Source organism: Miniopterus schreibersii, assembly GCF_964146895.1.
Source record: "Miniopterus schreibersii genome assembly, chromosome: X".
NCBI classification, from domain to species: domain Eukaryota; kingdom Metazoa; phylum Chordata; class Mammalia; order Chiroptera; family Miniopteridae; genus Miniopterus; species Miniopterus schreibersii.
The window spans coordinates 67,629,870-67,690,817 of NC_138104.1; the positions used below are offsets into that span (position 1 = coordinate 67,629,870).

The window sequence follows — 60,948 nt, forward strand, 5'->3', positions numbered from 1 at the left end:
GGTAGTCTTTCTCCATGGGTAACAAGCTCCTGGCATATGTTCAATGTTGTTGTGCTGAGCTACAATGCAATTACTTATCCTGTGAACAAGGGCACCTCTTTTTCCTCATGCAAAACACAGGGAAATCATTAGGTTCTGAAATACACACGTCATCTGCTCTCCAGAATGCTTGTACTTAACGGAGGTCTCACCTGAAATACAGAGGAGGCTGCCCCTGACTTCTTAACCCTAATGCTGTGCGTGAATTCATTAGTGTTATAGAGAATATTGGAGGTCTCCCTGTGGCAGGTAATAGGGGCTGGACGGTTAACAGCATCCTTGAAAGTAAGTTGGTCTACTGGATGGGAGGAACCACCAGAGTTTGCCAAAGGAATGGGAGAGAGTTCACTCTAGTCTTACAACAAGGCGCTGATGGGAAACTTTGATCTTTGTGTAGTTCTTTGCTCAAGTGCTCATGCTTCTCCTTCTCTGAGCAGATGGCTCTAGAGGTAAGTTCCTGCTTGTTTGTTAAGGAAAAATTGGGAAGCAGAGCTTGGTAATTGGGAGGTGTTTGTGTATTTAGAGTCAGAGCTGATCATTTACAGGTGAGAAAGAAGTCTAATTTTTTTTTATTCCTTTGAGAAGACTGAGGGCAGTTTATAATTTTATGGTTTGCAAGATGTGCCATTTAAATATGTATAAGAACAACCCAGATCTCCAGGTAGGAGTGCCATCTATGCATTTATGAAACTAATGAACCACATAAGAGAAAAAGTTCAAAGATATCAATTTTCACTCAACCATTCTACAAATGGAATTCAAGCCCAATGAGATCTTTTATTATTATTATTATTATTATTATTATTATTATTATTATTACTATTTCTTACAGCCAACTGTGAATCTTTACCTCAAAATAAAATTTCAATTAAAAGCTCTATATAAAACAATGGTTAAAGAATTCAAACAATGCAGCTTAGTGAGTCGATGGAAGTTTAAATATGTCTTCAGACTCTTAACGATTTTTTTCTGCTTGTCAGTTTCCTATGACAATACTTGCACTGTGACTGCAAGCCCAATGAAATCTTAAAAGCTTAAAAGAACTGTGTGTGAAAGTTTATGCTGAATTCACCTGGCAACGGAGAGGTGCAAAAATAGGCAAGGATGTATTTTCTTCATAACAGACATTTTATAAAGTGTGCCTTTATAATAACAAAGGGAACCACCAACACGTCCTTTTATGGAAATACATGTTTTGGGGACAGTTAAAATCACAAAACCTACACTTTCAAAGAAGCTCCACTAAACAGCTAGTGATTGTAGGGAGGGGGCGTTGGGGTGAAGATGAGAGAATTTCTGCCTCTGAGGAGTGGTGCTGGGGGCTCATCTCAAGAAAAGTGTCCTCGTTTGGAGACAACACCTTCAGAGCATTGTTTTCTTTCCTTTTTTCTTCACAACTGATTGCAGCCCTCACTGGGAAAAGGAGTGAAAGAATAGAGCTTCCAAAAAATTCTTCCAAAAATCATGGCTGTTGATTGGGGAAATGAAAGCTCTATGTCATCAACTTCTTTGATTGCTCAACCAAAGAGCAGATGAAATAGAACAAAAGTCATACCAGGACCTGAAAACTAGAAGCTAGTCCATTTCATAACTTTATTTCCTAATGGTCTGAAATTGACTATGAAGTTAGAGGTTGTGGAGTTGCTATTTATCCTGCCCCCATTCTGCTTTCTTCCGTATGTTCTCCCCCTCTCTGCAGGCACGTTTGATTTGATTGTAAACTAAAAATTTGGAAGCATTTTCGTATCCAAGCCCTCTGAGAATTTGGGGTTACTTGAAATGTTAGTTTGGTGTTGTTCAGTGTTCTGGTTTTAACACATTGTGCCTGGTGTGCAAAAGAGGATCAATATTTACATATTATTCCACCTATCATCTATCTATGTATCTATTTATTTATCATCTATCTATGTATTCACCCATCCATCATGCATCTATCCACCTACCTGTACACATCGTTAAAGGGAGAGAAGAGAGTTGTACTCCTATTAGTATGAAATATGAAAAGAAATCGTCTGCAAGATTATGTACCAACCCTTAATGGAAGATGTTTATTTGGACCATGGACCAAAGTATAGGATTGGAGGACAATTTACTGTTTTCATTCAACACCCTTCCTTTCTATTTGTCTCTTATAAGGATGTATTGCTTTAGTAATTGGAAAAATAACTCTAGTTGATATTTTGGTTGTCTCTTGAAAGTGGTCCATTAAAGTGTTTGGTACTTGAAAAGATGTACACAAACGTGAATACAAGAGAATATTCAAAGTGTTTGTACAATTTAAAAACTGTTTTATATGTTATAGAATATGTGTATGAACAGAACAAAAATTCTAGAGTCCATGCAGTATATATTGGCAGTAAGCATTCCTAGGTGTTAGATTAGGTTACTGATGCTTAGTATTTTTCATGGGGGACATCTGTAATAGTGTCAACAATAGGGAAAAAAAGAAACATCATTTTAGGTTTTCCACATGTGTTTTTAAAATAAGGAACTAAGAGGAGCTGAAAATAACATCTTTACTAGCAGCAGACCCACGTGCATATGCGTGTGTAGAGGCAGGGGGCATGGATTACGTGCATCAATATCAGGCATCTGTGTCTCTAATGTCGCCCTGAGTGTGTGTGTGTGTGTGTGTGTGTGTGTGTGTGTGTACATGTGTCTTGGGATATCGGTTGCTCTCTGGTTGGGGTTGAAGTGACGTAGGCACTCCTGTTTTGTGTGATGGCCTGGCAGGTGTTGCTGCAGGGAGACTGCAGTGACTGAGTCACCTGTATTTCCTTCTTCCTTCTGTTCTGCGTCTTCACGTGACACCTGTGCTCTAAGATAGAGAACCTGAAACCTGCATGATCATTCACCCTGGTCCAAGACAAAGGTTGTGCGGGTTATGTCCAAATTATGTACATTTAGTCATGGTATAGTTCATATTCTATCTACGAGTATGTGTGAACCAAGCTGAACCTGCAGGCACTTACTACAGGAATAGTGTTTCATCTTATGAAGCATATTATTTGAGACCGATAGATGAGCTAAAACCTATAAGTAAATTATAATGCATATCTGTACAATATATACAGAAACGCAGAACCTAGAAACAGGGTATTTCTAGGTGGGAAGAGGGGGATTGAGAGAATGAGTGCATCTGCATTCCACACAACTAAATGTCTGAAAGTTACATTGTTAAATTTTGGAAGACCCACATTGTCAAAAGACTCACAAAAATTATGTGAAAATAGGCATTCACATGAAACAGTGATCAACAATGTTCTTGAGTGAAGAAATGCAGTCCTAGGTCATATGTGCAGGTATATGCACATGGATGCCTAGGAAATGTGTGGAAAGCCCATTCTCCATCATATTGAGAGCAAGCATCTATAAAATGTCATCTCACCTTGGCCGGGTTGCTCAGTTAGTTGGAGCATAATACCATACACCGAAAGGTTGTGGGTTTGATTCCTGGTCAGGGCATATACCTGGGTTGTGGATTTGATCCACAGTCGGGGCTCGTGCCAGGAGCAACTGGTCGGTGTTTCTCTCTCACATCGATGTTTCTCTCTCTGTGTCTCTGTCTCTGTCTCTCTCTCAAAATCAATAAAAGCATATCCTCAGTTGAGGAGTAAAAAATATATATATAATATGTCGTCTCCTGCATATGTCACCCTACACGTTTTATACCCTCCACAAGCCCATTTAATGTTTCTTTAGATGCACAAAAGAACACACGCACGAACGTTACAGATCCTATGTTTGTGTCACACACACACACACACACACACACACACACACACACACATGCTGCTACTCTGAAATAATCCATGTGTTCAAGACAGGCAAGGACTATCATGAAAGCAGTAGTTCCCACTATTGTGGAATAGGAGGGACTAGCATAAACTAAGCAGCTTAAGGTGGAAATATTTTGAAATGCAAAAGAAGGATAAAAAGAAGCATGACATCTACATTATAAATGAGATTTAACCAACATTCTGTTTAAGAACGGCATGCATTCCAGAGTTGGGGAAGGGAAAATGATGAATCAATCCCCATTTCATTGGGTTAATTTCCTATCTCTTTTGGGTTTTCTAGATTAACATAGAGGCGCACAGGTCCTGGGTACTGACATTCGGTGCCATTTGATCCCTGGAAGGACAGTGCACTTCAGAAGCCCAGAAGGGTAAAGGGTCTGTCCTACAAGCAGGTGGAGTTTGCAGATTAACTGATCCTGCTCACAGAACCACACTTACCACAGTCCACCTGGTGTTTGGTAAGACTTTCTTCTCACTTTACTACACATTTCATCTGCAATCATTGATTTCCTGTTGACATTTGGGGTGTGTTTTATGTTGCTCCTCGCTCTACAGTCACTACTTCACGCTGATTTGGTGCTGGGGGGCAGGGGGAAGCCATTCAAAGCACCATAGAGAAATGAAGAGGTGTACATCCCAGCCAATGGCTCATGCCTGAAGCAATCCTTATGGAGGGGAATACCTCTAACCACCGTATGAGCTTCATGAACCTCTGGATTCTAAGCTCACGCTCTTGAACATGATATTGTGCTGACACCCAGCATCCCAGAAAAGAAACACTGAAGCATTCCCCTAGGATGAGCCCCGAGGAGCACAAAAGGTCCAGGATGTCCACTAATACAAATGAGATCCCAAACATGATGCCCACCTCCCCACACAGGTGCTCTTTATTATGCAGTAGCAACAAACAGGGCACGAAGTTGGGTTCAGAGGGCTGTAAAACTCTTCTGGTATCTTCCGTATATTTCCCCCCAAATAGTTGCCTTCTATCCCGCCCCCCCCCACTTCAGTCTGTTATACACAGTTTATATTTATCTCCTATCAATTCTCAATGACCAACTTCTTCTGCTTCCACAAAAGGAACTCTTTCTGATATTCTTCTTCCTTTCCTTTTCCATATTCCAGTATGCTCCAGTATAGTCTGCCAAAACACAGGTTCCAGAATTTCTGGGAGATTCAGGTGGAGAAGACCCTCTGTCATCCTAGGCAGAAAGCTGTGGTGAAGAACATTGTCTTAGGGGAGACCTGCTGTAGCCATGGGTATAACAGCCAGACCCCTCAACCTCTGTTAATCACCTCACAACACCCAAGCCCAATCACAATGGACTCCGAGTATGTCTTATGCGATTGGAAAGGCCACTTTTGGCCAGCAAGGGTTTTGTCCAGATCTGGAACCTCACCAAAAAATAAGAGGAAAAAGACATGTTCTCTACAAGTTCAAATACTCTCAGTAGGTAAAAAAATTAAAGTGAAAAGCAGAGATGTAAAGGTCCTCAATGAGTCTCAAATTGAATCCATTGCCTCCTCGATAGTGGCCCAGTCCAAGGCCAGCATCCCACCAGGAGAGGGAGTGGCCTACAGAAGCGCTCTGACTTTGGCACTGGAGATTCTGAAAGAGAGAGCAAACTTGGGTCTTGCAAGACCATCAGATGATCCAGAGACCCTTACGATGTCTCAAAAGGGACCACAAAAGCGATCTCGTAAAAAATATCGGAAGCCCAAAGGGACCTCACCGAGAAGTCTCAGGAAAAGTAAAAACCCCAAATCACTGTTGGTACATTCAGAGGGTGAGGACGTTCCCCATGGTGACAAATCCCAGGTGCACACACCCCTCGCTCCTGTTCCAAGGGAAAGGCGAGCAAAGCACTCAAGGAGCTGCAGCATGTGCTCAAACTTCCCATCACTTTCAGAAGATGACTGTGCGAAAGAGGGCCAGGAAAAGACAGACACCTCAAGAGTTAGTTCCTGGCATTGCACAGTCAAGGAGGACGTTACAGGTGCTAAAGATGGTGGCGTCCTTCCATCTCTGCCACCCGGTTTCATCGTCACTGTGCTCAAAGCTCAGAAAAGAGAGGCACCACGCCGCAGCTGCCCGAAGACCCTGGCTGTCTCCTCTGAGTGCTCTACCTTCCCCAGGAACGTTGAGGACCCTGGAGAGGGTGCCTGGAAGCCAGACTCGGAAGGTGTGGCAGCATCCTCCAGTGCCCCTAACCCGAGGCTGCGTTATTCACTCCGTTTGGCAGGCAAAGTAAGGAAGCAGTGGGGACCGGTGTTTAAGAAAGGACAGAAAAAATGTCCACCTTTAGTTGACTCAGAGGCTATTCACCTCACCACCGCTGTTAAGAAGGACGTCACCAAGGATGTGGGACAACCAACAAGCATGGCTTTCCCACAGGAGCCGTGTCCCATTGAAAGAGGAATGATGGTCTGGTTTAAATTTCAAAATCACCCATTTTGGCCAGCAGTGGTCAAGAGTGTCAGCCACACAGAGCAGACTGCAAGGGTGCTTTTGATTGAGGCAGACATGCACCATGACAAGAGTGGCATTCGAGTGCCTCTTCGGAGATTAAAGCACCTGGAATGTAAAGAGAAAGAGAAACTACTGAAGAGAGCCAGGAAAATGTATGAGCAGAGTGTGAACTGGTGCTTCTCCCTGATTTCCCACTACAGAGAAGGGCTCAGTCGTGGGTCTTTTGTGGGCTCTTTCCTGGACTACTATGCTGCTGACATCAGCTACCCAATTAGGAAAGCCATCCAAGACGGGGAACTGGACATTGCCTTCCCAAAGGTGAACTACGCCGACCTGGAAGATTCTGAGGAAGAGAGCTCCCCGGGCGGGAAGGGGCCCTGCAAGAAAATTCTCCCTGACCGGATGAAGGCCGCTCGGGACCGAGACAACCAGAAGCTCGTGGACTTCATCGTGAAAAGGAAGGGGGCCGACCCCCATCTTCTGGACATCGTCAAAGGCAGGAAACAGTCCAGGTGGCTGGCATCATTTCTGAATTCAAGCAGGTATGTGATCTGCATTGAAACATACCTGGAGGATGAAGATCAGTTGGATGTTGTGGTAAGGCATTTACAGGAGATCTACAAGCACATAGACAAGAACAGGCTGACTCTGACGAGGGACGACAAAGTGAGTTTTGTTCTGGAAGTCCTTCTGCCAGAAGCCATCATTTGTTCAATTGCTGCACTTGATGGGTTAGATTACAAGAAGGCAGAAGAAAAGTACCTGCAAGGGCCACCTGTGCATTACCGGGAAAAAGAACTATTTGATAAAAATATCTTAAAGAAAATTAAAAAGAGACCGGCAATCAGGAGCAAGGCTAAATAACCCTCCCCCTGCACCCACACCTCAGCAGAGAGACCTCTCATTTGTACCATTAATAAGAAACCCTGACTGCACGAAAGGCGTGATCCCTCCATTCTCAGTGGTGCATAAAGACATTCTGGAAACTCGGTAATGTGCTGAATTTGTTTTGGATCCATCTCTGGCATTTGTGGGTGGAGCGGTCATCATCACTTCTCATTCCCAACTCTTCACAAACTAACTTGTTAAAATATTGCCAACGGTTATACTTCTCTCTGCTTGCTCAGATGTGTAACTGCCCAGACATTTTCATAAAGTTGTTTTTGACTGTATATGGTTCATATTTTAATATAAGACACAAGCTCTTGCATTACATGAAAGACCCCTGGTAACAGGTATTTAGCAACAATCATTTTTAAAATCTGATGTGTATTTTACAGAAACATCACATGGGCTGCTCTTTGTTTTTGTGATACATTCATATAAACGACTGAATTCCTTCCTAAGATAATTCCTGAGTCTTCCTGCTATGTTTATTTGTTTGGGGGGGAAAACAGCCCTGAGAGGTGACACCAACGACAGGGTCATTTTCTATATATTATCACTACTGTCAGATGGTGCTTGGAAATCCAGACCAAGTGATTGGATCATCTGCCTGTAGCCCACATGTGGGTGAATGAAATCTCGGTGTGCAGTAAACATGTGGTCAGCCTGTGCAATGATGTTAATTCTTTGTTTCCATGAGATTCAGCTTATGTGAGTAGTTCTTCAGCTGCGGAATGAGATACTGAAACACACGGTCTGTCTGGCTGCTTGCCTCACTGAAAGTGACTTGGTCCTCTACATATAAGCTGTCTCTCCCCATGTAGAAAGAAATGAGAGTCATCATATACACAGTCCAGCTGCTTTAGGCCTAGGAGTGCAGGCTGATCACGAGGGGCTCATCTTGTTAGCATGAATTGGAGGAAATCGAGTGCTTTGTTCCGGAACTGTGTCCCCTGAAAAGGATCCATGTGCCTTGCAGCGGGCAAACTGCACCATTTGAATTATTCCCTGGCCCACTCTCACAGGCTCCAGCAGCGTGAACTGCAGACCTGTAGCCAGTCTTGGCTGTGCGAGGAGCAAGTGCGCCAGAATCTGGCAACCGGGGCAGGGCTGCGCAAAAGGCTCTGGCTAAATGTGGCTGTTGTTGGGATACAATGAAACATTAAAAGATCAATTCTGAAGCCCATGAAGTGTTATCTTCACTTGGAACAAGATTTTTTTTATTTTTATTTTTTTGAGAAAAAATGTTAGAAAATATAGTTTACTTTTAAAATTTGTTGTGTAAATAAACAATGAAAGTTTAACATGAACCTGGGTGCATTTTTATTCTTAGGGAAAATCACTCATCAGCCCATGTTATGTGTTCAAATGGCCATGTGAATTTTTGGGGGTAAAATTTGCAGAAGTGAGCTGTTTTAACTCACCATAAAACCACTGTATCATTCACCTAGAGCCTCTGCTTCATCCAACTTCAGACCGTACAACTATATAGTTGGAATGTCTAAATACACATACATGTATATATATGTAATATATATACATTTTGGAACTTTGGTGGTTTAGTTGTCATCTTTTAAAGTTCATTATGAATTTCTTCTCATTCTGAATAAATATTTGCTTTCATTCTCATTTTTATAATTTTCAAAGAGGGCCTTCCAGATTGCAGAAGCTTCAGGCCCAACAGAATCCTTTAAGACACTTCCTAAGAGACACCAAGACTCCTGGCACATTCTTCCTAGGCCAATCCACATGACATCCTCATGGTCACAGGAAGTACTTGGAAACACACCACCTCTATGTTCTTTGTTGACCTTGTACACTGGAATAGTACACTTTAGTTCTGCTATAACACCGTGTCTCTCTCAGTAAAATGTATCACTGAACTTCAGCTTTCTCATGGAGCCATATTTATCTCTACATTCTAATCTCTTCTTCTCTACTTCATGCATTCACTCACTCACTCACTCACTCACTCACTAATTCATAGCATTGTGAGCCAGTAGAGCAAATAAGATGTGGTTTAATACTCTGCTCTGAGGATAAATTTCAGGTGCCATAGAAAGGAAATCACAATCTTGTGCTCCAGGTGACAATCAAATTTCTAAGATGATTGAGATGCCCTACTTCATCTTCTTAGTGGGAAATGTTTATCAGAGTCATGGACTGATGGCTTATTTGTGACACCAGAACCCCAGGTTTCCCCATGTTTGTGAGATCATGGGTGTCTGTTGGCTTGGTGTGAAGGGAGACAACTTGGTTGCACAGAGTAGGCATGCACAGCATGTATAAGTCTCCAAATCCGTTTGTGGATCTCACAAAAAAATAGTGGAACCCCAAGACCTGGTAAGGCGATGAGCGTGAGAACATCAGATACCTAGAATCCCCTGAACCCTCACCTGGGTATTAGCAACCCTCTAATCCTTGGAAGTAAAGGCCATAAGCAAGGAGGAAGAGCATTGTTCCACTTTCCTTGACTGTGGTTGAACCAGACCTGGAGTGTCACATCTTTCCTTAGGTAGATTTTAAAAGGAATCCAGATAAAAACCACTTCCTATAAAAGAGTGACCAGAATAGCAAAGGGACACCAACTAGAGTCACAAAGCCAAGCCGAATGAGGATGGAATATCTACCCTGGAAGAAAAGATGCGGGTAGCTGTGGCTCAAAAGAGAAGAGCTGGAATTCGGTTTCCAACTCTTACAGAGTGATCGGCTCCCCATCACCCACCACTATAAAGTGGGACCAAGGAGATCAAGTGACTGCTTTCCCCATTGGAATCAGCAGCCCACACTGCACCACTGCCCAGGTAAGCCCCACCATTGCTGTGACCCTCTGCCTGACAAGGGCTTGGAATGAGTGAGGCAGGCACATGAGGAAGGAGCTATGCAGGAGCAGGGAACCCTAAAGTCTGTATGGAAATTATTGATGAGTTTTTGGCCTGAGGGCGGCAATGCTCCATATGCAAGGGGACAGCAGACACTAGGCAAGAAGACATAGCTGCTGCAGGGTTGAGAGTAAAACAGGAAAACCTGAGGCATAGCAGTGAGAGAAGATCTGCCTGGACCTCTCGTTAAACCCAGACATCCAACCAAGATGCCAGAAAGGTCACATATCAGGAGTGAGGATAGCACCCAGGAGACACATTCAGAATTGTTGTGAGGCACCGAGCATGGAGGGATGCCCTGGGGTTGAAATGTCACTGGAGGAAGGACAGGCAGGCCAGTTGCTCCATGCCCCCAGCAGACCCTTTCCCTGGTGCTGGTGGGCTGGTGCACGGATGTATTCATTTGTGTTCCTGCACCCCTGGGTCTGACTGACAAAGTGCCCAGGGTAGGGGTTCCAGTTCCAGAGCCAGGCCCTGATCTTCCTAGAGGGAAGCTCTGCTAGGAAGGAAGGCTGTGGGGGAATGGATGGAGGAACAGCCTAGCCATGTGGGAAAGTGCCCCTGAGAGGAGCAGGAGATATGTGTCTCTCCCTCTCTCTCCACAACTGTGCCAGGAAAATCCCCTGGATTAACAGAAGCACAGGTAGAGTGGTTCAAGTGGCCTTTGGGAGGCTCTGGCAGGGGCAATAGTGGGAACAGGTGGAGGAAGAGCCTCGCCACAATGGGTAGAGACAAAGAACCCTGGTACCTGAGGATGGAGGGCGAGCCCCAGTGACCGCAGAGCCCTGGGCTCTGACTGTAGGAAAGTGCCTGCTGATACAGGTCTCTAGATGCCCCCCAAAGAAGGGGGATGCTTGGCAGCCTGCCAAGGCCAGAAGAACCTGAAGGGAGGGAGGGAGAGAACGACTGAGAGTCAAACATCATCCTGCCCCTCCAGGTGATTCAGGGCCTCAGCAGACTTAGTGATGAAACCACTTTCCACCTCTGTAGGACACACCTGCTCGGAGGGAGGGCCAAGGACATATCAGAAAGTCTGTTGCTTTCATTGTTTACCAAGAAGGGCCCCAGGCCCACTGCATTCCCCACCCCCTAGGAGATGGGTCCTGGGAGGGGGCATTAAGTTGAGTTTGTTGCTGACCTATTCACTCACACCTGGGATGGATCTCCTTTTCAGTGGTGCCAGCCCTTTGTCAGCAGCTGGGCACACAGAGAGGGAGGGACAAATGGCCTGTGTTCCAGGAGCCCATAGAGCAAGGGAGGGCTTGCCATCACCATGAAGGTCTAAAGAGACTGGGACAGACTGGGCCCAATTATCTCTCAAAACTCCCTTCCAGGACAAAAACTTCCACCGAGGAGAAACTACTGGGAATAGAATACAGATAGCACAACACAGAAACAATAGGGTCAAAGAAAAGAGAAGTTCCAGATAAACGTGAAGGAAGAGAACAAATCAAGATCTTAGGGAGTTAAGGACATCTGTAATATTTTAAACAAAAATAAAATTTAAAAACAAACAAAAAAACAACAAAAAAAGAAAGCTCTTAGGAGTAAGCTGACATAATTTAACAGTTCTCAAAATCAACAGAAGAGGGCACTCTTCATACATAAAATTAGAAAATCTATCGTTTACTTCCTTTCTACAAGCGCAGGAAAACTAATTTTGGGAGAAAATGAGTAACAGATCAAAGGCGTATCTCACACAAAGTTATTAAAATAAAACAGAGAATACAAAATAGAATAATGTTCCTCTAGACACTGAAAGTATCCCAGAAAAAAATGTGCACAAAACAGATGGAACTACAATCCTTCATTTGTAAAGCAAGCTAAAGGCATTAAGAAAATTATAGAACAACATAAATCAGAATTAGAAAAACTCAAAAATGAGATGATAAACTCATGAAACAATTAAAGATAAAAGATTTTTTTAATTTCTGACATTAAGACTAATTTAAAAGGAGCCCCAGAATGATGAAATACAATAGATAATGCATTGAGAGAAATAGAAGAAGAGAAAATAAGAGAATTTGTAAGGAATAAAGACGAGTAAAGAGATGAAGAGGATTTGATAGAAAATGACTAACACAGAAGACAAGCAAAACAACAACAACCAAACTAATACGTATAATAGGGGTCCCCAAAGGTTAAAACCAAACCAAGGAAAGAACAAATAATAAAGTGTATAATTCAAGAAAATTTTCTGGCAAAAAAGAAGAGTCAAAACTACAAATTGGAGTGTGCCATGTGCCTAGGAAAAGCGCCTCCAAACAAGCAAAACCAAAACATATTCTAGTAAAATTATTGGATTGATTAAATAAAGAAAATTTCTTTGGATATATAGGCAAAAATAATAAGTGTACAATGGAAAGATAAAGAGGCTCTCCTCAAAATTTTCAACAGCAATGCTTTCTGCTGGAAGAAAATGAAAGATAATCACCAAGGGAAAAACATCTGAGCCAAGGATTTTATATCTAACCAAGCTCACTTTGAAGTGTAAATGCAGCAAACTCTCACCAACATGTGAAAACCTGGAGAATGGTGTTGCCATGACTCCTTTCTTACAAATCTGTTAGAGAATGAGATTCAGACAACCAAAATAACTGAAGGGGTCCATAGGACCCAGCGATCCCACATCAGGGTATCTACCCAAAAAAATTGTAAGCAGTGTCTCTAAGAGATTTGCACACCCACATTCATAGCAGCAGTACTCACAGTAGCCAAAGGTAGAAGCAACCCAAGTGTCGATCAACAAGGAATGGATGAACAAAATGTGGTCTGTCCATACAGTGGGATGTTATTCAGCCTTAGAAAGGAAAATCTGACATGTGCTACAACACAGATGAAGCTTGAGGACATTATGCTGAGTGAAATAAGCCAGACACAAAAGGACAAATAGTGTATGACACCACTTATATGAGGTCCCTGGAGTAGTCAAATTCATAGAAATAGAAAGTAGAGTGGTGGGTACTAGGGGCTGGAGGTGGAAGATGAGGAGTTAGTGTTTAATGGGGCTAAAGTTTCAGTCATGCAAGATGAAAAAGTTCTGGAGATTAAGTTATACAACAATGTGAATGTGCTGAACACTACTGAACTGTACACTTTAAATAGTTAAGGTGGTAAATTTTACATATATTTTACCACCATTAAAAATGTTTTAAAAAGAAAAAGGAAAGCTAGCTAAGCATTTTAATCTCAGCACACCAATACTCCACATTACAAGTAAAAATGAGTGATTTCAACCACAGGGATTTGAGAAACTCTGAAGCTGCTGACAGCCAGTTAGAACCACCTTGAGCCAACATTTCTGATCAGCAGCCATCTAGGAGGTGAGATTCTCAATATCTAGCCATGTTTGTGGATGAAGTACCAGCTGGACCTGCAGCCCCACAACAGAATCCTGAAACCATGGAAAGAAGGTCCAGAACAAGAGGAAGAAGCCTGAAGAAGAAGCTCAGTTACTGCTGTTTTATAAAGTCACTTCACTGACCTGCTAGAAGTCACTTAAGCAAATATAGTCACTTTGCAATTACTGAAAGAAAAGTCTTTTCTTCTAGTGTACCCAGAAATGCTTAGCCCAAGCAACCTGACCTGTTGTGGCCAACCAGTGTCCAACCACAGTGCATGTACTGGGAACCTCCAGGGACTGGTTTCTTTTGCAACCCCAGCTCACAGGCCCACTATCAACTCCCACCACCACCACCAGCAGCAGCAGCACCTCCTGCCCCTTGCTCTCTTGAGTGTGCCTCCATGGACCTCCCCTCTTCTTCAAATGGCCAGAAAGCATTAACAAACCCCCACCCCCCAATCAGTGCTCTGTATTGAGTAAAAATATATGCACACAGGGAGAAAAAAAAAATTTTGTTTTTTGGATTGGGAAAAAAAGCGGGGTTCAGATCAGTAAGAGAATTGGTATTTCTTTTCCAGCCTCTGAAGAAGTGGGAATGTAAACCAAGTAATTCCAGTAGGCCACCAAATTGAGTTCTGGTGTTTCTGTTATGGAAAGCCTATTTAATTTCAGCACAGAGACACATTTATTCATTCAACAAGCATTTTTGGAACACCTTCACCATGCCAATGACTAGGCTGGAAGCTGGGATTACAGCACCCCCCCCCAGCATAACACATGCAAACCAAAGTCCGCCCAGTGGAGGAGATGCTGAAACAGGCACGTGGAAATCTGAAACAGGCACAGGATGTTTGCTGCTAAGATCCAAGATAAGGAAAGCCAGGGGATTATAGGAGGGGGGACAGCAAGGGCACTTCCCCTTAGTCAGCAGATAAGGAAGGCCTCCGGTGAGAACTCTTTAAACTGAAATGGACATAAAAGTAGGAGTTACACAGGCCAAGGAGGGATGATGCACCAAATAAATGCTCAAAAAAATGTTTAACCTAAGTAAGAAAGCAAGTGAGGGAAGGATCAATCTAAGTCATTGTTAACAACAACCCAGAGGGCAGGACAAAAGCTCTGGAGTTGGTACTATAAGCCCATATGCAAGGCTAAGGTTGGAGAATGAATGAATGAATGAATGAATGAATGAATGAATGAATGAATGAATGATTTGTCAGAGAGGAGTCCTTTCAATGCCCCAGGTTTCTGTCCTTGGCCTGCTTTTCTCAACATGCTTCCCCAGCTCCAAATGCCACTCACTCGATCTATGACCAATCTTCAAGGTCAGCAGTTTACAAACCTGGTGGTGGGCCCCAAGTTGGTGGGGGCAGAAGAAGTGGAAATGGCATATTTCTATTGTTCTTACATCATTTAAAAAAATATATATCTTAATTGATTTGGGAGGGGGAGAGAGAAGGAGAGAGAGAGAGAGAAAGAGAAACATCAATGATGAGAGAGTCATTGATCGGCTGCCTCCTGCATGCCCCCTACTGGGGATTGAGCCTGCAACCCAGGCATGTGCCCTGACCAGGAATCAAACTACGATCTCCTGGATCCTAGGTCAATGCTCAACCATCGAGCCACACCTGACCAGGCTCTTACATCATTTTTAAGTGTCTAATTTGTGCTTATTTTATAATGTAAGACATGCTATATTATAGTAGTACCATGTATGTGATTTAGAAATAGCTAAGTATGTACATATTTAGGAGGAAGGTATCAGTTGAGTCCCCCTGGGACACCAAGAAGGCCTTTGGAATGCACAGTTTCTGCCAGCCCTGAACAGATAAAAAGTTGGTTCTTCCCTTTATGTGCATGCACTGTTTATATGTGTGTACAAATCTGCCCTGGGGGAGCTTTCTAGACTGCTTGCATTAGATCAGTTCCCCTTCGTACACCTCCATTGCCCTGAGAACCTCTCCATTTCAGGGCTATAACTATACATTGCATTTTGGGGTTACTAGCCTGCAGACTGAGAGAGGCAAGAGACTGTGGATTTGTGCTCACTGCATGATCCTCAGAGCCTAACACAACACTACCTGGCACACAGTAGGAGCTAAATAATAAACTCTTGCTGATAAATGAAAGAGTGATCAGGCAACATCATCTATTAGTTTTAGATCTCCCATATTCTGAGCATTAAAAGATGCACTCATTAAGTAGACACTCATGAAGTTGAGCTTGTTAAATTATATATTCTAAAATGACTCCAGTGCAAATAACCTCAAGAAGTAATGTCTACAAAGGAAAATTATGGTGACATAGCACAGGTAAAGAGGAAGGGGACATGAGTTGAATTTCTGGCCCTCCCAAAGACCAGCTGTGTGACCTTGGGAAATCACCCAAACTGTCTGTCTCAATTTCTTCACCTGAAAAAAATGGTCATACTGGTTATTGTGAGGTGTTGATCAAATACCCTACACAGAATATTTCACATGTTGCCTGTTGCCTCAGGATCACTCAGTATTCTCTGTTATTGTAATTACTGTGCAGTTTGGTCATGGAGTTCAGCTTCATTCTGGCCCAGTGGACCTGCCCTTATCCAACTATATCACCTCACATACTCAGTAGCAATGAATCTATCATCCAATGACTCCTCCCTGTTTCTCCTTAGCACACAGGGATATTTATTTACTTGTCCATTCTCAACACAGGTTATTTGATTCCAGTGCTAAACCACTCACATCCACACCAAGGGTTCTGCATACTCAGTTACCAAGAATGGCTTCTGGTTACCTGACTACTGAACACATCACTTACAGATTTCTAATTCTAAAGGATTTGAATCTGATCAAACAGCAAAATTGTGCTCTAAAATTATACTCAAAAGTTTGGAGTCGATTCCAAAGTTGTCTGGAGCTTTCAAAGGCCATCTTCCAAGGCCTTAACCTTGTGTGTGCTGCCCCATGACCTTGGAATGACAGCTTGCTGGGGAAGTCTGCCAGTGCTGACCTGTGGGGGTTTCATCCTTGTTTTTCAGCATTACCCCACCCTTGTGACTAAAATGCAAGCTCCAAGGCCCCATCTCTGCAAGTCTGATTTGGGGATCTGGGCTGAAGCTCTCCTCCGTGGAAATCCAGCCCTGCCCTACATCAGAGCCTTGGCACTGGGAAAGTGTAGGAGTTCATCAGACCTCCAAAACACCCTGGGTTGTACTGTCCAAGGGCTCCAGACTCCACCTTTTCACCCAAGTGGCAACAGGCCATCCAGCCCTCTCAGGTATGCGTTGGTCATGATCCACCCTCACAGGAGATGGAAGGGCCTCAGAAAGCCAGGCTGGGGCAGCACATCCAGGGATTAGGCAGAGGCAAAGAGGAGCAGGGCTTCAGCTGCCCATCTGGGAAAACCTCAGGGCTCCTTCCCACTACAGTGCTGTGAGTTGCTGGCATGGTACGGGGTGCAAAGGAGGGGTGGACACAGTGCCCAGCCAGCAAAAGTGCCCCTGCTGTGGGATGGTGCTGAAGAAGGATAATCCCAGCAGGAAGGAAGAAATCTCACTTCCTCACTCCACAATGAGAGTGCATTTCATGATCCCCATTCTGCAGATGAGGTAACTGTGGACCCAAGAGGGAAAGGCAATGGTGTTTATTGGGGTGAAATGGGTAATCACCAAAACCAAGTCAACTGAGCAACAGGACATGCTTGAGTGCTCCCAGTTTCATATCAAAGGCAGTCATATGGCCAAGAGCAAGCAAGAGTGGGCTCCCCAGTCCATCAGCTCCCAAGCTGACAATAGTCCAGAAGCAGCCAGTGGCATCTGCTAAGAACTGCGCCTGAGGACCAGCCTGAGTGCTGTATATACACGGTCCCATCCTACACACCTATCAGGGAGATATCTTTATTATGGTCATTTCATAGTTTCAGAAAATCATCTTCAAGAAGGTTGAGTATTGCTGGGGATAACAAGACTGCTAAACATTGAAACTGGACTTAGAATCCAGACGGTCACCCAAAACCCTGTAGTCTTGGCCCAATGCTGGGCTGCAAAGGTTCTAGAACTTTCTTCTTTGTCAGAACTATTTAAAGAGCTTATTAAAATTCAGAGTGCTGGACTCCATTCCCAAAGTGTCTAGAGTGGGGTGAGCCCTGAGAATTTGTATTTCTGAAAGTTTCCAGGGAGTGCTGATGCAGTTCCCAGGCCTCCATCTATCTCACAGCCCCCCACCCCCTTGAGCTGGCAGTGCCCTCAACACTGGAGATTCTGTCCTGCCTGCATGCTTTGTAGCATGTCCTTTGCTCTATCTGGAATAATGTCTCCTTCCTGAGTTGCCCTAGGAAAATCCTCCAGACCCACCCTAGGAGATGGCATTCTCTGACCCATCCTCCCTGCAATAATCTGCCTGTTCTGCTGCTAGTCCATGTAACAATGATCTCATGGTCTTGTGCATACTTACTTTCATCTTTATCTGTTCCCTGTGCTGTGGTTTTACTTTTTCAAGGGAAATGACCTTGTCCTATTTATCTTGTTATGCTCAGCAGCAAATACAGGCTCAAAGAAATGCTTGTTGACGAATGCATGACTCTATCCCGCCCAAGTGTCAGGTCCCTCCATAGCCCTGGCTTAAGCACTGTTTCATTCTTATCTTTTGGCTCACTCATGCTGCTCCAAATGGCTTTCCATGCGGTAACAACATAGGACAAGATGATGGTGTAACAACGAGCATCCATAAACATAAACTGTATGATTAATGCTAACAGTGGCCGGGGTCAGTGCAACAAATATATCCCCAGGACCCAAGAAGTACAGAATAACACTTCAGTTCTCAAAGCAAATTCTGGGAAACCCTAAGGGGTCCTTGAGACCCTTTGAAGCAGGGATCCACAAGACCAAATCTCTTTTCATAATGATACTAAGATGTTTTTGCCTTTTACACTCTCATTCCCAAGGGCCGCATGGAGTTTTTCAGAGCTCACCCAAGTGTGATACCGTGGCAGACTGAAGTCAGAAACAGATATGATTACTTAGCCAAACATACAGTCCCTATTAAGCCAGGCATTAGAGGGAGTTACTGAAGTGTGGGGTGGCGCCACTTTTCCCACTAAGTGTTATTTGTTTGGTAAAGTATAGATTGTTTTCATAAAATATGTTGTTCATGTTAACAAGTAATGATTTTATTACTGTCATTTTTAAATAAATGAAGAAATATTTTTTAAATTTCTCATTTTTAATTTTAATATGGAAAATTCTGATATGTATAACCCACATAAGCAAAAGTTCTTGGGGGTCCTCAACAAATTTTAAGTGTGCAAAGGATCCTGAGACCAAAAATTTTAAAGACCTGCTTAATCTGATGCTCCACAGTGGAATGAAGAAAAAATATTTCATAGTGTATTAGATTAGGGGGTCCTTCCTCTTTCAAAAATGACTTTATATTTTTTTTTCCTCTTGATGATGCAGGTACCACAGAATGTGAATTTAGGAGGGCAAACATGGAAGATTTTTATAATCCATGCAAAACACCAGATATTTGCACTAACAATTTCTATGCCTTACTTTTAAAATTCTCTTTGTTTTCATATGGGAAGGCTATATAAATGGAATACAATCATGTGCTGCATAATGATGTTTTGGTCAATGATGGACCACATATACAACAGTGGTCCCATAAGATTATAAAGGAGCTGAAAAAATCCTATCACCCAGTAACATCATGGCTGTCATAACGTCGTAGTGAAATGCATTTCTCATGTGTTTGTGATGATGCTGGTGTAGACAAACCTACTGCACTGCTGGTTGTATAAAAGTATAGCAGATACAATCAAGTACAGTACATACTACTTGATAATGATAATAAACATGTTAGTGGCCTGTGTATTTATTATACTAAACTTTTATTGTGATTTTACAGTGCACTCTTTCTCATTATAAAACAGTTTGCTGTGAAACAGCTTGCCCTGTTACACCAGCAGAAGCCTCATACATCTGGTATTTACTTCATCCTTTTTTTTTTTAATATATCTTTATTGATATCAGAGAGAGGAAGAGAGAGGGAGAGAGAGATAGAAACATCAATGATGAGAGAGTCATTGATCCGGCTGCCTCCTGCACGCCCCCGACTGGGGATGGAGCCCACAACCCAGGCATGTGCCCCAACAGGGAATCAAACCCCGATCGCCTGGATCCTAGGTCGATGCTCAACCGCTGAGCCACGCCTGGCTGGGCTACTTCATCTTTTGATTGCATAGGTTTTTCTTATATTTGATGTAATCTCATACTGCATCATTTTCTCCAGTTCTTGATTTAATCTTACGTTGTTTTGTACGCTAACGTGCTGTACAGATTTGTAGCCTAGGAGCAATAGGCTATACCATGCAGCCTTGGTGTGTAGTAGGCTGTGCCATCTAGGTTTGTGTAAATGCACTCTGATGTTTGCACAATGACAAAATCACCTAACTACAAACTTCTCAGAATGTATTTCTGTCATTAAGCAGCAAATGACAGTACAAATAAGGAATTATGGCTTCAGCTTGAAAATTGCCTGAGATAAAGAAATGGGTTGTATTCGTTTGCTAAGGTTGCTGTAACAATGTACCACAAACTGAGTGGTCAAAATAACAGAAATTTATTGTCTCACAGCCTGAAGGCCAGAATTCTGAGATCAAGGTATCAGCAAGGCCATGCTCCCTTAGTGAGGGCACTAAGGGAGGATCTGCTCCAGGCTTCTCACCTAGCTTCTAGAACTTCCTTGGCTTGTGGCAGCATCACTCCAATCTTCAGAGTGTTTTCCTTGTGTGCATGTGTATGTGTTTCCAAATTTCCACCCAACCTATTGCATTAGGGACCAACCTAATGACCTCATGATGACTCGATTATCTCTGTGAATCTCCTATCTCCAAATAAGGTCACATTCTGAAGTACTGGGGGTAAGGACTCCAACACATTCTTTGAAGGGAACATAATTCAACCCATAACAATGGACAATGATACAAGTTAGAGAAATTATAAGGGAAAGAGGTATGAGTTAAAATCATGGGGCTCAAATCAAGGAAGCCAATTTCATATTTTGGTCCATAGCAATAAAGAACTGAAGAGGTTTCCAGGCCCAAACCTTAAATTTCCTTGTTGTATCCTTGCTATTTGTCAACACGTACATGAAAAATGTTCTTCTATTGTTAAGTTTCTTGCTGGGCTGGGGGAGTGAGTTCACATTCTTTTAAGTCAGTCCTGTTCAGATGATGCGGGAGGGGAGAATGATCTGGACCTGCAAGTTTTAGAATCAATTCCAGTACCCTTGCACCCAAAGTCCAGAAGAGGAGGGGATGTGGAGGAGAAGAAAAAAGAAGAAAATTGGAGTCTTCTAAAACTCTAAAATCTTCTAAAACTTGGCACCTCACAGACATTTAAAGATGCAGCTTGTGATGATGAGAGATGTTGCTAGGAATGAAATAAATTTGGTTAGTGAATTTAGAGAGGGATACCTTGTAAAGAAAGACAAACAAGGAAGAAAACATTGCATTGTTGCAAACACAGTAGTCAGTTGAGCCAGGAAAACAGTTGGAAGTTGACCAAAGGGAGCCAGGGGACTGAGGGACACTGAGCCCACCACCCACCATGCTTTGGGGCCTAGGCAGTGAGGAGAAGGCCACACCCATGGGAAGAAACTGCACTTACAGGGGGAGTGTTATGCAGGCTACTAGTTTAGCAGCTTACAATAATTCCCAGCTAGTACACACAGCTAGTCCAAGCGTGGCCGAACTCCCAAGGCTACAATCAGAATGTTGGTTTGCCAGGGTTTTCTCTGGCGATTTAGAGCAGAATCCTTTCTGGCTCACCAAGGTTGTCGGTCAGCAGAATCCAGTTCCAGGCAGCTGTCAGTCTGGAGTCCCCATTCTCTGTTTGGCTGTCATATGGGGGCTATTCTCTCTGTTCCTAGAGGGCCGCTGTCACCTACATTCCTTCTCATATTCATTCCCCTCCCTCTGCAAACAAGCTGCAAATCTCTCCGGCTTCCCCTTGTACCTTCAGTGAGGAGAAAGCTCTGCTTGTACAGAACCCACCAGAGAATCCAAGATAATCTCCCTCTTATAAGGGCAACCAATTAGTAGCCCTAATTACATCTGCCATGTAACTTTACATATTCTTTGAGGTTACACCAGGAGGCAAAGGTCATGAGACCAGAAGCCTGCCTAGCACAGGAGGGCCAGTCTGTGTCTTGGAAAAACTATATTCTGTGACTGTCTTTTTCACTCACCAAAGGATTATTTCTGTTCTATCAAAAACTCTCCATCCTTCCAAATTGCTTTCTAGCCACTCTTGATTTGTAATTACAGCAGTTTCCTTAGCAACAACTGGAGCTGGCCAACCTCTTTCCTGATGCAGACCACCCTTGAGTATTTTTCCACAGAATGCTGTCCATAGCAGATTTCAAGAGAGGGAGAGACAGACTCTTGGAGAGCAGGCAGACAGCTCTTGGTGGGGAGGGCACTGGGGGTAGAGGGATTGAGAGGAAAAAAAGAAAGAGAGCTCATGGACATGTACAACAATGTGGTGATTGTAGGAGTGCAGGGGATGGGTGGAGGTGGTAGAGGGCATAGAGGGGATAAAAGGTAATGGAAAAAATTAAATTAAATTAAATTTTAAAAAGAGAGACAGAGCTCTCTACCTATCATGAGAAACCTCAGTATAGGTCCCTGTTTGCTTCTCCAGCCTCATGCCTCCCTACTGCCCTCTCTCTGGGCATTCCTGGCACTCCAGGTACATGGGCATCATGGCACTCATGCCTCTCTTCTCTGATAGAACAAATGACACTTTCTCCCCTGTCCTTCCTCCACCTTTAGAACTAGCTGGGCCTTTAAGACTGAGCTCAGAACACATCTCCTCCAGGGAGCCTCTGTGAATACCAGACTGAGTTCCATGTAATCAAAGTTGATTACCCTCTGGCCCTAGCACATACCCCATGCCAAGTACTCAGCCTGTGTCACTCCAACAGAGGACACGAGACTCCACAGGTGAGGCAGCACCCATGCAACAAAGTTCTAAGGTGGTGTCCAACACTTAGCAAGTCCTCAACGAGGGCTGTTTTCACCCCTGCCACCACTACCAACATCAGGGTGCCTCTCTCCTCTGGCGTTGGCCCCTACCCCTCTGTGTGCCCAGCTGCTGGCAAGAGACTGATCCTGACAAACAGAACTGCCACCTTGAGGTGTGAATGAACAGGCTAGCAACGAAACCCATGGAATGCCCCCTCCCACCCCCAGGACCCATCTCCTGAAGGGGAATACAGTGGGCCTGGGGCCCTTCTTGGTAAACAATGAAAGCAAAGACCTCCAGATGTGTCCTTGGCCCTTCCTCTGAGCAGGTGTGTCTTACAGAGGTGGAAGGTTGTTTCATCATTAGGTCTGCTAGGGCCCTGAATCACCTGAAGCAGGGGCAGGATGATGCTTGACTCTCAGTTGCTCCCTCCCTCCCTCCCTCCCTCCCTCCCTCCCTCCCTCCCTCCCTCCCTCCCTCTTTCCTGCTCTCCCTTCAGGTCCTTCTGGCCTTGGCAGCTCCACCAGCCCCCATGCATGCCCCTGCTCTGTGTTTCCAGAGTGTGACTGCTACCCACATGCCTCAAGTGTCCTTCAACCATGTTTCCAGGGCCCAGGCTGTGAGGTCTGCTGGCTTGACCTGGAATCACAGCACCTCCACTAAGGAGCTGTGGGGCTTTGGGCAAGTCCCTGAACCTTCCCATGCCTGGTGTCCTCATCTGGAGCAGAGGAATCATAACTGTGCCCATGTCCCCCCAAGGCTCCTCTGAGGACTCACAAAGAGAGGTGCAGGCCCAGTTGCTCAACCCACTGCCTGGTGGATAGTCAATGTTCAGAGATGGAAGTTCTTAAGGAGGGACTCACTCTTCTCTCAGGACCCAAACCTTCAGCACCTTTTGGGTGCATGGCTGGTGGTTGCAGGGTTATTAATGCCAGGTCTGCTGTCCCTTGTTTGGCTAGGTGGGATCATGGCTCTCAGACTGCCATGCAGAACTGGGAGCAAGGTGTGGGGGTGTTATGGGAGACATTGCCACAAGCAGTGCCACAGAAAGCCAGGCATGGAGGGCATGCAGCACAGGAATGAGCCTTTGCAGATCCCAGGTGGGCATGTGTTAGGACACCTGGATCTGGGCTCAGGGAGATTAGGGCCCAGTCTTAAGCAGCACAACCTGCCTTGGAACAGGGCCACAGGCCCCAAAGGTACTCAGTGGTAATCTGGGCAGGCTGTCAGCCCTGCTGGAAAGAAATCTGCCCAGCCACATCCTGGAATAAGAAAGTGATCTGCTTAGGGGGCTGATCTTCCCTCTTTGTGATGGAGATCATGGCTTCCAAGAGGTGCTAAGGAGATAGGGACCTAAGGCTTTCTAGTGTGAGAATGGGAGCCAGGAGTTTGAGCCCAGCTGGAGAGCTGGCGAAGGAGCAGGACAGCCAGAGGTACAGGAGGCTAAAGTGTTCAAGGCAACGCCCTGGTCAGTGTGACTCAGTTGGTTGGACATCATCTCATGCACCAAAGTGTCGTGGATTCGATTCCCTGTCAGGACACATACCCAGGTTTCAGGTTTGATCTGAGTTCATTCCCCAGTCAGGGTGTGTACAGGAGGCAATCGATCGATGTTTCTCTCTCGCATAGATATTTCTCTGTCTCTCTTTCCCTCTCCCTCTTCTCTCTCTAAAATCAATAAAAACATACCCCCCAGTGAGGATTTTAATAATAATAATAATAATAATAATAATAATAAAGTGTTCAAGCGAAGAACTCCCATGTGCAGGGACAGCTGCTCAAGAGGCAGGCCCTGCTACAGGCTCCAGGAGAAGGTGGTGGGGTCTAGAGGAGAATGGTGGTCTTGAGAAGGGGCCGCCAAATAACAGCTTTGGGCTTTGGGCTTTGGGTGGGGAAATCTTTGGAGGGCAGAGCAGGTATGGCCCTCATGACCTCCTTCCCAACACCCTCACTGCAACTCCCCTTTGACTGCCTGTGTGTCTAGCACTTCCGGGGGCCCCTTTATCCCTGCAGCCCCACTATCCTCAGCTCTCACCACAGGGCCCAAATTTCCCCAGACGCATGGTTCTTGCAGACACATTGGGCAGTTGCAGGTCCAGGCCTCAGAGCCCTGGCTCATCAGCTGCTCTGGAGACTGTACCTTTCATCTGTACTGTGGAGGTGGTCAGAGACTCTGTCCCTTCAGAATAACTGGAGGACACCTCTGGGCACAGACTTAGGGAGCCACACAGGGTCCCTTACCATTTACTGGTCAATAATACTTTGCCCTCCTTGAATATATGCAAGGAAGGACCCACTCTTTCCTTCTGTATGTCTCCCATAGACTCAGAATCAGTTCAATAGCCAATGGAGAGAATAGAAGCCAACCTCAATTTGTGGTGGGCAAGGGGCAGGGCCCAAGAGTGATAAAACTACCCCAGCCTTTCTTCCTCACTGTCAAGGTATAAGCTCTGTGAAATCCCACCTGGCCTGCTCTCTATCCCCCCAGCATCACATACCCCAAGCCCCTAAGGTCTCTCAGTGGCAACACCAAGGCAGGTCACTTGTCAGCTGGCAGGGGTTGGCTGATCATAGAAGGGTGGGAAGGCACTTCCCTTGCCCTGGAGTCCTGCACTGAGCTCCTGGCAGGGGCATCTGACCTCACTCCCAGGCCATTCTGTGGCCAGTTGGTCTCTGGAACTGCACACATGACTTCCCTGAGCATTAGGGGACCCTGAGCCTCCACAATGCTGCCAGGGAACCAAGGGCCTCCAATCCTATCTGTTGTCCCTCCCCCTAACTTCAACATTTAACCCAATTGTTGCTGGGGGATCCCAGAGTTTCCTGGGGACCCAAACATCCATTGTTCCTGCCACCTACACCGTCCAGCCCAGAGGACTTCACAACCTTACCATACCCCAATGTTGACTTGGAGTCCCAGGCCAGTGTTGTTCCCCAACCGAGTTCCTAGCAGACCCTTCTTTCAATTGCTCACAGCAGAGATGAATCTCTGATGTAACATTCAATGAATTTTATTGAAGAGAAATGTTTACTCAAACCATTGAGGAAAGGGAATGACGACATAGAGAGGAGCTTCTAACAGGCTACTAGAAGCTCATAAGGCAGGCCCCCGTCCTGGAGTTTCTGACCAGGTGCCTCAGCTGTTTCCCATGTCCTGGCCCCCCCACCATAGTCCCCCTCCCTTAGGGCCACTTAATTGGACTTTGGAGGACTATGGACACTGGCGAGGTCCACTTACTACAGGGCTCCCCTCCATCTCAGGATAACATGCTAGAGCCTGGCCCTGCCGAGTGGCCTGCACAGGACAGACATAGGACACTGGAAAACACAGCAGGGGACACTCCACCAAGCTGAGGAAACTTAGTCACAGGGAACAACAGGGTGGCACATCAGAGCAGTCCCCATGGAGCCTCCAGCAGCTGCCTTCTGTCCTTCTTCCTTCCTGAGGTCACTGGGTGAGTGCTAGCAGTGCCCTTGCCCATTCTTCTCGTAGCTTGGGGTCTCTGTGGTGGGGAACTACTCAGAGAAGCACACACACATCTCTACAAGAACAAGCAGCGGCTGGCCTAAATCTATACTGAGAAAGCAGAGGTTGAGCTCACAACACTGGACAATAGCTGAGAGACCCTTGGCTGGCAGTGGGGCTCACAGCACGTATTGGGGCTGAGAGGTGGCTGCCCCGGTAGGTAGGCGAGGACAGCCACCGGGTTCACACACACCTGGTAGTTTTGCACAGGAACCACGGCTAATGTGTGTGTGGGGGGCGGGGGGGGGCAGTCAGTGATTACTTGACATGAGGGTCAGTATGGGGCCTACAGAGAAATGGAGTTGGGGCTCCCCAGGGGACAGAGGATAAGGGTCCCAGAGACTGACACCCTTGAGATGGCTCCTAAAGTCTCTCAGTCCAGAACACGTGGCAGATATATTCAGGTGCTCCTCACGTGGGCTGGGACTGGTTGCTCAGGGGTGCTCCCAGGGTGGCTGCCTGAGTGAGTAAGGTTTGGGGCTGGATGTGGTGAAACTATGAGGGGGCACCTCTCCCCCTCCCATTGGTGTCACACATGGTCATATTGGTCACTTGAAAGGGCTGATGGCGGTGATCAGGGCCCCTTGAGAATAGCAGGGGGCCCAGCAGCTTGGTTTGGGCTGGGCAGACTCTTCCCTAGGCCCTGCTCCCCATGTGGGGTGAAGTGGCTGCCCTGGCCTGGCCTTCCCCTGCCTCCAGGGCTCTGTTGCCTGAGAGGACAAGAGGCCACTGGGTCTTCCAAACCTATTTGCCCAAGGAAGGCTCAGAGGAACTCATCTCCCCAGCCCCATCCTCACTTCCGGACTCCTCCAGGATGGGCATGAGCCCCTCCTCTTGGGGCTCCTCAGCCCCCTCGTCTCCTTCCTGGGCCAGGACCTCTAGATCACTGCCAGGACCTCCTAGGCCCACCCCAAAAGCACTGTCCATGTGGGCAGGGGAGGGTATTACCTGACCTAGACCTGCAGGAGTCAGAGCATTTCCACTTCTCTAAGCAGTAGGGAAGGCCTTGGTGGTCTCCTCAGGGGCAAGATCTGCCCCGGTGGCATCACGGGTTTCAGGAGCAACCTCATCAGGATCGGCAGTGGCAGGACGCACCTCAATGGCCGCTGCATTGGCCTGAGCAACCTCGGCACTGTCTTGCTCAGAAAGGGCAGCCTGAGCAGCATCTTCATGGGCTGGGGTGGCCTGAGCAGCATCTTCATGGGCTGGAGTGGCCTGGGCAGCATCTTCATGGGCTGGGACAGCCTGGGCAGCAGCGAGGTCTCCAATGTCCACACAGACTCCTTCTTCCACTTGAAACTGCTGGCTCATAGTTGGAGTGGCCTCCCATGCCTCTGACTCCCTAATGAGCCGAAGCATCCCCAGGAAGCCAGGAGGTCTCCTCTCCAGCCGCATCCTCCTCAGCTTGTTCCAGAGAGTCTCGTTGGGGCGGGCCCGCATCAGCACCTGCCGAGCACGCACCTGGTCTGCCGTGGAGGGTTGGATGGCCCCCTTCTCCATGGCTGCCTGCAGCAGGCCTTCCAGGCGCATCACGTAGGCAAAGAGTGTCTCCTGGGGCCGCTGGGTACAAGTCATGAACTTCAGCCGCGCGGTAGTTCGTGTGTCCTTGTTCCCAAACACCTGAATCAGTGTGGCCAGGCAGTCCTGAGCAGCGATGTCGGGATTTTCATCCAGGAGGCCGCTCACAAGATCCAGTGCAGGGCCATGCAAGCTCTCCACCAGCCTCCTCCTCCTCTCCCTTTCTGATATGTGGCGCCACAGGTACAGCATGTCGTTGACATGGTCCAGCCAGCTCTCAAAGGACTCCTCCTCATGGCCTGGCTCTTCCATCCCAGAAAAGGCTCTCAGTTCCTGGTAGGCCATAATTTCCAGCACAGGCTTCAGGGCCTGATTCCATTGCTGGATCCAGGATTCTTCCTCAGTTGCAGCTCCTGTCTCATTTGCTGTTCCTGGCTCACCTGTAGCTCCTGTCTTACCTGATGGTCCTTCCTCACCTGGAGCTTCTAACATATCTTCAGCTTCTGCCTCACCTGCTGTTTTTGCCTCACCAGCAGCTCCTGCTCTACCTGCAGCTTGTTCCTCACCTGCAATTCCTGCCACATCTGTAGCTCCTTCCTCACCTGCAGCTCCTGCTTCATCTGCAATTTCCTTCTCACCTGGACCTCCTGCCTCACCTGCAGATCTTGTGACATCTGCAGCTCATGCCACATCTGCAGTTCCCACCTCACCTGCAGGTGCTGCCTCACTTGCAGTGCCTGCCACACATGCAGCTCCTTCCTCACATGGGGCTCCTGGCTCACCTGCAAATCCTGCAACATTCTTGGTTCCTGCCACATCTGGAGTTTCCTCCTCACCTGCAGCTCCTGCCTCACCTGGAGCTCTTGCCTCACCTGCAGCTCCTGCCTCACCTATACCTCCAGACACACCTGCAGCTTCTTCCTCACCTGGAGTTTCTACCACATGTTCAGCTGCGGCCTCACCTGCAGTTCCTGACACATCTGCAGCTCCCTCCTCACCTGCAGCTCCTGCCTCACCTGCAACTCCCTTCTCACCTGGGGCCCCTGACTCATCTGCAGGTCCTGTCGTATCTGGAGAACTTATCACATTGGGGGTTCCCGTTTCACCTGCAAATCTTGCCTCACCTGGAACTCCTGCCATATCTTCAACTCCTTCCTCACCTGCAGTTGCTGCCACATCTGCAACTCCCTTCTCACCTGGGACTCCTGTCCCACCTGCAGCTTCCTCACCTGCAGCTCCTGCCTCACCTGCCCTGCCAGCCACTGCTTGCTTCTGGGTCTGTGCAGGAAAATTGGGTCTATCCTGTGACTCAGAATCAGGGGCCTGGGGCAGGAAGACCACAGTCCAGGTGCCTTGCTTGCTTGGTATTTGCTGAGGTATCACACTTTGATTTAAATTGTCATCAAACTCTACCAAGGCGACTCTGGACCCAAGCTCCTTTCTGAAGACCTTGCCCAGCACTCGGTACCTGCCCAGGGGCCACAGGGCAGCCTGCACAATATCCTGGAACTCTTGGTACTTACAGTAGTCTGGGATGCCCAGGATGAGCAGGGAACCCTGCGCATTCACGCCCATCCAACTGCACCAGTCCCGCAGCATCATTGGTGCCATCACCCAGACCAGGGCGGAGCAGTCGAGATTCAAAAGGGATGTGCAGACTGTCGCAGGCTCTGCTGAGGCGGCCTGAGAGTGCAAAGGGGGGAGAGGGACATTGGTGCCACACAGCCCACCCCACCGCCCAGGGGAGGCCTAGAGCGCCACCCTGCCCAGTGCCCACCCCCACCCCCTACCGCCACGGAATCCCCCACTGCACCCCTCACCTCCACAGGGAGGAGACCCCCTTTGGCCTTCCTGCCTGGGCAGCGATATGGCCCCTACCCTGGGCACTGGCCTTCGGTAATTCTGGGGTGTGGCCCCAGGGAAACCCCTAGTCGCCTGGTGACTCTCTCGGCCTCTGCAGGTGCTGCCGTGCAGGGAAATGCCACCTGTGGGGTGCGGAGCTGATTGCAGAGGCACCACAGAACCCTGGAGCCCGAGAGTCAGAAAAACGAGGCCTAAGGCTGCGCAGTCCAGGGGTGTCCCAGGTAGCTGCCTCGGAGTTAAAGCCAGGCTGGCTTCCCAGGGCTCCCAGAAGCCCTAGATAGATGAGAGAGAAAGATCTCTGTGTCTGGATGCAGGGCAGGTGACTGGATCAGGAGAGCACGTGAGGAGGCGTCAGTGTTGCCCTGGCAATGAGGTCTGCTTGACAAGGGCTTCATGTGGCAAGGCCTGAAGCCTCCAGAAGCAACAGGCACATCCATTGGCCCTCCAGCCACAAAATGGCCTCCATCAATAACTATAGCAAATATGGAGGGTGCAATAGGGACTGGAAAGCGGAGGCATGGGGCAGAGGAACTTAAGAGCAGGCCCTCAGTGCTCCTCTGCACTCACAGCCTGCCCTGGTTAAACCTGGAATCTCCACAAGAGACATAGATTAGCTGTTCCCATGCCAGGATCCTCATACCTCTTTACACTGTGAGACCAGCTCTTGACCAGGCATGCAGCTGTGAGTTTTGTGTCAGGTGAACAGAGTCTATACAAGTCACTGAACATCTGTACCCTGCATCTGTAAATAGGCAATAGAAAAACTTTCCTTACTATATATGTTGCTGGATTTGATTGGCTGATAAAGATTTTTGCTACACTGTTCATGAGGGATATTTTCCTGTGATTTTCTTTTCATAACTTTATCAAGATTTAGTGCCAGGTTTATCCTAGCTTCACAAAATGAATTGGGAATTGTTCCCTGCTCCTCTATTTCCTGAAAGTGTGTAAGACTGGCGATTTTCATTCCTTAAATATTTGCTAGAATTCACCCATGAAATCATCTGGGCTTGGACTGTTCTTTTGTTGTGGTTGTTTTGTTTTTAGGAAAGTTTTTTTATAGTAAATTAAATTCATGTATAAGAAATAGGGCTATTCCTATTTTATATTTAACCTGTTGTCAGTTTTGATAAATTGTTTTATTATTAAGGAATTTTATTTCATTTATCAAAATTATTGGCATAAGGATGCCCATAATAGTCCTTCATTATTCTTTGAATACCTGCATGATCTATAGTGATATCCCTCTTTCATTCTTTTTTCCCTCTTTATTCTTGATATTGATGATTTGTGTACTTGCTCTTCTTGATTAGTTTTGCTGGGGGTTATATATTTCATTGTTCTTCTAAAAATGCATGGCTTTGTTCATTTTCTCCATAGTTCGTTTACTATTTCACTTAGTTCTGCTCTTATCTCTCTTATGTCTTTTTTCTACTTATTTTGGATTTACTTTGCTTTTCTTTTTCTATCATCTTTAGATGCAATATTGGGGCATTGATTTTATGCCTTTCTTCTTTTCTAATGTGATTTAAAGCAATAAATCTTCCTCTAATCACTTCTTTGGCTGCATCTCACTAATTTTGATGTTTTATTTTTATTATCATTCAATTTCAAATACTAAGTTCCTTTGTGTTTTCTTCTTTGACCCATAGGTTTTCTTAGAAGTGTGATGTTGAATTTCCAAATATTTGGGGATATATTATTGTTATTAATTTGTAATGGAACTCCACTGTAGACTCAGGTAACTTATTATGTAAACTTTCACTTTTTCTAAATGTGTTGGCCCAGTGTTTGATCTATCCAGGTGAATGCCCTTGTAAAGAATCTATCATCTGCAGTTGCTGGCTATAGTGTTCTGAAAATATCAATGAAGTAAAGGTGGTTGATAATGTCATACAGACCTTCTATATATTTACTGATTTCTTGTCTGATTATATCAACTGCTGAGGCAAGGGTGTTAAAATCTCCAGCTATAATTGTGTAAATATCTATTTCTCCCTTTATTCTGTCAATTTTTATTTCATATAGCTTGAAATTCTGTTACTGAGTGCATATACATTTATGTGTTCCTGATTAGTAGGGAGTTAACTAAACTAAGACTCCTGACTCGGTCTCCCCCATATTAGGCACCAACTAAAATTTCTGCTCAGTTCTTTTCTTGGAGTGCATACCCAGCCAAGGGGTCACCAGAGATTTGGGAGAGTGTATATGCCAAGTGTGGGTTCCCTGTCTCTGGTTCTCTCCTCTCCAGGATATTTCCTCTTGCTTTCCTCTGCCATGGTCACCCTGTACTCTGCCCTCTGGGTCTCTGGGTTTTAGGCACCCAGCATGGCATCCTCTGTTGCCCACCCTGACACATGAACAAATATGCAAGCAGGAAACTCAAATTCTACCAATTGTTTAAGGAAGAAATAATGCCAACACTATACAAACTCTTCCAGAAAAGTGAGGAGGAAAGACTACTTCCAACTGAATCAATGAGGTCAGTATTACCTTCATATCAAATCCATACAAAGACATTTATATGAAAAGAAAACTATAGACTGATATGTTTCATGAACATACATGCACAAATTCTAAACAATTTTAGCAAATTGAGTTTGACAAGATCCAAAAATGATAACATGACATGACTAAGTAGTTTTATCATGAGAATGCAAGGTTTATTTAAACATTTGAAAATGCATCAATGTAATTCAGCATATTCACAAACTAAAAATAAAACCCCTCTAATCTATATCTTAGTTCATTTGTGCTGGTATAACAAAATATCACAGACTGGACTGGCTTATAAAGAATAGAAATTGATTTCTCAGTTCTGGAGGCTGGAAGTTCAAGATCAAGGTGCCAGTATGGTTGAGTTCTGGTGAAGGCCTGCTTCCTGATTTATACCCAGCACCTTTCTGCTGTGTCCTCACATGGTGAAGAGGTGAGGCATCTCCGGAGCCTCTTTATAAGAGCATTAATCCCACTGAGACCTAATTACTTCCCAAAGACCCCATCTCCTAATGCCTTTAAGGGTTAGGACGTCAACATACAAATTTTGAGGAGGGACACACTCAGATAGTAGCAATCCCCTCAATAGATGTAGAAAAAGCATTTGACAGAATCTGACATCCATTCCTGATTATTTTTAAAATCACAGAAAACTAGGAATAGAAAAGAACTTCCTCAATCTGATAAAAAGACATCTATAAAAAACCTACAACTAACATTATCCTTAGTAGTGAAAGACTGAGTGCTTTCCCCCACAAATCAAAACAAGACAGGGATGTCACTCTTTCACCTTGTATTCAACATTGTATTGGAGGTTCAAGTCTGGGAAATTAGGCAAAGAAAAGAAACATCACGCAGATCAGAAAGGAAGAAGTAAACTGTCTTTATTCACAAATTACAGGATTATTTATGTAGAAAATACATTGGAATCTACAGAACAGCTACTAGTACTAATATACGAGTTTAGCAGGTTGCAGGATTTAAGACCCACATACAAAAATCAATTGCATCTCTATATACTAGAAGTGAATAATCCTAGATATTAAAAGATTTAAAAACAATAACACTTACAATAGCATAAAATATGCAACACTTAGGCATAGATCTGACAAAAGATATGAAAGATTTATACATTGAAAACTACAAAACATTGCTGAGAGAAATTAAAGAACAAAAGAAATGTAGAGAGACCTCATTCATGAGTCAAAAGTCTCAATATTGTTAAGATGTCAATTCTTCCCAAACTGACCTACAGAATTTAATCCAGTCCCACTCAAAATCCAATCAGATATTTTTTTCTGGAAACTAAGATGATTCTAAAATTTATATGGGAATGAAAAAAACCTAGACTGGTTAAAACAATGCTGAAAATAACAAAAGTTGTAGAACTTACACTATCTTATTTCAACAATTATTTTTAAACTACAGTAATTAAAACTGCATGTTATTGGTGTAAAGATAGACAATACATCAAAAGAATGGCATAGAATCCTGAATCCACACATTTATGGACAACTGATCTTTGACAAAGGCACAGAACAGTACAGTGGAGAAAGATAGTCTTTTCAACAAATGATTCTGGAATAACTGGATATCCACATGCACAAAAATGAACTTTGACCCATATCTTGCACTACATACAAAAATTGACTCAAAATGGATCAGAAATCTAAATAAATATAAAACTTAAAACCATAAAACTTCTAAAAGGAATTAAGATCCTTGTGACCTTTACTTAGACAAAGATGTCTTAGGTATGGGACCAAAAATATACTCCATAAAAGAACAGCTTGATCAATTTAGCTTCATCAAAACTTAGAATTTCTGTTCTTCAAAAGACACTGCTAAGAGATAAAAAGACATGCCACAGGACAGGGTGGAATGGGTCATTGGGGAGAAAAGGGGGCATCTGTAATATTTTAAACAAAAATAAAATTAAAAAAAAAAAAAAAAGACATGCCACAGACTGGGAGAAAATGCTTGCAAAGCATATACCTGACAAAAGACTTGTATCTAGAATATATAAAGAGTTCTTACAACTTAAAAAGTCAAACAACTCAATAATAATAAAATGGGCAAAAGGTATAAGCAAGACACTTCACCAAAAAAGATATACAGATAGTTAATGAGGATATGAAAACATGCTCAACATCACTAGCTAAGGAACTCCAGCTTAAAATCATAATGAGATTACACTACAAACCTATGGTTAAAATAAGAAAGCCTGACCATACCAAGTCTTGACAAAAATGTGGAACAACTGGAACTCTCTTACACTGCTGGTGGGAATGTAAAATGGTGCAACCACTTTGTAAAACAGTTTGGTAGTTTTTTAAAAAGCTAAACATACCTCTATTATATTATCAGCCATACTACTCCTCAGCACTTACCCAAGATAAAAGGCAATATATGTCCACATAAAGGCTTGTACACAAGTTTTATAGCAGCTTTATTCATAGTTGCTCCAAACTAGAAACATCCCAAATGCCCATCAACCAATGAATGGATAAACCCATTACAGTACATTGATGCAATGAAATATTATTCAGCAATAGAAATGAACGAGCTGAGAATAATGGATATGTTTATTGCCTTGATTGTGATCATGGTTTCATGTCAAACCTTACCAGATTTTACAGTTTAAACATGTCCAGGTTGTCATATGTCAAATATACTTCAAAAGATCTGTTTCTCAAACAAATCCACCTACAAGTAAATAATAAAAAGACAAACAATCCTATAAAAGTGGCCAAGCTTTTGAATAGACACTTTAGAAATGGCCAGTAAGCACATAAAAACATCATGCTCAACATAATTAGTCATCAGGGAGATGAGAATTCAAATCAGAATTAGTTACTATTTCGAACCCACATAAATGGCTAAAAATAAAGGCTGACAACCCCAAATGTTGAGGAGGACTGGAATAAAAGGAACCCTCATACATTTCTGGTGGGAACATAATTGCACAGCTACTTTGGAGATTATTCAGGCAGTTTCTTATAAAACAACTATCCCATGACATGGCAATTCTTTTTCTAGGTATTTACCCAAGTAAAATGAAAGCATAGGTCTACATGAACTTGTACACAAATGATCATAGTAGTTTTATTTATAGTAGTCCAAATTGGAAACAGCCCAGATCATAAAGTAGTGAGTGAATAAACCAACTCGGATATATCCAGACAATGGAATACTACTCAGTAATGAAAGGAAAGAAGCAATAACATTCAACAATATAGATAAATCTAAAAATCATCATAATGAATGAAAGAATCCAGACACAAAATAGTACATACTATATGATTCCATTCATACGGAGTTCTCAAATAGAAAAAAGTAATCTGTGGTGGGAAAAAATTAGAATAGTGGTTGCCTTTGTATATGCCTTTGTGGTGGGGACTGACTGGGAATAGACACAAGGGAAATTTCTGGGGTGTTGATAGTGTTCTGTATTTTGACAGGAGCTTGGAGTGCATATTTGTCAAAAGTCACTGCATGGTGCACTTAAAATGTGTGTTTCACTGTATGAACTTTTACCTCCAAAAAAGAACAGTAAGCAGGTATTGATTTGTAGCTAATGCTGTGTATGTTGAAGTGTTTAGGGGTGAAGTGTACTGATTGATGTCTGCAACCTACTTTGAAATGGCTCAGTAACATAAGGATGACCATGCAATCAAGCAAGTAGAGCATAATGGTACATGGGTACAAATCTTTCAATTGAGTTGTATGTTGTAAAGTTTTCATAATAAAATGTGGAGGGGAAATTTTTAAAAAGTTGTTAGCATCTAATGAATACAATTGTTATGAGAATATTTAAGAAGTTGGTAATCATTTAACTAATCATTATTAATAAAGCATTAAATGCTTATTAATTAAAAAATGAAGAAAAAAGTTAGACCATGTCCTTCAGGCTCAATTTCAGTGCCCAGCATCACCCTTCCAGCATGAGTCTTCTTTCCCTTGGCTTACTTACCGCACTCCACCATTTTCCTTTTGATCCTGGAACATGTCCAATTTGCTGTTCCTTCTACCTGTGGACACTCTTCCTGTCTTCAACAACCTTCACATGGTTGCGTCCTTGTCATTCAAGCCTCATCTCAACCGTAGCCTCACCTAAGTCCCCCAAGCCATCATTCCCAAACATCACCCTAATTGATGTTCTTCACAATTCTGATAACTCTTAAGTGTTGTATGTTGATCCTTGTTGATTACCGTCTTCCTTTCGAAACTGGCATCTTCAGAAAGGCATCCACCGGCTTAGCACACTGCCGGGCTGCTGCAGTTTCCTAGATTTTGGTAGACTGGTAGCAAATTCATTTGTAACTATCTGTCACTACTTGCAGCACCCCAGATCCAAGAATCCTGTTCTTTTCCTTTACAGCATAACCTGCTATTTTGAAATTAATTCAAGTGCGTTTCTCTTCCACCCCTACCTTCCCCGCCCCCCGCAAGTGTGCGCCCACACACAGATACGTTCACAGGAGCTCTTAAGGGCAGGGATGTGGCCTGGTTTTGCTCACAGATGTATTCTCAGTGCCTGGCGCAGCCAGGGCTCACATCTTTAATGAATCAGTGAGGCACTTTGACCCCTCCAGTGGGGCCTGACTTCGCTCTACTTCACCCGAGGTTCTCCTCTCGCCACCCTCACCTCGGTCCAGAAGGCGCCTGGGGGGGGGGGGGGAGGGGTCCTTTACATTCCTTCTTTTCTTTTTTTCGTGGGCTTGTCAGTTCGTTCACTCGCTCATTCATTAGTTCATTATTACATTCAATACACTCCCCCCCTCACGCCTCGGTCGGACAAGCACCACTCCTCCAGCCTGACCTGACCCTCCCCCCCGGGCCCCAGTCCAGCTCCTTTCCCTCCCCGCCCCCTTTCTGAGCCAATCGGAGCCGGTGGGCCGGGCGGGGCCATGATCTGGGCGGGGCCTCGCTTCCACACTACCCCTGGCTGCGCCCGGGGCTCCGGAAACGCGCCGTGGTGCTGTTGGGCTCAGCGGCGCACGGGCGCGGGCGGCTCCGTAGCGCTTCCTGCCACGCCGGGCCTGCCTGGGCCGACCCAGCGCCGCTTAGCCGAGGGCCGTGCGTCGACCACCGCCGGGCTGGGGTGAGCGTGCAGACCACGGGAGGATATGCTCGGAGCACTGGAGGGTGTGCAGAGATGGGTGATCGGTTGGTCCGCAAGGGGATGTCCTGGAGGCTCGGGACAGTACGCGGGCCGCCGGTCAATGTGCGGGGTGATAGTTTGGGCCGCGGAAGGATGCGCAGGGGGATGACCCGGGAGAATGTGGGGTTTGGGGATGAGTGTTTCGGGGATTGTGAGGTGGGGGATGGACAGTCAAGCCTTGTTGGGGGGACGTCTTTGGGCCCGCGATAAGCTGTTTTGCCCTGGGGCCCGCCAGAGGGGGAAACGGGTCCGGGGTGGCCCGTAGGAGGGGGCCCGAAGGCCTTCCCACAGCGGGCAGGCGAAGGTGGTCAGGGGCGGGAATCGCGGACGTGTGGAGGCCTACCCTGCTTTTTGGAAGATGTTAAGGAGTGGGAACTGGTCAGTGTGGGAAGGAAAGGACTGCCCTAAGTGTAATGGAGGCCGAGGGGTAGGGGGCGTTTGGTGAGTATTTAAAGGACATTTCTCCAGTCTGGGGGAGGGGCTGAGCCGCAGTCTGGGGCGTAGGTGAGTGAGCTGGGGAAGGTTCCTGCTAGTGGAGTCCTTCCTTTTCTTTTGGGTGGGGGTCGAGCCTCTTCTTGGCGGGGAGGATGGGGACGGGTAGACTAGAGCCCAAGGTCTCTGAGGGAGGGGGAGGGGCAGCCCTTGCTCAAGGCCCTCGGTCTGATCTGGGCTTTATCTGTCGCCCTTCTGGGGGCCACCATCTCCTGCTCCAGTGCCACCGCTCCTAAGCTCCTTTGCTGCCTCCTTTAGTCTATATTTGGGTGATTAATTACATGTCTTTTTCCATCCCCCCCACTCGCCTGCCGCCCAAAGCCCATGGTCCCTTTCAATCACCACCACCCCCAAATACTGGCCCTCTTCCCGGAGGTCCCACCCTGTTCCAACTGACACCCTCCAGGCAGCGTTTGCCTAGCCCAGCTGCCAGCCGCCAGCCCCCTCCAGTCTCCTTGGTCAGTGAAATATTTCTTCAACCTCAGACGCAACATTTTTCCTTTACCAAAGGATTTCAGATGGGATTGCTAGAACAGTACCTCCTCTGGGCACTAATGCTGCCTCACCCCATCCTCCATCCTCCCTCCCCCATTGGGCCTTTAAGTAGAAGCAGCTTGCACAGTGCCTGGCACAGTCCAGTCCATTCCCAAAAAAATCCCTGGAGCTATATTTAGGATCCTATTGAGCAGTGATTTCCAGCCTTCTTTGGGTGAGAGACCCCTTGGAAAATCACTAGAAAATGTGAATTGTTTTCCCAGAAGTCTGACAGCATAGAGTAAGATTCCACTCAGGAGGCTCATGGGCTAGAATCCTGTCTGCTGAGCTGAGGTGAGGAAGCCTCCAGATTTTAGATGGCCCAGTGCTAAGGAGAAGCAGCTCTGTGTCCCAAACCCAGTGCTGATTAGAAATGCAGACTCCTTGGCCCCACCCACACCTGCTACTCTGCCCCTTGAGTTCTTAGCAAACCCCAAGTCAGGTTTCTAACCCACTGATCCAACCCTAGCCCTAACCTGCCTGAGCTCCTCAAATGGCCCAGGGATCCCTTGGGATTTGCCCCCACCCTCATTTAGATTCTTTCATATCCAGGGCAGTGTAACCTAAATGAAGCTATGCTTACAATTTATTTTGATTTTTACTAAAATGGCATGCATCTTCTTGGAGAAATGGGAACATAAACTTTTCCTCAATTAAGAACAACAAACACTACAAAATCCCCTTCTGGTCTACCTTCTGGCTTTTTATAGAAGGGAAAGAAAATGGAAACCTAAACAGAGAGGGACAGGTGCCCAGGCAGAGTGAGAGAGGAAAACTGAGGAAGACAGAGACAGATGCCTCCCACCCACGCACACAGAAAAAGACACACACAGACAAAAACATCCCAAGAGAAACAGACTTTTCTTGGTGAAACACCCTCTCTTTTGGCCCTTTAGAATTCTGCCACTTCTAGTAGCAGCACATTTGCACAGTATAAGGTGGGCCCAAATGGGGCCTTTGGGAGCCCCATCCTGGCAAGACAGGTAGAGAGCAGGCCCAGCTTTAGCCCAGGGGCTCAGTGTCCTGGCCTTTCCTGGTTTGGGGGGATCAGGATCTTGCAGGGTGTGTTCAGTGTCAGCCTGTCCTTTGGTTGAGCACTCACAACCCCAAAAGATATGTTCCCAAGTCTCCTTCTGTTCCCTTGAATTATTTCAGTCCAACAGGTAGAACCTTATCTGGTTGACTAATTGCTCAGAATTGTTCCAAGACATGGTGAGCCATGCCTGTGTGTCCCTTTTGGGTAAGTCTGGGTGTTTACAGACCATGTCTTCTGGCCTTGCTGTTAGAAGACCCCATAGGTGGGGATGCAAGATGGTGAGAAGTATTGTTTCCATTGTGGAAGTGACTATATTTTCATATATGCCAGTGTTGCTGCACTGTCTTTGCCCAGAAACAGTTCTCTCAGTCTAAGTGACACAACTCAAGGAAGAACATGTATTCAGTAAGGAAAACTGGGAATCCAGGTGATCATTAGGATGGGAGAGGGAGCTGAAGACACCTATCTGAATTAGATGCTGAAAAAAGAGGTCTCTTGTGTGACCTAAAAAGACATCCCCCTGAGACATTTTTGCTCTGGCCCAGAACCAAACTGAATACCATGAGCCACCTGTTGTCTTCTGGGGCCTGTGGACATTCTGCTACAGGTCCTTATCTAGATACTCCAGGGAGTCCAGGTGTTTCTGGCACCCCTTGGAAATTTCCAGAAGCTGTCAGATCTAATTTGGTTGGCCTTGCTGCTTGCCCTCTGTCCCTACTGCCCAGGAACTGGCAGCACCTGCTGAGGAGGTTGCTTGGCTATTTGTGCCATGGAATTGGTCAAACACTCATCTTTTAGGCTACAAATCGACCTTTAGTAGTAGCCAGATATCCAGAAGAGGGATCCTCAGCTCAAAGTCGACCAGAAGACACCTGATACTTTTTGTGATACAGGTTGGTTTTTGTCTTCATTGAATTCAACTCTTTCTGTTCTTTCTGATCTAAGTGGAATAATTATTTTGATTCTTAATGTTTCTGATTCCCTATTGAAAAGTCTATTTAAATTTAAATAAGTTGGTTAAAATTCACATTGCTATCTAAAGCACTATCAGGACCACTTGTTCACGTGATGCTCTCTCATATTTTACAAAGCATGGTTTTTCTGATTGCCAGGCAGTGGGTTAGTGTGGACAAGATTTCCTTGTGTTCATGAAACAGCTGCAGTGGCTGTGGCACTTGACTAGGTTCAGGGCAGAATCTGAAGTCAACTTAAGGGCTCTCAGTCTCTGGGAGCATATAGTCATTAGACTACACTACACATCTCACTTAAAGAAGGAAGGTAGTATTATTTATATTAAGAGGCAGAGATTTGTCTTCTCATATCTTTCTCTGAACTTGCATTTCCTGGCTGTGTAGGGGTGCGCCTTATGAGATTTGGGGCATGCTTTTCCACGGTGACTTACTTCGAAGGTCAGCCTCACCCTCTGTATCCATTGGGTACACTACAATGGTTTTCATATTCTGCCTAGAATTGCTTTGACCTTGATTTCCCAAGGTCCACTTTTGGAAGGCAGCAGACACCTGTTTTTGTCACTGGTCACTGCGTCCAGCTTCTTTTCCAGATTAGTTCCACCATTTTAAAATAGAGCCATTGTGCATCATGGCTTCTAAATGATCAGATTGTCTCTGGGATTGATGATAATTTTATTTTTAACTGCAGTGGGAGTTAATGTGTATTATCTTTTTTAATGCTTTATCTTTGCTTCTTCTAAAGCTTTTACCCGATATACTTGGTTAATTATGCAGAGTTTAGCTTCCTTTTGTGAAATCAGGGCTCACTTTTCCCCTCCTGTTTTTATGAGCACCTTCTAAATTATTTCTGTGTCTGTGTGCTCTGTCTCTGTGGGTGGTGATCTGAAGTGCTCTCAGGTGAAGTCCCTGGGCAAACCTGGTACAGGAAGGGCCATTCCTGTTGCTACCTGGAAAAGAATAATGAACGATTCACTTGGGGGTTGTGGCTGCAGAATTTCAACAGTTAATCAGGCCAATTAAGTGAACACTTCGGTGGGATCTGCTCAATTAAATGGAACACTTCAAGAGGATTTGCTCAGTTAAATGTGGGTGGCTTGGAAGAACTGAGGGAGAGAGAGGGGATGATGTATGGTATCTGATGTGTTATCTATAGTGCAGTGAGGGCCTATTAATAGGATGATTTAAAGCCAATACCCCAAATTCATATATACCATCAGGACTCACCTATCTTCTGGTGACTGCCTATCTTCTGGTGTTAGAGGGTCACATGTTATTTCTCTTTTCTCTATTGTGGTTCAAAAAGTCTAAAATCTTGGGAGCTGGACCTTAAGCAAGTTACTTAACCTCTTGGATCCATGACTTCCTTCTCTGTAAAATGGGGGTGAAATAACTACAGGTTGCAATAATTAAATTAAATTTGGGGAAGGGAGAAGCACATTGCCAAACCCTTAGTAGGTACTCTGTAAATGGAAGTTTTCTCTATTTAGCATGCCCCTCCCCCTCAGTTTATCACTGCCCACTCAGTGCCAGGATCTGCTGCAGATGTTGGAGGTCGGAGTGACCAAGAAAAAGAAGGCCCTTGTCCTGTAGGAGGTGACATTTCACCTGGGAGAGTCAGGTAAAACCAAGCAATTTCAGAGGATAATTTTTAGGTAGTAAAGAGTGATACAAGTAAACCCTGATGGGGCTGGAGAGTGAAGATGTTTGGGGAGGTGACACTCAAGTGAGGTCTGAATTCTTAGAAGAAGCCACCTGTGTAATGGTCAGAGGCCCTGAAAGGTATTGCCTTGGCATATCTAGGAATAATGAAGGTCAGAGTGTCTGGAAGGAATGACTGAGGTTTGGAGTGCAGAATATGGGTCTGGTGGGCTAGGCCAGGGCCTTGTAGGGGGTTAATAAGGACTTACTTAGCTCTCTGGCCTGAGGGTTTGTAACAGGCTATCTTTTTCATACGGTGAATGCAAGGTGTTCTCACCCCCATTATACTTAGCAACAAAACCTCAATGTCAATTGGAAGTAAATTTTAATAAATGAATTGTATAAGTAATCTATGGCCAGTTCATTTTGAATTGGAAGCCAATGTCAAATCAGACATCAAATGTATACCAGGAAGAATCCAACTGCTCAGAGAGGGCCCTGCCCAGGTGATGGTGGGACACAGAGGTCTTGGCTGCTGGGCACTTGGGGTTAATTCACACACAAGAGCTGGGCAGCTGGTTAAAGATGAGAATGGGGCGTCTGTGGATGTTGGGGCCAAAGAAGGCCTGCTCACACCTGTCCATGGCACTGACAGCCTGTGGGGGGACAACCCTGTGGTACTGCCTCTAAGCTTTCTGGGACTACCCACACATTCCTGCCAGCCCTTCTTCCCTGTGCCTGCCTTGCCCATGTGGGCACCTCAGGGCATTGCCCAGCTTCGAGGCCTCAGCCCTGTCCTCTTGCATGCTGACCACCTTTTTTATCCAAAGTCTACCCACATCTTTTAAAATGGTTGTTTTTTTCTGATTACCAAAGAAATGCAGCTTGGTTACTAATAATTCACTCATTACAGAAACAGAAAGCAGACCTTTCTAGACCCAGACTCCACCCCAGTGTGGCACACACTGCACTATAGGTGTGCTCATTTTAGCTACAAGTCACTCTCAGTTTATTCCTTTTATCTCCAAAAAGCAAATGTATACTTAGCCATTCTCTCCCCTTTACCTACCCTCTTTCAATGATTTAACAAACAGTTCTGCCTCTCTACATCTTCTGCAAAGGAGTCTCATTTTTATAATCTGCATGTCATCCTTCATTGGCCACCTGTTGATTTTTTTTTTCCATTTTTATTTACTTTTATTCTATTTGTTGGTTAGTTGGTTTTCTGCCACCTGTTGATTTTATACCTAAGTTCTCCAGTTTTCATGCCTGCTCTGAGTTCTAGGACTCTTCAGTAACAACTCCAGAGCTCTGAGCTGCATTCTCCCACTCTCTTGTTTTTATGACATGGGGATTATTTAGACACTTCCTGTTGGTGACAGTATATTGTTTCCCATCCTTTTACTTTTAACCTATCCATGTCTTTATATTTAAAGTCTTTATATTTAAAGTTTCTTGTATATAGCATATAGTTGAGTCTCATTTTTTAAATACAGTCTTATAATCTCTATCTTTTATTTGGAGTGTTTAGTCTATTTGCATGTTTCCTTTTTATTGAATTTATTGGGGTGACACTGGTTAACAAAATTATATAGGTTTCAGGTGCACAATTCTTTTTTTACATTTTTTAAGTTTATTTTTATTGTTGACAGTATTACAGATGTCCCCTATTTCCTCCCACTTCCCCCCTCCGCCCAGCCCCTACCCCATTCTACAACACATCATCTGTATGCTGTATTGTGTGTTCTTTACCCCAAGCCTTCTTCCATCACCATTTACCCCCCTTTACCCTCTTCTACCTCTACCTATGAGTCTTTTTCTATTTTGTTTGTTAGTTTATTTTGTTCATTAGATTCCACATGAGTGAAATCATATGGTACTTGTCTTTCTCTGACTGCCTTATTTCACTTAGCATAATGCTCTCCCCCACCCACCCCCCAAAAAGCTATGGTACATTTACACAATGGAATACTACTTGGCTGTAAAAAAGAAGGAAATCTTACCCTTTGTGACTCCATTTGCATTGAACTTAATTATCCATATGGTTGGATTTAAATTTACCATCTTGCTATTTGTTTCTATCTGTCTCATCTGTTCTTTTTCCTTTGTTTCTTTACTGAATGTCCTGGGTGATCATTGAGGAGGACTCTCTACTCTGGTTGTTTGGGCCCTGAACATCTCTCTACCTTTGTGTGTCCTAGGAATTGTTCCAGTTACAGCTTCCTGGTCCTGCTTTCCCCATCTTTTGGAGTTTCACTCTATGCATGCATGGCTTAGTAGTCTTACGAAGATTTTTTTGGAGCTCTTTTTTCTGCAAAGCTCCCTCCTTTCTGGAACTCTGCTCTGGAACTTCCAGCTGCCTTGAACACTAATTTGTGTCTTGAAGCCACTAAGCTCTGTTTGGGTCCCCCTTCTCTACACTCTCAATCTGGAAATTGCTTCCAAAGAACTGGTGATAAGGCTCATCTCATTTGTTTCTCTTCTCTCAGGGATCCTGAACCTGTGTTGCCTGCTGTCCAATGTCTAAAAACTGTTGCTTCACATCTATTTCGTACAGTTTTCTGCTTGTTTATGGCAGGACATTAAGTCTTTCCTTGTTACCCCATCATGGCCAGAAGTGGGAATCACCATTCATCCTTTTAACATAGCATCTAATTTTATGTAAGTCTTTCTGCTGGAGTATCTGGGTTTTGTACTCCTTGAGCTGGTATAAAAATGCTTCCTTTTCATTTAATTATAAATTGAATTGACTTTACCTGGCTTCAGAACAGAAACTGTGCTCCTGTTTCTTTAAACTCACTAAAGTGGGAGGCCTGTGATGCATACATGTCTACGGTAGGATCTTGTAATTTTTCACATATTCTGCAATCTGGAAAAAAAAGGTAACTCATACATATTATTATTCAGATCTTTCATTTATTTAGCAACTAAGTGTTTGAAGATCTTTTCTTTGATGCTTCTTTTTTGAGCTGTTTTGTTCAACTTTTCCTTTTGTCAAATGTATCACAGAAATGTCTTGTCTGTAGCTGACTCATTGTCACCTGGCAAATTGTTTCAGTGGGGTGGGGGGTGGCCGTTAAAGGGCCTTGCTACTGGTCAGAAAGTCCTGGCTCCTGCCCTTCATTGCCCCTCTTTTCTCCAATGGCCCAATCTGATGTTTTGTTGCCCTTACAAATTTGGAAAGAATCTCTCACTTCCTAAATATTTCTTGATATTCTTTTGGGAATGCTTTCTTCCTGTACAGTGTGAGTGAGCACTGACCTCTTAGAGGTTAGCTTCTAGGAGGCCTGTGGCTGGCCTGTCTCTGAGAGCCAGACTCCCCACTATCAGCTCTCTGCCTTTGCCTTCTCCTGATTGTGCCTGGGCTAACATTCACTTGTCTTGTCAGGGCTCCCTCTCGCCTGCCTGTATTCATTCTTTGCCAGTCCACTTTCCCCACTGTTGGGGGTATGTTTTCTTATACATACTCAGGCTCTGGATTGTCACTCAGCTGCTGTGGAAGAGAAGACTCATCAAGATATAAATCCAGGGAAAAGGAAATTGTTAGTCTCATCCCAGGGGACCCAAAGGCAGGGCTGCTGTCACTCGCGGCTCTTTTCACTTTCCTTAACTCTGCCTGCTTCCCGCCCCCCCCCCCCAGGTCTTGTCCTTCTCCAGGATAGAGCCCCAGGAAACTAGGTCCTGGCAGGCCCTCTTGAGATGCTGAAGGCCCAGGTGAACTGTGCTTTCCTCTGCCTAGCTTGGGGATCTGTCAGTACTCCCTGTTCTGGCCTCAGCCTCACCTCTTGCCTCAGCTGCTGCCTTCCCTCCCTCCATTTCTCCCTTCTTCAGCTTCTCTCCCTGGACTCTGCCGAGGAATGGATGCCCACTGGGGTTTGTAATCCCCATCATACCATTGGGGGAGCTAAGTTTCAATCCAGGAAAGTGATTGAACTGAGGTCCCTTGGGAGGCCAGTGCCATGGCCCAGGTCTCCTAGCACTTGATCAGGTTCTCTTTCCAGGACTTCTTGACACTTGTGGTTAGATCTCCATGTTAGCAAGGCACACTCATTCCAGCCCCTCACCTCATGTCCCTGGTGTTACTGTGCTGCCCTTACCTCATTCTAGAATGGGTAGATAACTGATTATCCCTTTTAATTCTTTCAGAATTCACTGACATTTGGCAATGTGGCACAGTACATCACAAAAAGGGAGTGGTTGAGGCTGGACCCTGAGCAGAGGACACTGGTGTATTACTGGAACGTGACTTCCGTGGGTAAGGACACCCCTAGCCCTTCCATCAGCTTCATGATCCTACGTAGCAGGAGTGGGGTGAGAGGGCTTGTGGCCCCAGGAATGGGCTCTAAGAAAATACAAGAGTCTGCCACATTCAACTTCTCACAGGGCTCCTCCATAACATCTAATGGCAGGAAAGGATGCCCCTTCAGACTTTTATTGGAAAAGAAATTAAAACAAACCAGCCACTATAATCTAGAATACTTTTTAAACCCACAAATGATACAAATTGTGTGGCCATTTTATTCTAGTTTACTGTTGAGAGAGAGGTTGGCAACAGCAAGTTCCTGTGCACCATCATTCATGCTGCATGTGTGAGGTGGGGAGGGTTCTTAGAAGAGAGACGCTGTCGTCAGGTGTGGAGTTGTGGAAGAGCATGGAGTTCAGTATGGGGCCCTGAGGAGGTGGATATAGAGAAAGGGAGGGTCAGCTCCTCAGGACGACCACTTGGCACTCTGCGGAGGTGGGCCCAGAGCCTGTCTCATCCAGCCCCTGGAAGAAGCCGCCCCTTAAGAAAGGCATTTGAAATGGATGAATGACTTCTGAAGGTCACAGCCAACCCAGACTTTGAAGATTGAAAGAGGTTCCCCTTTGAAGGCCCTGTACTCTTCTGATGTCATTTCTGGCTGCCATAACCCATTTCTTTTTCCATAAGCAGGAGTCCCTGTTTTGAATCCTGCTTTGGTTTCTCACCTGGTGCAAGGACACGTGCTATTGGTATCAGGCCCTTAACACGGATGAGCTAAGTGTTCTGGTGAGTGAAAAAGAATCCTGAAGAAATGTGAGGAAATCATGGGGAAGCCCAGCTGAGCCTTTGGAGAAAGGATATGGCTGCTCTTCAGTCACAGAAGGGGACACTTCCTCAGGACCACTTTGGTAGGAAGCTCAATCAATCAGGCCCTTCTGCCCTTTTCCTCTATGGTCCTTGCTTCCAGTTGGATGGGCACCAGCTGTTCTGACCCAGTGGCCTCCAGGTCCATCAGCTGTCTCAGGAGTAAAGCAATTCTTGACAAAGGAGAATAACCTCCTTCCCTCTCTCCCTCCCTTCCTTCCATCTGCAGACTGCAGTGACTTGTGTTTCTCATTTCAGAAAGCATCTTGGTGACTCAATACCAGAGGATGGGTGAAGACGCCCAGCCACAGGAGATGACATCCACGAGCTCCCCAAGGGCCAGTGAGCCCAGCCCTGAAGTCAAACAGAATGGGAACTCTGAGGGGAAGGGGGGGAGCCCCCAGAATCTGCCCGTAGAACATCACTTTGCATGTAAAGAGTGTGGGGATGCCTTTCGGCTTAAGGTCCTTCTGGTGCAGCACCAGAGAATTCACAGTGAAGAGAAGGGCTGGGAGTGTGGGGATTGTGGGAAGGTCTTCAAGGCTGTCTCTGAATTCAACGAACACCGGAAGAACCATGTGGCTGTAGAGCCCCGTCCTGGCCCAAGCCGGGCCCTCGATGATGCCGTGGAGAAGAGGGAGCAAATGGAGAGGGAGGCGAAACCGTTTGAGTGTGAGGAATGTGGGAAAAGGTTTAAGAAGAATGCAGGTCTCAGTCAACATCTGCGTGTCCACAGCAGAGAAAAGCCCTTTGACTGTGAGGAATGTGGGCGTTCCTTCAAAGTGAACACCCACCTCTTTCGCCATCAGAAGCTTCATATTTCGGAAAAGCCCTTTGCCTGCAAGGCCTGTAGCAGGGATTTCCTGGATCGCCAGGAACTTCTCAAGCACCAGCGAATGCACACCGGCCACCTGCCTTTCGACTGTGACGATTGCGGCAAGTCCTTCCGAGGAGTCAATGGCCTGGCCGAGCACCAGCGCATCCACAGCGGGGCCAAGCCCTACGGGTGTCCCCACTGCGGCAAGCTGTTCCGGAGGAGCTCAGAGCTCACCAAGCATCGGCGGATTCACACGGGCGAGAAGCCATATGAGTGTGGCCAGTGTGGAAAGGCCTTCCGGCAGAGCTCCAGCCTCCTGGAGCACCAGCGCATCCACACCGGGGAGCGGCCCTATGCGTGTGGCGACTGCGGCAAGGCCTTCCGGGGGCCCTCCGACCTGATTAAACACCGGCGGATCCACAGTGGACTAAAACCGTATGAGTGTGACAAGTGCGGGAAGGCCTTCCGGAGGAGCTCGGGCCTGAGTCGCCATCGGAGGACCCACAGTGGAACAAGACGCTGTGAGTGCAGTGAATGTGGCCGCGTGTTCAAGAGGCGGTCGGCGCTGCAGAAGCATCAGCCAACCCACCATGAGTAGATGAGGCCCGCAGACCCTTGTCTGTCAGTGAGTCCCTGCCCCCACCCCTGCCTCGCCCTAGAGTGGGATGGTAGAGTCAAAGGAGATGAACAGTTTTATAGCGCTTATATATTTTATAGTCAGAAAGATTGAAACCAATTTATACTGCCACCAGCAATTTGTAAGTATACATTTCCCATTTTGCCTCTCGAGAGTAGCCTTTTCCGTTTTAATTTATTTTGGCTAGTTTAGCTCGCATAAAATATTTTCAAGGTATTTAAATCTGCAGGCCTTGAATCTGAGAATGAGAGAAACCTGGATGTGGGGGTTGAGGGGGGCTTATTGGTCCTCCCCTGTAAGTTCCCACCTCAGGGAAACTGACACACAGCTATTCAATAATGGCTTCAATATAATGTGAGCCCAACTTTCCCGAAGAAAAGATTGCCCCAAAGTCTTTTGGCCTACTTGAATCTATATAAATTTTAGGGATGTAAATAGAATACTCAAATGTGTTATAATATTTAATTTATTTAGTTATACATACATATTGTAAAACACATATTATATAGAATAATATATTAATTTAGAAAATTTCCTTTTTTCCCGTGCTCCGTTCCATATCATTTTGTTCTAACTCCTCACCTGCATTTCTGACCTCACCGTCTTCACCAACCTGGGAGCCCCCTTTGAGTCATCAATTTCAAAGCACATCCAGTGGTTTTCCATCCATTCGAGCTGTGTGCCATGTAGCATTATGACAATCCCTGCACAAGGCTCTCACTAGAAATTTCCTCCCAAGCCATAAGTACATGTCCATGTAAGATTAGGACAATTGTTTTTTAAATTTGTCCCATAACTTTGCAACATAACCACTTAAGGTGTTGCTTTTTTAAATGACCTTTAAAAGCCTTTTTTTAAGCATCTAAAATTTGTCATTGTGAGATCATACTCCTAGGTTAAATTTCTTTAGTGTCCTTTTTTCTGAAACCAATTCTGTCTGGTGAGCCCCACACATATACAAAACTAGCATCACTTGGGGTTTGTTTCAGGTTAATGAGTCATCCTTAGCAGCATTATTTTGTTCAAAATTAAGTAGTTGAAAGAGCATCCCCATAGTAACAGGGACATATCAAGGACTCAAGTGAAAGGTAACACCTCCTTTTCAAGAACAATTGCCTCTCCTCATATGGGACCTAGATGGTACTTCTCCAACCCTCCGTTTCCGGCTTTGTAAAACAGGGATGATCACAGGACTACTTCCTGAGGTTATGGTGAGGACTGTGACACCATGCCTAGCATGGAGGGACACTCAGTGAAGGGCATCTGCTGTCATCATCATAGTTATTGCTATAATTTTATGGGTCATTAGTACTAGAACTAGAGATGGACCCAGGCCTCCTAACTCCTAGTCTCATCTTTTTTCTCTCATGTGATGACTTAAATACTGTCCGTTTTCTTGCATGCAAATTGTACATTCATCTCCTTTGACCAGTTATCAAGTTACCTTTGAATATATTGACTTTTTATAGAAGTTCTTTCTATATTGATTGTGATGATCTCTTTTTCAATTTTATTGCTTAGCTCTTTGTAGGAGTTTCATTACATTTTTTGTTATGCAAGCTTTTAATTTTTATGTATCCAAGCATTCACTGTTGTCCGTTAAATTGTAATTTTCATTGGTTGAGTAGTTAGATATGACATTTTCTTCTAGAATTTTAATTATAAATGAAAAGTTGAAAGCCCTGCCCCACCAGAAGGTGAATGTTTGAAGTGGGCAGGCTGGATGGGAATGGGCCAGAGAAACAGGCTCGCTCCTCATCCAAGATGCAGACTCTGTGCATGTCTGTGGGCAGTACTTGACTATCCAACCTGACCACTCAGGCACGCGAGAGAAACTTCCATCAAAGATTGGCCAGAACACTGACTGTTCCTCATTATAGCCCTAGCCATCAGCAGCAGGGCTGGGCCTCACCTAGATCAATGGGGTGGTCCAAACTTGGTCTTGGCAACAGCCATCCATCCTTTGAGCTCCTGGGAGCCTTGGCCATGTCTGGCGTGGATTCAGTGCATGAGCAGCAGATCCACCCAAGAGACATCTCCTCCAACATAAGAAGACTCACCTGACAATGATGTCACGTGAATTGTATCCTCCTCTTAGTGACTCTGGAACAAGAAAGAGGTCGGTTTGGTGGCTTCCACTTTTGGCAACTAGGGGGAAATTCACCCTAGTTCTGATGTCACCTCCTGTAGCCACACCTAAGAGGAACAACAGAGCAAAGGCTCAGAGAGAAACCGTGCCCCTCTGATGGCCTGCATGTCATGGTGATAGAAGCTGGCCACAACAGGCCTAGGCTGTGACTTACAGCAGGTGTGCCCAGGAGGGGCAGTAAAACAAGGGTTAGGAGGGCAATGATGCCCTTCTGATGGCCCGTGTGGCATAGAAATAGAAGCTGGTCATTCTGGGGCTAGGCTGTTACTTCCAGGAGCCTCTTCCAGGAAGAATAGCAGCAAGGGCTGGCCAGGAGCTGGCCCTTCCTGCAGAGCCCACGGGTAGAAGCCGCCACACAAGCTGTGGTGTGACTTCCCAGCAGCTGTGCCTGGGGTCAGAGGTGGGGACGGAGGGCACTAGAGGGCCTGGAGAGGAAGTGTGCCCTTCTGATGGGCCCACTGAGTCTGAGGCAGAGCTTCCCAAAAGCTCCCATCCTGGGAAGCAGGGTCCCACAATGCCTCCTGTGACCTTAGCCAAAAGGTACTCTGGAATGCCCCCCAGGCCACACCAATGGCTCTCTGTGACATTTCCATCCTGAGCCTCAGGCTGGAGAGCCACCAACAGCACTTGTTACATAGCAATTCCTTCTGCTCTGTGGGCTTCAGTTCTTGCAGTAGTTGTGAATCTGTGTCTGAGATCACTACTTCCTTCTCTCAGCAGTTTTTCTCTTTTCAAGCTGTTATGATGTGTTTGATACAAGTGTCATTTGGTAAGGAATGGTAACGTCCACGGGGGGGGGGGGGGGGCAAGTCTGGCACCTGTACCTGCAAGTACTCTGCCATTTCTTGCCCATTCACTAGGCATTTGTCGGGTTTTATGAAGGATCCAGATGCAGTATTAACTCTGAACTTAGCATCATCATCACTGCCTTGTTTCCTCCAGCTGGGACACGGTGTCCTGCCATCCCATCATGCCCTTCTTTACTTTTTTCCATTTCCAGTTCTATAATTTTCTCTCAAATAAACCCTTTTCCGGAGTTAACACTAAAGACCTCATCTTTTCCATCACTGTGTTTGCAGGTGAAGTCTGTGCTCCAAACACAATCAGTCTGTGGCTTTCACGTGTGTCCTGTAGTTGTGCCCAGTCCTGTTTTTGCCTCTGGTAACTTGGGGGTGGATTTCCTGGGGTTCTCTAGGTATACTGCTACATCAGATGCAAAATGTGATTGAGCTTTCTGTTATGTGTGCTTGTCTATGCATTCATGTATCTACCTCATTTCATTTTTCTTTCTAATCACACGGACCTTTTTGCAAGGGGAACAAAGAGCAGTTGGGTACATAGAATGCTAGCTCTCATTAGAAATATATCCTTTTTTTATATTCTGAAAGAAACCCTCCATTGCTTTTATTAAAGTTTTGAACACTTGCTGAAATTTTCAAAAAAAGTAATTGTTTACCATTTTTGCTGCTTGAAATTAACTGTGTTGATTAGTTGTGCCATACCCATTCTCAAATTTCCAGAATGAGCCTCATCCTATCACAGTGGGCATCCTTCTCATGTGGTGTTGCATTCTGAGTGCCCCTGGCTTGGGCCTTGTTGTGTGCCATGTGACCCTCAACCTCCTTCTAGGCCACATTAATTAAACCACAGCTGACTACCTGACTTAAGGGCAGCAACTGGTCATCAGAGCTGGCTGGAGATGATGGGCCAGGCCTTTGAAGTTCTGCAAAGAAAGGAACTAAGAAGTTTCTATTTGGTGTTGGAAGAAAGAGGGAGCACATGGTATTTAAAAGAGTTGGGCAACACTGGCTTGAATATCTATGGGTTCCTGCTAGGCACCCCAGAGCTGCCTCATTCCCAGCACCCTGGGGAAGGCCTAGACTCATGTTTTGGGATTTCTGAGGACTGCCCTCCACCACAGACTTTCTTGATTTGAGCCAGCTTGAGTGGGTCTCTGTGTTTTGCAATCTGTCAAAAGCCAAGTTATCATTTGGCTGCTTCCTGAGAAGCATCAGGTAGCTGGCTTTCCTTGTGTTCTACCCTGCCCAAGTTCCTGGCCCAAGTCCCACCTGACTGTAGTAAACACAAATTTCAAATGTGGTACCGTATTCTGTTCACTAAAATGGGTTAAAAAATATATGCCTTCTAATATCAGTGAGTTTGACCAATGCTTTTCTGTCTGGTATTCCTGTACTGACCCCAAGTTTGCCCCACCCACCGTGTTTTTGTTTTTGGAAGTGTCTCCCTACTTCCAGAAAATCATCAGATGAAGAATTGATAACTTCTCTATTACTATGTATATTTACATTCTGTAATTGCCATTGCATCAGTTTGGATGTTTACTTTCAAAAGTAGGAATGGTCTCTTTAAACTTGACCTCGGTATTTGCATATCTGAGAACACTAGCTATGTCCTGCCCCAGTTCGTATTTCAGTTGTTGGCACTCTATTCTCCTTCCTCCCAATCTCCTTAACTTGTCTGTTTATGGCACTTGACTATAATCAGCCTTGCACTAGAGCTTCGCCCTCCCTGCCCTCCCCCACCCGCTAGATTGTGCGCTCTTAGAAGACAGGGGTGGTCCTTAATGTCTGATTCCCCTACCAGATCTAGCACAGTGCCTTGCATCAAGTAGATTTCAATAAATATATGTTAAATGGCTTCGGTCTCCTTGACTTATTTTGTCAAAGCTTAGTTTATCAATTCTTCCCTTGCTTTCTTCAAGCTCTGGAGTTCTCCCCTATCCTGAAGTCCAGGTGCTGTCTTGACTTCCACTTCCTAGACACTCAGAGGAGAGAAGAGATGTCCTGATGAGGGAGGGCTGGTTTTTGTTTTGTTTTTTGGAAGTTTGAGCTCCCCCTTGGCAGAAGGGGCCTTTGATTCAGCCAGGTGCCTTCTCCCACCCTGGCTGGGGCTCTCCCTCAAGTCTGAATTCCAGGTGGGAGCAGAAGACCAGACTGGACTCTGAGCTCCTCCCCTAGGGACTGGGAATGGGGTGACAGAAATAGCTTCTGGGACTTGAGAATCGGCCAGCCTCTTTGGGCTGGGTGGGCATGGGGGTGAGGAGGTCAGTCCTCTTGGTAGCCAGTGGCTGGCCCTCTCTCTAATGACCATTGTCTCATAAAAGGCAGGTAATGAGGAGAGGGCTCTGGCTTCCTGACCCTCTCAAGTGCAAACAACTCAGCTGTGGAGTCAGTTATCTGATCCTGGAAGGATAAGCACCGAGTGGGTTCCAAGAGTGCTTGTGTTGAGCCTTTGTGGTCCATGATGTACCCCAACAGGTGGGAGCAACATTAGAAAGGAGCATGACTCCCCCTACCAGCTCAGTCTCCCTGGAGGTTCCCAGACAAAGATCACACTGTCAATTGACAACTTCTAAGCAAGGGGTATGATAGCTCCTTGCCCCACTTACAGCCCAGCCATTTCTGCTTGCAAGCCAGAAGTTTGGAAAAAACAATTTATTTGCTTTGCTGATTTCGTGATGTGCTTGCTGCTGAGAATTCCACCTATTTTTCCTTAAAATGTGCAAACTCTGTTCTGGAAAACTTTGGTTTTACAAAAGTCAAGGCCACAGATCCATTTGGACACCTAATACCAGGTCCCAGGGTAGTGACAGCCTGGGGCTTTTCTCTTGGGGCCCTGTGAGCCTCTAGGAGGGGTTTGAGAATGTTCTATGCGCCTGCCTTTGGGAGCCCTGTAGCCTCTCCAACATCACCCTCTGAGCCCCCCCACCCCCAGAAGTCTTGCTGGTCTGGGAGTTCAGTCCCCAGAACCCCACCTTGTTGCCCTAGTCCAAGCTCCCAACCACATGACCCTCTTCCCTAACCCACTTCTGTCCAGCTTGTGGCCCACCTGGGAGGAACCACTGGCATTGTCTCAAACTGTTCGGGCTGCTATAACAAAAATACCATAAGTCAGGTAGTTTACAAACAACAGACATTTATTGCTCACAGTTCTGGAGGCTAGAAGTCCAAGATCAAGTTGCTGGCAAAGCCAGTGTCTGGTGAGGACCTGTTTCCTGATTCATAGATGGATGTCATTTTGCTGTGTCCTCATATGGAAGAGACAGAGGAGCTCTCTGAGGTCTCTCTTATAAGGGCACAAATTCCTTTCATGGGTGCTCCACCCTCATGACTTAATCACCTCCCAAAGGCCCCAGTCCTAATACCACCACCTTGGGAGTTAGGATTTCAATGTATGAATTTGAGGGGGGACACAGACATTCAGTCCATAACAGGCATGTAGATAGAAAGAGGGGCTTCTGCTTTGAAGCTCACTGTGTTTTAACCTAGTATCCTCCTAACCCATTATCCTCAAGTTTCTACCATCACAAACCCCTTCAAGAGTATCTGCTGTGCCCTGGCCAGTCTGGCACAGTAGTTAGCGCATCGGCCCACAGACTAAAGGGTCTCAGGTTCAGTTCTGGTCAAGGGCACGTACCTTGGTTGTAGGCTCCAGCCCCAGCCCCTGTCAGGGCGCGTGAGACACATCAATGTTTCTCCCTCTCCCTTCCACTCTCTGAAAAGCAAGGGAAAAAATATATACTCGGGTGAAGATTAAAAAAACAAAAAAGAGCATCTGCTGTGGCCCAGGTCATCACTGGAATACTGGGCTGAAATGTATTTCATTCAAATGGCTGACTGCTGGGCTGCCACTAGCCTCACATTGAAATGCTCCTTTGGCCTGAAACCATCACACTGGTGATGAGAGAAAGAAAAGAGAAACATGTGGGCAAGAATGCCCTGCCCACTGTTGACAGAGATGAAGGCACTTGGCCTTCTCTTGGATTTATGTGTTTACGAGTTTTACTTACACATTGGTGAGCTGTTTGAAATTTTTCCCTCTGAGCGCCTATTATTCCTTTAATTAAAAGACACTTAAGTATATAATAAAAAACACGCCCCCCCCCACCTTTTTTCAGGCAAGACAGGTCAGAAATACCCTGTGTTCTCTCATCCTTACCCCTTTTCTGTCCCTCATTCAACAAGCATCTATTGAGCACCTGCTGTATACCAAGCTCCAAAAGCGAATGACAACCTCTGCCATCAAACACAGAGCGCCAGAACAAGACAGATGTAGCGAAAATGTCACCACAAGTGGACTCCTAGGATTTATGTGCTTTAGTGGGTGCCAGTTACACTTCAATTTTTAAAACTACAGAGCCAAACACACACAATATTAGCAAACAAATCCCCCTCCTTCCATGCTCAGGTTCTGCTGATTTTACATTCCAAGGACCTCCATGCTCTGCCTTGGCTGGGAGGGGGCCTCTCCATCCCCCCTGGGACATCTTGTGCTTTCATACCCAACCTCACTGCCTAGGAGTGGCCTAAACCCCAAGACTGGGAGCCCCTAAGGCAGGGTGGGGCAGCTGACTCCTTGGGGATCCCTGTGCTGTGCACTTACCCACTTTGCATGCACCTCCCTTCCCGTCCTCCAAACCAAGAGCAAAGCAGTGGAGATGATGGATCAGATTGTACACTGGGGGCAAAAAGACCCATCAGGGCTGGGCCAGCCTCAGAGTCCATGGCAGTGCCCATGATGCTGCACAACCTGGTGGAAGTCGACAAGGAGCTGGTGGGCAACTACATGGAGCTGGGGACTGGTGCATCCAGAGGATTCTGTGGCATGTCCAGGTGGGGGACAGGAGGCTGACGCCAGCTTCCAGATGGGGCCTGAGTGCTGGGGGCAGGCCAACCCCCACTCCCCACCCCTCAGGGCTTCTCTGCCTACACCCCCATAAACCTGGGCCCTGCTGGTCCCCTTTACAGATGAGGAGACACAGGAAGGCTCCGTCAGGGAGAGACAAGGCCCAAGACCCTCTTCAAGGTAGAGGGAGCTGGGTGGGGCCGAGGGCAGGAGGGAGGGTTCCAGGCACAGCAGAGAGCAGGAAACCCAGACTCAAATCCTTTCAGGCTTCTGTATGTTACAGGACAGCTATTTTGGTTACAGTGGTAGAATCTCCTGGTTGGAGGTGGCAGGTGCCTGGAGGATGGGGTGCAGCCTCAGCCTTGACTCAGAAAGGCCCTCAAGGCCAGGAGCTGCCTGCACACTGGGCAGCTGAATGGAAGGGACCTAATGGTGGAGGTGGGGACTGTTGACCCTGAACTTCGAGAAGATTCACAGCACTAAGCCAGCTACTGAATGGCATGGAAGACACATTTGGCCAATGCTAGATGGCCAAGGCCAAATCCCAAATCTCACTATCAGGAAGTGAGTTTCTGAGATTTAATAAGTCTGAAATTTATCTCTAAATGTACCTGTTATTATAACGTTTTCCACTGTCACCCTCCAACTTTCAGGGTTGACCTTCTGGTGCAGGAACAGTGGTCTCAGCCTGCAGCTGACTCTTGGGTCCCTGTGTTGTGCACTTGCCCACTTTGCATACACTGCGTGGCAATACCTAACACTTTTCGGGAAGCCCACTGCATTTCAGACGAAAGGTTTCAGTAGCTTGTTTTCCAGAAGGAACTTTGTACCCTGGATTAACAGTTTGGTCAAATCTCAAAAACCCTTTTCTTTAGTTATTGAAAACAGTTGGTGTCTATAGCAGTCCTTGTGACAAGATTTCCTTTACATTTTTCAGCAACTGTTTTCCTAAAGTATTTTGTGAAGTCTGGCTTGAAGTTAGTTTAGGTGAGGTCAAAATGTATTTTGAGAACCTCACTTTTCTCTAAAACTTGATTCTTTTCTTCATATGTCCACATTATTATTACAGGGTCAGAGATGATTTATAAAATACACAATTGCATACAACTTTGGAGATTTTCCTCCTGAAGGTTCTGCCTTATTTCATTCTTGCAAAATGAGAATTCCCTGTAGGACTTTTTCTGAAAACACTCACGACCTAAATGGAATCAAACAGCTGAATACTAAATTCTTCTCTTTTTAAAAAAATACATTTTTATTGATTTCAGAGAGAGGAAGGGAGAGAGAGAGATAGGAACATCAATGATGAGAGAGTCATTGATAGGCTGCCTCCTGCACGCCCCCAACTGGGGATCGAGCCAGCAACCCGGGCATGTGCCCTGACTAAAATCGAACTCTGAGCTCCTGGATCCTAGGTCGATGCTCAACCGCTGAGCCACACCCAGCCAGGCCTAAATTCCACTCTTAAAGTGCTATTACATAGTGCTACAAATGCCGTACCCATATATCAAACCACCAAGTAAGATTATTATCCTGTGTTGTACTATTTTTAAAAATGTATAAACATTTTCTACACACTTACACATACACTGTCTGTACACATACACTAGAGAGTTACTCACATCATATGTTTATTCTGAAACTTGCTCTCTTCACATAATGAGACATGCCTGGGAGAGAGATTTTAACTACAGCTCAGTATGATAAGCACAGCACCAATGTAGCTTGATTTCTTCCCCACTTCGCCTCCTTGGTAAACATTTGGGGGTCTTGCAGGGTTTTGCCAATGGGAACAATGCTGCATGGGCAGCTTTGCCCCATCACACAGGTGCAAGCACTGCAGTGGGATTGGTGCTGAGTTAGGTAGCACAGCGCTAGAAAGCTTCAGCAGAAATCAGCTATAATGCAGCAGCTTAGAGAAGACAAGATCATTCCTCCCTCATGTAAGTCAGAGCCGATCAGTCAGGTTGATGGGGCAGTTCCACTCCACACAGTCACTCAGGCACCCCAGCTCCTTACATCTGGTTTCTCCTCTCTCCTCTAGAGTAGTGCTTCTCAAACCATCTATGGTAAAAGATCAGTTTATATCCCCCAATCCATTGCAGGACAAGACTTTGGTAACAAGCAATAAAGATATCATGGTGATGTTGAATACCTATAAATGCTTCACAATGCTCCCTCCTGATACCTTATTGTGAACTGCTAATACATGGCTTGTAGTCCAGGGACCATGCCCAGGAGCTCAGCTGGAGGGCATTGCCTCAGCTGCGGGTTCAGCTCCCGAAAGGTCATATCTATGCCCTCTCTCCCCAGCCCTGTACTTCATTGACATTTTCCTGATTATTCCTGATTATTAGGGTAGTCACATTGAACATCTTTTTAAATATTTATAGACAATTAGCATTGGCATTTTCTGCAAACTTCTTGTTGAAATTCTTTATTTTTCCCATTGACATATAATTCTTTTCATATGCTTGATATTAACCTTTCATCTGTCATATTGCACATGTTGCATATACTTTCTTCCACACTGTTCTTTATTTTAACTTAGTTTTTAGTGCATTTATTGTGAAGCATAGGTTGTTTTTTCACCTTGATGCTGTCAAATGTATCAGAATTTTCTTTTATGGTGTGCACTTTGGGCCTCATTTAGTAAGATCTTAATCCAATGATTAGAAAGATATATGCCTCTATTTTTCTTTTTATAAATTTGTTTTTATAGTTTTATTGTTTATATTCATGTTTAGATTTTTTAATCATTCAGGAATCTTTTCATCTATGATATCTGGTTAGAATCTATTGTTATATTTTCCTTACATAGTCACTTGTCCCAACACCATCCTTTTCTTGATTAATCAAAATACCAAATTCATTATGTGGAACAGAAGCTCTATGCTTCCATAACAGAGGTTTTGTTTCATTCACCACTAAAACAGAATCTGACACATCAGAGACTATCACTGTTTGTCAGTGAATGAAAGGATGGGTGGATGAACACTAAATTGCCAAATTTTCTTGGGTGTGTTTCTGGAATTTCTGTCATTCTATCAACTATGCTTACTCTTGCATCACTACTGTTTCAATTACTATAACATTATAATATGATTTGATATCTAGTAAATTCTTTCTTTTAAAATTTTTGGCCAATATTGTGAATTTTTCTTCAGAATGGATTTAAGAATCATCCCATCAGTTTCCATTAAAATCTCCTAAGGACTTTCATTGCAATTGCATTGAAGTTATAGACTAATTTCAGGGGCACTGACATCTTTCAACATTGAGTCTTTTTCTTCAAGAACATGATATAGCTCATCATTGACTCAGGCCTGCTTTTATATTTTTCTTCTTCACATCGGTCTTATACATTTTAATACATTTTAGTCTGAAGCATTTTATAGTTTGTGTTGCTCTTGGGATCAGGTGTTTTTTAAATATTCTATTTGCTGGGACAACAAGATGGCAGCGTAGGTAAACGTGGTACCTGCTGCCTCCCACAACCACATCAAAATTACAACTAAAATACAGAACAACCATCACTCAGAACCTCCTGAGATCTAAGATCCTTGAGCAACCTTATAACCATTGAACCATTGAAATGAACAGAAGCCCTACAAGGAGGGAACTGAAAGAACAACAGACCGGTAGGAGGGGCAGAGACGTGGGCAGATCGGGGCTGAATCTCAGAGACATAGCCACAGGCCCACACCTGGTGCTGTGGTTTAAACCCGGGAGGGATATCTTGGGGTGGAGGTTTCCCAGAGGAGTGAGGGGTCCCAGCCCCACATCAGGCCCCCAGCCCAGGGCTCCAGGGTTCCAGGCCTGGGAAGAGATGTCCGCACAACTTTGGGATGTGAAAACCAACAGGGACTGTCACTAAGAGACGCAGAGGCAGTTGGAGTCCCAGGCAGCTCTTCTTAAAGGGCCCACGCATGAACTCACTCAGACCCGCTCTCTCTGAGCTCCAGCACTGGGCAGCAGCTTGGAAGGAAACTGGAACATTTTGGGAGGAACTAACTTGCCTGGACTCTGGGAGACAGCTGGAGAGACAGCTTTCTCACAGATAGAGGAGCTGGCAGAGGCCATTGCTCCTTTGGTGAGTCCTCCCCGCACAGAGCCGGCAAGCAGGCAGGCGCCTTCTCTGAATCTCCATCAACCTAACTCACACTTTTCACCCCACCCTGGTGATTCCCAGAGACCCTGCCCCTCCCTACTTGCAAGCTCATCCAAGCCACTTCCAGTTGCTTTTCTATGCAAGTGGCCTCTCTAGCCTCAGGCTTAGAACTTTCCTAAAATCTCTCAAACAAGCAACAGCTGGCCTCAGCATTCCCTGTACCTCTTGATAAGTGGCCTCAGGCTTGGAACTAGTGGCAGCCAGCAACAAGTTCATAGCTTGGCCTCTCCTGGACACCTCCAAGCCCAGCACACATAGAAGCCATCTATGGATTGCTGTGTAGCTCATGCTGGGTGGCCCTGCGCAAGGCACAGGCAGAGGATGACTTTGCACCTACCGGGAGGCCCCAAAGACAGTGCACCTGGTGGTCAGCTTTGACCACACTGGATTACAACCCTATCACATCTATAAGTGACACACTCAACGGGCAGACTTGGTGAGCACCAAAGCTCCACTGAAGTAAATTCTGCTCCAGAGGGCTGTCTCCACCACAGCAGCTCTTTGGCTGTAGTTGCAGCTGGTCCTCACAGCTGATTGGCCTGGGGGTCAATTCCTCCCAGCAAAGCCAATAGCAACCAAGGCTCAGCACAACAGCCCACACAGGGGAGCACCTAGAAGGCCCAGCTCAGGTGACTTGGGAGACTGAGCTACTAGGCCCTACAGGACACCTACTACACAAAGCCACTCTACCAATTCCAAGAGACATAGCAGCTCTACCTAATACATAGAAACAAACACCAGGAAGCAACCA

The 60,948-nt window shown here is 45.5% G+C and overlaps 1 protein-coding gene and 2 pseudogenes across 3 annotated transcripts; 2 read left to right on the plus strand and 1 right to left on the minus strand.

The window, feature by feature from the left end:
* Positions 1-4,880: 4,880 nt before the first annotated feature.
* On the plus strand, positions 4,881-7,173 carry LOC308551003 (PWWP domain-containing DNA repair factor 3B pseudogene; annotated as a pseudogene). The gene has a single exon. The product of its transcript is annotated as a PWWP domain-containing DNA repair factor 3B pseudogene (transcript).
* A 19,772-nt stretch (positions 7,174-26,945) lies between these two features.
* On the minus strand, positions 26,946-29,087 carry LOC308551004 (paraneoplastic antigen Ma6F pseudogene; annotated as a pseudogene). Its single transcript has 2 exons — positions 28,938-29,087; positions 26,946-27,785 (listed from the first exon to the last, which is right to left on the minus strand). The product of its transcript is annotated as a paraneoplastic antigen Ma6F pseudogene (transcript).
* Positions 29,088-36,797: 7,710 nt separating this feature from the next.
* On the plus strand, positions 36,798-53,038 carry ZNF275 (zinc finger protein 275). The gene is made up of 4 exons (XM_081124865.1): positions 36,798-36,939; positions 39,787-39,954; positions 45,817-45,925; positions 47,036-53,038. The coding sequence occupies exon 4, from the start codon at positions 47,065-47,067 to the stop codon at positions 48,190-48,192; it is 1,128 nt and encodes a 375-aa protein (XP_080980991.1). The 5' UTR covers positions 36,798-36,939; positions 39,787-39,954; positions 45,817-45,925; positions 47,036-47,064; the 3' UTR covers positions 48,193-53,038.
* The last annotated feature ends 7,910 nt before the right edge of the window (positions 53,039-60,948 follow it).

Excerpts from the sequence above, each read along its gene's own strand:
- ZNF275 (XM_081124865.1), top strand. The coding sequence starts at position 47,065 with ATGGGTGAAGACGCCCAGCCACAGGAGATGACATCCACGAGCTCCCCA.